This window comes from Natator depressus, chromosome 6 (genome assembly GCF_965152275.1).
Source record: "Natator depressus isolate rNatDep1 chromosome 6, rNatDep2.hap1, whole genome shotgun sequence".
NCBI classification, from domain to species: Eukaryota; Metazoa; Chordata; order Testudines; family Cheloniidae; genus Natator; species Natator depressus.
This window is the reverse complement of record NC_134239.1, coordinates 15,748,513-15,818,113: the sequence shown is the minus strand read 5'-3', so window position 1 is coordinate 15,818,113 and position 69,601 is coordinate 15,748,513. Positions and strand designations below refer to the sequence as shown.

The window sequence follows — 69,601 nt, the reverse complement described above, 5'->3', positions numbered from 1 at the left end:
GGGGACGGCAACCTGCGGCACGTGTGCCAAAGGCGGCACGCGAGCCGATTTTTACTGGCACGCTGCTGCCAGCCGGGGTCCCAGTGCAGTGTATTAAATTTTCCCCCGTAGGAATGTGATACTTGCGGAGCACCGGGACTGGCAGCCATAAGTAGTACAGCGTAAGTAGCACATTCCTACGGGGAGAAATTTAATACACTACACCTGGGTAGGGAAGGCTGTGCCTCCCCAAACAGCCCGCCCCCTATCCGCCCCCTCCCACTTCCTGCCCCCTGACCCATCCAAACCCCCCCCCCCCCGCTCCTTGTCCCCTGACCATCCCCTCCCGGGATGCCCCACCCCCTGACTGCCCTCCTCAGAACCTCCCACCCATCCAACCCCCCTGCTCCTTGTCTCCTGACCGCCCCCTCCTGGAACCCCCCACCCCTATCTGCCCCCCCGGGACCCCACCCACCCATCCAAGCCCCCCTGCTCCCTGTCCCCTGACTGCCCCGACCCCTATCCACACCCCCAACCCCTGACAGGCTCCCTGGGACTCCCACGCCTATCCAAGCACCCCTGTTCCCCATCCCCTTGCCATGCCGCTCAGAGCACGAGGACGGGCAGCTGTAAGTAGTACACCGTAAGTAGCACATTCCTATGGGGAGCAATTGAATACACGACACTCAGCCCGCTCACGGTCTGGAGTTCTCAAAATATGTTCTCGCACCACTTATCAAAAATTACACTACAATTAGCTTAAAAACTTGAAAACTTAAAAACTTTGTTTGTATATTACAGTAATTGTTAAAAAATTTATAATGTTAAGACATAGGTTTGATGAAACAAAGTAGTTGTACTTATATGCCTGTGCTTAATTTGTGTTTTCCATGATTTACCTTCTAAAAAAATCTCGCATGTCTCGCACCCCCAGAAAGGGCATCTCGCACCCCAGGTTAAGAACCACTGCACTAAACTGATAAGATCTGCATTTTAATTTAATTTTAAATGAAGCTTCTTAAACATTTAAAAAATCTTGTTTACTTTACATACAACAATAGTTTAGTTATATAATATAGACTTATAGAGAGACCTTCTAAAAAAGTTAAAAGGTATTACTGGCACGCAAAACCTTAAATTACAGTGAATAAATGAAGACTTGGCTACACCAGCTTGGGATCTGAGGGGCCCAGAAGTTTCCTCGAGGTCCTTAGAGGCCATGGGCCATGTTCAGAGCAGAATCCAACTGACCTCAATGGGATCAGGTGGGCTGTGGGAGCCGCGTGAACTGGGATCAGCTCGTTCCCTGACTCTGCTATCTTGCCCATAGCTCTGGCATTATGCGGGGAATTTCCACCTGCACTCTTGGGACAGGCATTACTGGTTGTGCTTGTACAGAATCCATGGTGTTGCCTCCACTCTCTCCCACATATATTATATAAGAATGGCCATACTGGTCAGACCAGTGGTCCATCTAGCCCAGTACCCTTTCTTCTGACAGTGGCCGGTGCCAGGTGCTAAGGAGGGAATGAACAGAACAGTCAATTTATCGAGTGATCCAACCCCTCAGGCCCACCAACAGCAATGCCGGGCCCCAGGGCAGAACAGTCAATGGGCCCCCACTGGTGCCCAGTAAGCTGCTGCCGGCTGGGTGTGCTCTTCTGGCACGGCCAGGGCTTCCACATGCCTGCCCAGCGGCCTTCACCGCCACCAGTACTACCCCGCGCACGCCTAGGAGCATATGCACCAACTTCCAGATTTCCCAGGGGGTGCTTGACACCCTGCTCCATCCTAGAGCCCTTTCCCCAATGCCCCACCCCCACCCCACCTCTGTTCCGTCCCCTCCTCCGAGGGCACCCCATATATAACTGGTGCCTCCCCATAGCGTGTGGGAGGCACGATCTAAAGGGCAGGTCACGTTCCCCCCCAACTGCCGTGCTCTCCCCACCCCATGTTATCTGTGCGGGGGGGGGCGCTTTGTCCCCCTGCTGCGCCTCCCCCCCCCCAGGACTCTCTGCGGCTCTCCCTGGCGGGGAGCAGGAGGGATCCCCTTTTAACCCAGGCCCCTCCCGGTCACTGCTCTGCAGCCTGAGTTACCTGGCTGGGGAGGAGGCAGCTTCCGCTCCCCGCCCGGCTCAGCTGCTGGGGACCCCGGCACCCCAGCCCTGGCAGGAAGTGGAAGTGAATCCCCCAGCCAGACTCTCTCAGGCAGCTGCTGCGCAGGGCTGCAGAAGGCTGGTCCCGTCCCTTCCAATCCCAGCATCTGGGCCATGAGTCACCCAGGCCCGCCCCCCACCTCACCTCTTCCCACCCCCGCTCCTCCCCCTCCGCCCAGTGCCCTCAGCATGCGGCCAAACAGCTGATAGCCGTGGGCGGGAGGTACTGGAGGGGATGGGGACAAGCTGATTGCTGCCGCTGGTGGGAGGCACTGCGGGGGTCGAGGTGGGTGGAAAGGGCCCGCTTGTGGGTGCTCAGCACCCACTTGGTGCCTATGCCTAGGAGCCCTGCAGCCCTAGGCACTTTAATCACCCGGGCCCCTGGGCAATTGCCCCCATTGCCCCCCGTCAGTCGGCCTGCCTGGCATGCACTCACAGTCTGGCAGTCAGAGGCTAGGAACACCCAGAGCACGGGGTTACATCCCTGCCCATCCTGGCTAACAGCCATTGATGGACATATCCCCTGTGAACTTTTCGAATTCTTTTTTGACCTGTTAGTTTTGGCCTTCACAACATCCCCTGCATTCCAAACATTGACTATGTGTTGTGTGAATTATTTCCTTTTGTTTGTTTTAAACCTGCTGCCTACTGATTACATTGGGTGACCCCCTGGCTCATGTGTTATGTGAAGGTGTAAATGGTTATTGCCTTGAACTCATGCTACCCTTCTCCCCAGCATGGAGTGGGTGCATTCATAGTACATAAGAATGGCCATACTGGGTCAGATCAAAGGTCCATCTAGCCCAGTATCCTGTCTTCCGACAGTGGCCAACGCCAGGTGCCCCATAGGGAACGAAGAGAACAGGTAATCATCAAGTGATCCACCCCTGTCGCCCATTCCCAGCTTCTGGCAAACAGAGGCTAGGGACACTATCCCTGCCCTTCCTGGCTAGTAGCCATTGATGGAACATAGTGCACTGTTTTTCAACAATACATGACTGGCATAGCAGGCCCTTGGGGATCGTACCAAGCCAGCAGAATTTAAGAGCTGTCCTGAGATTGCTCCAAATTATGCCAGAGGCCAAATCTGCCCTTGGCAGCTCCGAGGGTCGGCAGAGTGCAAAGGTGGCTTAAAGCCAGCTTGCCCCCCCGCACCAGCTGTGTCATGCACAGCTCTGTGCCCCGGGAACTGGGTTAAATCCTGGGACCGTACAATCATCAGCCCAGATCCAGGGTCGCATTTAAATGTTAATGGTGCTGTAAGCTGGTCCTCTGACTTTTGCAATTATAACAGAGTCAAGCTTTGTGCTAGCACAAGAGAGGGAGATGAAATTGACCAGACAGACAACCCACAGCCTTGAAGCTGATGAGCCTATTGTCATTTTGCAAAAGGAGAGAAAAAGTCAGTCAACTTCATGTTGATGAATCAGTTAAACGCTTAAAAAAATTTCTGTCAGAAGAATTAACGTTAACTTCGCGAAGGATATTTGTTTGTGTGGCTTTTCAGGTACAAGTTTTTTCAACAGAATGATACCCCTTTAACAAATGCTCCTTTCTAATCAGCCCCAAGGCTCATTAATTTGCTCCCCCCACAGCAGAATAGCTCATCACTGTTTGAGCCTAATCCACCCTAGGGGCACGACTGGATGTGAGGAGTAATGTTAGGCGCTACTTAGCAAAGGGTGCAGTGACAACATGTATAGTCTGGTTTCAGAGTAGCAGCCCTGTTAGTCTGTATTCGCAAAAAAAAAAGGAGTGCTTGTGGCACCTTAGAGACTAACAAATTTATTTGAGCATAAGCTTTCGTGAGCTACAGCTCACTTCATCGGATGCATTCAGTGGAAAATACAGTGGGGAGATTTATATACACAGAGAACACGAAACAATGGGTGTTACCATACACACTGTAAGGAGAGTGATCACTTAAGATGAGCTAATACCAGCAGGAGAGTGGGAGGGGCGGGGGGGGGGGGGAGAAAACCTTTTGTAGTGATAATCAAGGTGGGCCATTTCCCTCAGACGTTCTTGTCAGCTGCTGGAAATGGCCCACCTTGATTATGACTACAAAAGGTTTTCTCCCCCCTGCTCTCCTGCTGGTATTAGCTCATCTTAAGTGATCACTCTCCTTACAGTGTGTATAACACCCATTGTTTCGTGTTCTCTGTGTATATAAATCTCCCCGCTGTATTTTCCACTGAATGCATCTGATGAAGTGAGCTGTAGCTCACGAAAGCTTATGCTCAAACAAATTTGTTAGTCTCTAAGGTGCCACAAGTACTCCCTTTCTTTTCATGTATAGTCTGTCACCCTTCCATGGTGAAAGCCTGGGCTGGGGCCTTTAAAACACAAGGATTATTCCCCTAATCCTCCTTGATCAGCATCACGCCCAACCTGGAGCACAGTCTGTGTCTTGTGGATTTATGTTGCAGCGAAAGCTCATGGGTTACAGATATGAAGGACAATGAGAAAGGCTTCCCCTTTGTACAAGGGAATATGGCCCCCTGCAGCCTAGACATTATTCACTGAGTATGACACCCTCCCACCACCTCGGTGCTTGATTGTCTGAGGCTCCATCTCAGCTACAGAGTCCAGATAAGGAACTCAAGCCATGCAGACTCCTGCTCTTAGCTCTGCAGGGCCCATGTTTAGCTGCAGGAAATGACCAAGACAATGGCCGTTCCCCAGGCTAGCGTGGCACTTAATTCCCACCCGTGAGGATGAGATTGTTTTCTGTAAATTATCATGGCACAACGGGGCGTCTCATTTTAACGTCATTTTCAGTGAATCACCTTGGAAACTAAGCAGCCATGGATGTGCAGTAACTAAGCTTTTCTCTGGGAGCTAAGAGGGGAGGGTGAGAACATCAGAAGATCTAACGTAATATCTGGTGCAATGGCTGCAGTTTAATCCACTTTGAACTTGTTATAACTAAGGCTATGAAGCCCAAGGCAGTGGGGGTACCCAGCTGCTCCTGGCCACCGTGGGTAGCTGGGTCCCCGCAGCTACTGGCTGTTGTGGGTGGACCCTCACAGCTCCCTGCAACACCTGCCTGCCACAGGGCGCCGGGTACCCCGCAGCTCCTCACCACCATGGGCGCAGGGGAGCTCTGAATGAGTGAAGGGGGACCCCACAGTTCCTGGCCCATCCCCACAGCTCCCAGCCTCTGGTGGCAGGGGACCCCACAGCTCAGAGCTGCGGAGGAGAGGGACCCTGGAGCTCTGAGCCCCCATGGGGGGTGGGGGCCCCCGGAACTCCCAGCCAGGCCCCTGCAGCTGCCTAGCGGCTCCCCATTTCGTGATGGATATTTTTAGTAAAAGTCAAGGACAGGTCACGGGCTTCCATTACTTTTCTTTATTGCCTGTGACCTGTTTGTGATTTTTACTAAAAATATGTGTGAAAAAATCTTAGCCTTAGTTATAACCTAATGGGGGATACCTGTTCCCTTGTATCTAAGCTAATTATCTCCTGCGGATTCCCCTGCCTATAAATGCAGGGCGTCCCCTTCTCCCTTTAAAGCAGCGCCCTCTCCTACATAGCCCTTTTACCAGCTAGATTCCAGTAGCACCTTCAGACTCTGAGTCAGGCCCGTGAGCTGGGCATTGCACACACACTAAGAGCCACTCATTCCATTGACAAGCTTGCTGTATACGTAGACAAGGCAGAAGCATTATCCCCATTTTACAGACAGGGAACAGAGGCTTAGAAAGATTCAGTGACCCACCCATGGTGTCAGCAGCAAGGCTGAGACTTCAGCCCAGGTCTCCCAAATCCAGGGCAGTGCCTTAAGCAGCAGGCCAGCCTGCTTCCTTCCTTGGGCACTCCCCCTTGCGCCCCCACACCCACCCCTGGTGCTCCCCTGGAAGCTTCCCACATATTCTTTCTATGTTCTCAGTATTTATTATGTTGATCAGGCTGGGGTGATGGGAGGAGCTTCCCCAGCCGGGCAGGAGGGGGTCCCCCTGGCCCCCCGCTCCCTTGGCTGTTACAGGTTGCTGGTGGGTCCGAGACAGCGGTCGAGGAATTTCAGGATCTCCTGCCAGGAATGCTCCTGAGCTTTGGCATGGGGCTCCGGCTCACCCCCCCAGTGCACAGGTTTGGGGCTCCCCCGGATCAGCGAGATGCTGCACAGCGGGGACCCTGGCGGCTCGATCAGGTGCCCAGCCCCGGGGTAGGAGAGCAGGGTATAGTTCTTCTTCCCATGGCTCTTCATCCTCTCTATGGCCATCTCAGCAAACAGCTTGCTGTTAAAATTGCGGTCGGCTTCTCCCACCACGAAGAGCACCTCCCCTTGAGCCTTCTCCACAGGGATGGCGGCAGCCGCGTGGGCTGGGTCCCGGGGATCCCTGAAGACATGGTAGTTGTCCAGGGCCCCCATCTCTGTGATGAGCAGCTGCTCAGGGCAGTAGGGAATGTGGGGGATGTGGATCCCTTTGTAACGGAGTGGCGTGCCGTTCAGGAATCCTGTGCCATTGATCCAGACCGCGGCCACCACCTGCTCTAAGAAGGCAGCCATGGCCAGCGAGACCTCAGCCCCTTTGGACACCCCGATCGCTCCGAGGCCTGGGCCTCTCACCTGAAAAACCCATGAGAAGCCACACTGGAACAATCATGCCAACAGCCTGGGAATCTGCAATTTGGAGCCAGCACAGGATGGTACCAGGAGGAGCCTGCAGAGGGCGCTGTGACACAGACGAAGATGGAGCCTGCACTAGCCAATCCCGCCCTAGCCAGCAAGGGGCACTATGATCCTGGGGCAGGAACCTGCACTGCACAGCCCCATCCTCCCCAGTGGTGGCACCGTGACATCAGGGTGGGGCAGGAACCTGTACTGCCCAGCCCCATCCTCCCCAGCAGGGGCGCTGTGATACCATGGAGGGGGAGGCGCCTGCACTGCCCAGCCCTGTCCTCCTTAGCAGGGGGCAATGTGACCCCAGGGCAGGAGCCTGCATTGCCCATCCCCATCCCCTCCAGCGGGGGTGCTGTGACACCAAGGCAGAGGAGGAGCCTGCACTGCCCAGCCCTGTCCTCCCCAGCAGGGGGCACTGTGACACCAGGGAGGGGTGGATCCCATGGGTGAGAGCCATTGCCAGGACCTGCTACATGTCAGATATCTAGCTGGAGCCTGAAGCCCCTCGTCCAGTGGCTGTGAAGGGACCCTAGTGAAGGAGTGGGACATACCTTGGGGTGTTTCAAGAGCAGGTTGGCTGCTTCCTCGAAATACTCCAGGTCCACCTCCGCCAGCACCTGCGGCAGGTCGTCATAGCCAAAGAACGCCAGTGCCAGCACGGCGAAGCCCCGGCTGGCGAGCAGGCTGGATCGGAATTCAATGAGCCCGCCGGCCCCGCCAAACATGTCGATCACCCCCGGAAAGGGGCCCGGCCCTGCAGAGAACGGGGGAGAGAGGCATTGTGGGGAAAGGGAAAAACACAGCAGTTAGTTATGGCAACCCCAGGGCTAAGGGCTTAGCTTAGCCTTAGCAAACTAGGGCTCAGCAGAGAGGGAGGATCACAGGAACAGGAGTCTATTTCACTTGTGCAAAAGTCTTCCATTGAACTGGATATCAATGGAAGTTAGAGGCCTAAATACCTTTGTTGATCTGGGCCACTCCCTCTTAAGAAACTCCATATTCCTGTCCTTCATGTGTTGAGACCATGGCCACGGGACTATCGCCAACTCTCACCATTTTATCCTGAGGTCTCGTGAGATTTGGGGATTTTCTTTAATGCTCGTGCGGATTTCAGCTTTCTTTCTTTTTTTAAAAAAGTTCCTAGCTCCCATTGTTGGAGAAATATTAAATGTGACCCAAACACACTCAGGAAGCAGATGGCCCAATAGAAAGAACCCTATATTTATTATTTTTCAAATCTCAAGATTTTTAAACCAATCTGGTGATTTTTGAACACCTGGGGTTGGCAGTCCTGTACCTCTGTTTTCTCTGAGGTGCTGAGCAATTAGTTTGGAAGTTTTTGTTCTATTTGAACCCCTGAGAATTGTCTCTAAAGAGAATTAACTTCTTGATGAGCATTGAAGTGGTTATAAGTGGGGAGGAGGGGAGGGCAGGGGAAGAATTTTTTTTTATAATTTCAATAGATAGTATTGATGTTTATTTTAAGCATTTTTTCTATTTTTATTGATTTACATTTTCACAGTTGTGTAAAAGTTATGGATTTTAAGCATGTTTAAAAAATTTTATCGATCAAAATTTTCACTGTTGTGGAAAATGATGGGGCGGGGTCAGACAATTATTTAATGGCAGCAGATATTGAGATTCAAAAAGTTAAAGCTTTACAACCGTTAAAATACAAACTATCAACATGACATCAGAATATAAAAAGGCACTATCCTTCCATCAAACTAACGATCTCAGCCAGCATTTTTCTTACTTTATCGGCAAATTTGGATTATCATCGATGGAAATAATTTTCCGTCAGTTTGTGTGTCTCTGGTGAAATCAATCTTTACTGATGTTTACCAATAAAAAGCTAAGTGCGTTTATAAGCTCCACCTAAACCCAATCTTTGGTCCAGGGAAACCAACAGCCTGTGGTTGCTGCAGGGTTGTGCAGCCGAACTAGCTCGGCTAAAAGCTACAATATACTCCCCCAGCCAGGCCTGCGGAAGGGATGGCCTCCAGCTGATGAGCCCACTGCTTGGGGTCAAGGAGGCTGTTGCAGTGGGACTCCAGACATCTGCCTCAGCAACCGGGAAGGGCTTGTTATTCACTATGACAGGGAATCAGGGTGATTTAGGAAGAGAACAGGGATGAGTCCGGCTTTGTGCTGAATACAAATGTTCATGTGTCAGTGGGTGGCATTTCTGTGACACCATGGAGGGGAAGGAGCCTGCAGCTGTCCAACCCTGCCCTCTCCAGCAGGGGGTGCTGTGACAGTGAGAAGGGGGACAAGCTGTTGGTCCTGCTGGGACACCAGGGAGGGGAACAGAGTCCACAGTGAGCTTACCTGATGGTCATGCCCTGTTGCAGGGAGACTGACCTTTTGGGGTGAGGGGTACAAGAGGATCTTGTATATGCAAACAGGGCAAGACAAGCACCAGAGAGAGGTAGGAAGGGGACGCCAGGCTGGACTGGGAAGGGAGGAGAACAGGGATAAAGGATGCAAAAGGCAGGGATGCCATGAGCCAGTTTCCTCACCAGGAGGCAGGAACAGGGCCCCTCGGACCCGGCCCTCCTTGATTGGGACACGCTCCACTCCGGGGCCCACATACCACCTCTCCACGGTGCAAGTGGCCAGGGGCACCAGCTGGGGTGAGGGAAGGAGCTGGCAGGAGTCAAAGAGGTCGAGCTGGAAGCAAAAGGGGCCGCTCATCACATCCCGTTTCACCAGCCTGTGGAAGAGCTTCTCCGGCTTGAGGAACCAGAAGAGGCCCATGGGCCAGACGCCCACATAGTCACCCCCCGTGGCAGCTGCCCGCTCCAGGTCCACCTCCCCAGCCTCGTCTGCCCGGTAAAAGGCTCGGGCCCGGAACTGGACCCCCCTCTCGTCCGTCAGCGATGACTGCAGGGTCACCAACTGGGTGGGTGCTAGGCCGGAGACATGGATCCTCACCGGCATGTCGACCAGCGACGTCTCAGGCGTGACCCGGAGCTGGATCATGACTGATGGGTGTTGGGCTTGGAACCTGGGAAAGGGGGAGTCTGGGGAGCAGAGTGGGGTGAGGGAAACAGAGGAAAGGGAAATGGGGGGACGGACTGTTATCAATGGGAGAAGCTAGGAAAGGTTTGAGGGGGCAGGGAAAATACCAGCAGCACTAAGCTGTCCCTCCTCTGTCCCCTGGTATCCCTGCCTCCCAGGGGGCAGAAAATGGGGTGGCTGGGTTTGGGGCGGGGAACCGATTGCAAGACCGGAACCTCCCCCGGTGACGCTGGCAGGGAATAGTTAGAGCCGGCACCCACACACCCCTGCCCCTAGCTCCCTGACCCGCTCCCCCAATGGCAGACCCCCAAACCCCACAGGGTCTGACTTTCCAAGGCTGGCGCCTTAACAGGAGCTTTGAGTCCCACACTCGGGGATCTAAAAACTGGGCTCCCTGCCCCCCCCCAAGTCCCTTCAGTGCCCCCACCTCTTCCTCCAGCCCTGGGGCCCCTTGATACCCCCTCCACTCCCCCCGGCCCCTCGGCACCCATCCCCCCCGCGCTGCCAGGGGCCGTGCAGGCCCCCAGAGCTAGCCGCGGCGCAGCCAGCCGGGCCCTCTGTCATGTGACCCTGCAGAGTTCCCGGCCCGATGGAGCGTGGCGCTGGGTCGCTCCCCTGCCGCTGTGGATACGGGGATCGCGAGTGAGGCGGGGCGAGGCCGGGCTGTTTCCTGCCCATCCCGCGCTGAGCGGCCGGGGGGGCACAGTCCCCAGCGCCCCCTGCCTCCGCTCCGGCGGCGACCCTCCTGCGTGGGGCGCTTTGAGATGCGCCGCACACGGGCGGGGAATTGCTGCTGCTAGGGGCGGGGCGGGGCAGATGCTCTCACGCCTGCTACGGCAGCGTTACCGTCCCCTGAAGCGTCGGGGGCCGGCCGACCCCCCTCGGGCTCCGGGGCTCGGAGGACCCCCTCGCCTCTGATCCAGCCTCGCAGCAGTTCCGGGTGCCCCCCCGCCCACCCCGGGGCCTGGAGAGCTGAGGGTCACCGGCAGCCCTGAGGCCCCCTTGCTTCTGTCCGAGGGCCCCGTGCTGACCCCGAGCACAGCGCGCAGCCCTGGCGCAGCCCGATCTACCTAAGGTACCGACCCGGCTTCCGCTGCTGTCAGGGCCGGTGGTGCAAGGATGTTTGCACCCTAGGCGAAACTTCCACCTGGCACCCCCCCTCCACCCTGAGGTGCCCCCCCCGCGACACCTCCCCGCCGCCCCCCATCCGCCCTGAGGCGCCCCCCCCGCGGCAGCTCCCTGCCGCCCCCTCTCCCCTCGGGGAGCTGTGCAGCAACTCCCCGCCCCAGCTCACCTCCTCCTCCTCCTCCTCCTCCCGGAGGAGGCCGCCACTTCTCCCGCCTCCCAGGCTTGGGGCGCCAATCAGCTGTTTGGCGCTGAAGCCTGGGCAGGAGAGAAGCAGAGCCAGGCGGTGCTCAGGGGAGGAAGCGGAGCAGAGGTGAGCAGGGGCAGGGAGCGGTTCCCCTGGGCGCCACCCCACCCCCCGTTACTTGCTGCAGGCGGCCCTCCCCGCGGCCCCCTGCCCCCAGCTCACCTCCGCTCCACCGCCTCCCCAGAGCGCGCTTTTGGCCGCCCCCAACCACCTGGCGCCCTAGGCGACCACCTAGTTCGCCTAGTGGTTGCACCGGCCCTGATTGCTGTAGTATCTGAGTGCCTCACAGTCTTTATCGTACCATTATCCTCATAATACAGATGGGGAAACTGAGCCACAGCGAGGCTACATGCTGGATTCACAAAGAGACTTAGGCGTCTAACTCCCAGATGCTAAGGGTGACCATATTTCCCAATGGGAAAACAGGACAGTGCATGGGGCTGGCCCGAGCCCTCCCCTCCATGGGGCTGGCTCAAGCCACTCACCTGAGCCCCCGCCTCCACTGCTTGCCCAAGCCCCCTCCCCATGTGGGGGGTCAGGCAGGGCTTGGGCGAGCAGCAACGCACAAGTTAGATAGGGTGACAGTATTTCCCAAAGGCTGGGGTTGGTGTTGCTGCTTGCTTGAGCCCTGTCTGCCCCCCTCCCAAGCCCTGCCTCCCCCCCCCCCCATGGGGCTGGCATCGGCAGTCACTTGTTCCCCCCCCCCCCCAGCACGTTCCTCTGTACCTCATTTTTTTGACAAAAGTGGGCATTTGTCTTGTTTGCTCTTGCCAACTGATCAAGCTTAAAAAAGGGTTTGTCACCTGCCCAGCTAACCCCGTAGGAGCCTAAACTCACTCCGCACCTACATTTTTGCAGTACAGGTTTGTTGGGTGCCTCTGTTTCTGCCTTTGAACATTCACACTGCACCCTCCTGCTAGGCTGGAGCTGGTGCCTGGTAGGTGAGTTCTGAGCAACACGTGACTCTAGCCCTAAGTGATTTGCCCCAGGTCCACAGGGAGTCTATGGCAGAGCAGGGATAAAGGGTCTGTCTCTGCTTCACACTGGCGCTGGTCAGGCCAGTACCTTTTGACTGAACTGGGTCTAGATCAGGGCCCACGCGGTCACTGACGCAGCAACTCCATGTGTACCCAACCCACGCTGATGCGAATGTAGCCAACATCAGGGATCAAACCTGTCATCATCCCTACCATAAACCTCATACACACCCCACCTGAGCCAAAGGATCAACTCTGCAGATTGTCACTAAGTAGTCAGCTATCACAGCTGCTAAAGGAGACCCGATTCCCTGTGCTAAGCCAACATGTCACCCCTCCACTCCCGCTCCGACTCCCACCTTCCTCAGCTCTCTCTCTCTCACCCCCACCACTTCCCCAGAGTCTGAACTTGGAAGACAGGGCAGTACATAGGTACTGGAATTAGGGGTATAACCACAGTCTGTGGCTGGAAGTATACAGGTTTTACAGTTTGGTTCAATGGCTCTCAGCACCCCCACTATACAAATTGTTCTGGCACCTCTGGAGCAGTAGGGAGGGAAATCTGCTGTGGGAGGCCCATGATCCCATCCAAATTCAGCCTGCTCCCTTCCCAGCCCAACTCAAGGGAATGGATGCTCCCCACGGCTTGAAAACTCCAGCCACCAGACACCTCAGATACCGCTGTGATAGGCTCCAGAAGCTAGGCCAGGGTAAGAGTGTTCCCTGAGCCCAGGAGGAAAATCAAGGTCTTTTTACCAGACAGGAAGGAATGAAGGTGAGCTCCTTGAGTCTGCGGGAAATCTCCAGGGCTCCACGGAGATGGAGCAGTTTTCAGGGTTCCCCCCTGGTGTGTCTGCAATGGGCCAGAGTTGCAGGAGAGAGAAGGGTGTGAGAGATCCAGGACTTTGCTCTTCATCTAACCCCACAAACCTCTTGTTCTCGCTTTATATCTCCCGCCCTCCTGGGATGCCCTTTGTGCTCAATAGTGGAGATAATCATTAACCCGGAGGCACAATCAAGCTGGAAATATTTCCCTGTCTCAGAGGGCACTGCACCATGACTGAGGGGCCAATGAACCTCAGACTTGCCCACTTAACCCCCTCCTATCCAAGCCCTGTGTTCCCACCAGCTCTGCCAACACCCCTCAATCCCAACCTTTAGCTCCCACTGCTGTTCCAGCCCTGGACTGCCCACTCTCAGCACTGCCAGTGCCCCTCAATCCTAACCCAGAGCTACCTGCTATCTTAGTGTGGGGTTACCTCCCACCCCCCAATCCCCTGCTGCCCCTGGGCTTGGCTGCCAATGCCTCTCAATCCCAACTCATAGCCCCTCAGTGCCCCCTGCCATTCCGATCTCATCCTTTCTCTGGCTGTTCAGGGCAGGCTCTGTCTCCCACTAGGAGTGTATTCAGCACCCAGTGTGTTGTGGCATTTAACGGCTACCCTCATCTAAAAATAAAGATGAACTAGGCACCACATTTTCCAAGGTCTGAGGTGCTTACAATTGCAGCCAGGCACCTAGTGGGATTGGCAAAAGCTGCTTGCCCCACGTAACCCCTTGATCCCACCACCAAGGGGTTAGCCTGAGAGCAATCACACCTGTGCTCCACAGCCAGCCAGCTCCAGGGTGAAGTTCAAGGCCCTAATGGTGGAAGGACCTGGCTACTTCAGAGCCTGCTGCTCTCCCCTGCGCCAGCCTGGCCTGAATCATTTATGACGCAGCGCTCCTCTATCTAATCTCTCTATCCATCCAGGTACTTTATACTGTGCTTATCTCCATGGGATCTGGGACACCATAGGAAGGTAATAAAGGCTGGTTCACTGTCATAGGACCCTGTCTGTCCCGGTTCCTAAGGCTCATTAGTAGGCAAGAGTTTCCTTACTGAGAGAAAGCAAGGGCAGAGGAGAAGTCTCTGTGTTGCAAGGTAGTGTGGCCTAGCAGACCGAGCACAGGACTGGGCATCAGACCAAGATTCGTGCTTCTATTCCCACTGCTACAACTGACCTGCGGTGTGATTTTGGCCAAGGCCCTTGCTTGTTCCCCAGTTCCCACCTTTTGTCTGCGTAATAATACCTAGTTCTTTATATCGCACACAAAGGTGGTCAGTATCATCATGCCCATTTTACAGCTGGGGAAAGTGAGGCACAAGGCAGTGAAATGATTTACCCAAGGTCACCCAACAGGCCAGTGGCAGAGCCAAGAATGGACTCCAGATCTTGAGTCCTAGCCCTGGTCTACACTGGGACTTTAGGTCGAATTTAGCAGCATTAAATCGATGTAAACCTGCACCCGTCCACACGATGAAGCCCTTTATTTCAACTTAAAGGGCTCTTAAAATCGATTTCCTTACTCCACCCCTGACAAGTGGATTAGCGCTTAAATCGGCCTTGCCGGGTCGAATTTGGGGTACTGTGGACACAATTCGACGGTATTGGTTTCCGGGAGCTATCCCAGAGTGCTCCATTTTGACCGCTCTGGACAGCACTCTCAACTCAGATGCACTGGCCAGGTAGACAGGAAAAGAACCGCAAACTTTTGAATCTCATTTCCTGTTTGGCCAGCGTGGCAAGCTGCAGGTGACCATGCAGAGCTCATCAGCAGAGGTGACCATGATGGAGTCTCAGAATCGCAAAAGAGCTCCAGCATGGACCGAACGGGAGGTACGGGATCTGATCGCTGTATGGAGAGAGGAATCCGTGCTATCAGAACTCCGTTCCAGTTTTCGAAATGCCAAAACCTTTGTCAAAGTCTCCCAGGGCATGAAGGACAGAGGCCATAACAGGGACCCGAAGCAGTGCCGCGTGAAACTGAAGGAGCTGAGGCAAGCCTACCAGAAAACCAGAGAGGCGAATGGCCGCTCCGGGTCAGAGCCCCAAACATGCCGCTTCTATGATGAGCTGCATGCCATTTTAGGGGGTTCAGCCACCACTACCCCAGCTGTGTTGTTTGACTCCTTCAATGGAGATGGAGGCAATACGGAAGCAGGTTTTGGGGACGAAGAAGATGATGATGATGACGAGGTTGTAGATAGCTCACAGCAAGCAAGCGGAGAAACCGGTTTTCCCGACAGCCAGGAACTGTTTCTCACCCTGGACCTGGAGCCAGTACCCCCTGAACCCACTCAAGGCTGCCTCCTGGACCCAGCAGGCGGAGAAGGGACCTCCGGTGAGTGTACCTTTTAAAATACTATACATGGTTTAAAAGCAAGCATGTGAAAGGATTACTTTGCCCTGGCATTTGCGGCTCTCCTGGATATACTCCCAAAGCCTTTGCAAAAGGTTTCTGGGGAGGGCAGACTTATTGCGTCCTTCATGGTAGGACACTTTACCACTCCAGGCCAGTAACACGTACTCGGGAATCATTGTACAACAAAGCATTGCAGTGTATGTTTGCTGGCGTTCAAGCAACATCCGTTCTTTATCTCTCTGTGTTATCCTCAGGAGAGTGAGATATAATCCATGGTCACCTGGTTGAAATAGGGTGCTTTTCTTCAGGGGACACTCAAAGGAGCCCATTCCTGCTGGGCTGTTTGCCTGTGGCTGAACAGAAATGTTCCCCGCTGTTAGCCACAGGGAGGGGGGAGGGTTGAGGGGGTAGCCACGCGGTGGGGGGAGGCAAAATGCGACCTTGTAACGAAAGCACATGTGCTATGTATGTAATGTTAACAGCAAGGTTTACCCTGAAAGAGTGTAGCCAGTGTTTTATAAAATGTGTCTTTTTAAATACCGCTGTCCCTTTTCTTTTCTCCACCAGCTGCATGTGTTTCAATGATCACAGGATCTTCTCCTTCCCAGAGGCTAGTGAAGATTAGAAAGAAAAAAAAACGCACTCGAGATGAAATGTTCTCCGAGCTCATGCTGTCCTCCCACACTGACAGAGCACAGACGAATGCGTGGAGGCAAATAATGTCAGACTGCAGGAAAGCACAAAATGACCAGGAGGAGAGGTGGCGGGCTGAAGAGAGTAAGTGGCGGGCTGAAGAGAGGGCTGAAGCTCGAATGTGGCGGCAGCGTGATGAGAGGAGGCAGGATTCAATGCTGAGGCTGCTGGAGGACCAAACCAGTATGCTCCAGTGTATGGTTGAGCTGCAGCAAAGGCAGCTGGAGCACAGACTGTCACTACAGCCCCTGTGTAACCAACCGCCCTCCTCCCCAAGTTCCATAGCCTCCAAACCCAGACGCCCAAGAACGCGGTGGGGGGGCCTCCGGCCAACCAGCCACTCCACCACAGAGGATTGCCCCCAAAAAAGAAGGCTGTCATTCAATAAATTTTAAAGTTGTAAACTTTTAAAGTGCTGTGTGGCATTTTCCTTCCCTCCTCCACCACCCCTCCTGGGCTACCTTGGTAGTCATCCCCCTATTTGTGTGATGAATGAATAAAGAATGCATGAATGTGAACCAACAATGACTTTATTGCCGCTGCAAGCGGTGATCAAAGGGAGGAGGGGAGGGTGGTTAGCTTACAGGGAAGTAGAGTGAACCAAGGGGCGGGGGGTTTCATCAAGGAGAAACAAACAGAACTTTCACACCGTAGCCTGGCCAGTCATGAAACTGGTTTTCAAAGCCTCTCTGATGCATACCGCGCCCTCCTGTGCTTTTCTAACCGCCCTGGTGTCTGGCTGCGCGTAACCAGCAGCCAGGCGATTTGCCTCAACCTCCCACCCCGCCATAAACGTCTCCCCCTTACTCTCACAGATATTGTGGAGCACACAGCAAGCAGTAATAACAGTGGGAATATTGGTTTCGCTGAGGTCTAAGCGAGTCAGTAAACTGCGGCAGCGCGCCTTTAAACGTCCAAATGCACATTCTACCACCATTCTGCACTTGCTCAGCCTGTAGTTGAACAGCTCCTGACTGCTGTCCAGGCTGCCTGTGTACGGCTTCATGAGCCATGGCATTAAGGGGTAGGCTGGGTCCCCAAGGATACATATAGGCATTTCAACATCACCAACAGTTATTTTCTGGTCTGGGAATAAAGTCCCTTCTTGAAGCTTTTGAAACAGACCAGAGTTCCTGAAGATGCGAGCGTCATGTACCTTTCCCGGCCATCCCACGTTGATGTTGGTGAAACGTCCCTTGTGATCCACCAGAGCTTGCAGCACTATTGAAAAGTACCCCTTGCGGTTTATGTACTCGCCGGCTTGGTGCTCCGGTGCCAAGATAGGGATATGGGTTCCGTCTATGGCCCCACCACAGTTAGGGAATCCCATTGCAGCAAAGCCATCCACTATGACCTGCACATTTCCCAGGGTCACTACCCTTGATATCAGCAGATCTTTGATTGCGTGGGCTACTTGCATCACAGCAGCCCCCACAGTAGATTTGCCCACTCCAAATTGATTCCCAACTGACCAGTAGCTGTCTGGCGTTGCAAGCTTCCACAGGGCTATCGCCACTCGCTTCTCAACTGTGAGGGCTGCTCTCATCTTGGTATTCATGCGCTTCAGGGCAGGGGAAAGCAAGTCACAAAGTTCCATGAAAGTGCCCTTACGCATGCGAAAGTTTCGCAGCCACTGGGAATCGTCCCAGACCTGCAACACTATGTGGTCCCACTAGTCTGTGCTTGTTTCCCGAGCCCGGAATCGGCGTTCCACAGCATGAACCTGCCCCATTAGCACCATGATGCATGCATTGGCAGGGCCCGTGCTTTGAGAGAAATCTGTGTCCATGTCCTGATCACTCACGTGACAGCGCTGATGTCGCCTCCTCGCCCGGTAGCGCTTTGCCAGGTTCTGGTGCTGCATATACTGCTGGATAATGCGTGTGGTGTTTAATGTGCTCCTAATTGCCAAAGTGAGCTGAGCGGACTCCATGCTTGCCTTGGTATGGTGTCCGCACAGAAAAAAGGCACGGAATGATTGTCTGCCGTTGCTCTGACGGAGGGAGGGGCGACTGACGACACGGCTTACAGGGTTGGCTTCACGGAGGGTTCCAATAAGAAATGGTGCACCTAAGTTATTGTTCTTATTGGAACAAGGAGGTTAGCCTGGCCTCTGATTGATACATGGCTAGATTTACCTCACTGCACCTTCTCTGTGAGTGACTGCAGTGTGACCTAGAGGAATGAGTCCCCTAGACAGGGGAGGAGGCAAATGAGTATAAAACAAATCTGGTCTATTTCTTGTTTTGATCCACTCCATCTATCTTTTACATCTTTGGCTGGCAGCAGACGGTGCAGAAGGACATATTGCCTACCTGCTCACCATAAGACGGTTCAATAGGACTGACTGCCGGACTTAAGAGAATGACCTGGTCAAGTCACTAAAAATTTAGTCCCTGCGCCCATGTCTGCCCAGGCGCTCTTGATCGACCTCACACAGGCGACCAGGAGTACCTCGGACATGACGAGGACGGCTACCAGTCGTATTGTACTGTCTGCTGCCACAAGGCAATGGGTTGCTGCTACTGTGTAGCAATGCCGTGCCACGTCTGCCAGCACCCAGGAGACATACGGTGACGGTTACCTGAGCGGGCTCCATGCTTGCGGTGGTATGGCGTCCGCACAGGTAACTCAGGAAAAAAGGCGCGAAACGATTGTCTGCCCTTGCTTTCACGGAGGGAGGGAGGGAGGGAAGGGGGGACTGACGATATGTACCCAGAACCACCCGCGACAATGTTTCAGCCCCATCAGGCATTGGGATCTCAACCCAGAATTCCAATGGGCAGCGGAGACTGCGGGAACTGTGGGATAGCTACCCACAGTGCAATGCTCCGGAAGTCGACTCTAGCCTCGGTACTGTGGAAGCACTCCGCCGAGTTAATGCACTTAATGCACTTCTGTGGGGACACACACACTCGAATATATAAAACCGATTTCTAAAAAACCAACTTCTATAAATTTGACCTTATTCCGTAGTGTAGACATACCCCTAGTCTAGTGAGCTATCCACTAGGCAATACTAGCTTTGCACAGTAGGGACTGTCTCTTGTGTGTACCCTGATCTCAGGCAGGATCTCTATTCTGTGCCGGGTTTACAATGGCTCCAGTGGCTCCAAGGAGCCGGGCCTATGCTCAGAAGAGGCCCCAGCCTGCTCCGCTTGCACTGCGCCCCGAGACCCTGCTGGCTCCCCTCGCCCACCACTTGCTCCTCTCGGCCTGCCCAGCGGCTAGCCGAGGACTCCGCTCCACCCCCTAGCCCCACCCCCTGCTCCTCTCAGCCCCCTGGCTGGACCCCAGTGCACCTCCGGCTCTGGGCAGTCTCTGCTTCCCACCACCTGTGGGGCCCCACCTGTCTCCCCAGAGCTGAGCTGCCTGGGACTGGTGCAGAAGCCTGTCCAGTCTCAGCCAGGTGTGTGTGGGGTTGGGGGGAAACAGTGTGGTGGGCTTGGCTGGGCCCCTCCAGGCAAGCGCATCTTGAGGGACCCTGGCCGGGGCAGGTCCTGGTCTGGCTGATCGCACCACTCCTGAGGGGCCAGAGCTATTCCCGGCCCTGGGACCAGCCCTGGCTGCGCTGCCAGCTCAGCCCAGCAGACACAGTCACCTCCCAGCAAGGCCAGTGAGTACAGCCGAGAGGCAGGATGTGGCGGAGTAGGTCTGTGGGGCGTGTGTGGGGGTGCTGGGTTGTGAGGGGGCAGGGAAGATCTGTGTGTGTTGGGGCAGTAGGGAGTGGGGGTTCTGTGGAGGGTGCTGGGCAGTTGTGGTGGGGCTGTGGGCAGGGGTGGTGTTGTGCAGGGCACTGTGTGTTTGTGGGTGGGTCCAGGGGGCTCTGGCCACAGGGAGTCAGGGGGTGCTGGGTGGGGTAGGCCGTGTGGTGTGGCATGGGCCTGCCCCTGAGGGAAAGGGATACGCTGGCAGCACAGGGCCGGGCAGGCCACTGTGCGTCTGGCAACTGCTGGTTTGTAAATAGTGCCCTCGCACTGGGCGGAGCGGAGCCACCCCTGCCATGCCCCTTTGCCTGTAGCTGACCTCCCCGTGCCATGCTCCATTGCCTCCTTGGGAGCCCACAGATATGTTTGGAGCCGGGCCCACAAAAGGTTAATCCGGCCCTGGCGGCTACTGTGCTGACAATGCATCTAGAGCCGCATGACCTGAGAGGGCCACAGCCTGGCTCCTGAGAAAGCCCTGCCTCTAACCCACCAGCCTCTTGTTACAGGCAGCTCCATCGTTCCTGCTGAGCACAGCCGTGGGCCTGGCTTGCCTTGAGCCCTGAAGGTCAGGGAGAAATCCTGACTCTAGCCAGATCAATGGCAAAACCCTCACTGACTTTAATAGAGTTGAAGTTTTTACCCCAGCTCTATTACCACAGACTTGATTCACTGCCCACTGCAGAGCCAATGCAGTGCCTGGAGCCAGAGGTGATGCTGGGCTTGGAGCAGCTGCAGGTTGTTCGGCGCTGAGGCCCTTGCAAGACTTTCTCCGAAACATTCGTTAGTTGCAGAATCCAGCATTAATAGCAAACAAGCCCAGACTCTGAACAGCTTCTCTAAACCCCTTCCCAGTTGTTCAGCCTCCACTTCCTTCCCACTCCAGCTGTCCTCCTTTGGCTTAAAGTTCCAATTGTTACCGCTGGCTGGGAGGTGCTGCTTTGATCTCCATGTGTGGCTGAACTTTTAAACTATTCCCAGGTGTCTATAACCTATGAGGGAGACTTTCCTTCCACAATCCATACATCTGTATCTACATAAACCCATAATAAACCACTGGTGGCTCCACAACCTGTTCCTGCTAAGCCACAGGGGCTGCCTTAGAGTCTGCAGCAATGGATGCCCCACCTTCTCTGGCCTATGCCTTTTTAGCAGTCTGGACAGTGGCAGTACGGGAAGGGTTAAAGATCCCTGAGTTGGCCCCCAGGGGAACAGGGTATGATAGCTGCATTGCTCAGCCTGATGAGGAAGCAGGGGTGGGGAGACAAGGAACCAGTCTGAATTCCCAGAAGTGTGAAAATGACTTTTCTTGCAGAGAAACTGGGACTGGATTTCTGCCTCTCAGGCTCAGTGGGAAGACAAACAGAATTTTTAAAATAAAAAGCCAATTTATGTCTTTCTACACCTAGAAGGTAGGTAATTATCCTGTGGCCCACAGAACCCCTTATTTATCAGCCAGCTGCTCCTATTACCCCTAAAACAGGACTCCAGGCACTCCTACAAGAGCCTGCCTATATTCACAACTTAATCCTCAATTTGTTTGGTTTTGGTAAGTGAAATGGGGTGGCATACCCTAGAGGAACTGCCAGGGTTTTACCAGGGGGCTTCCCTCTAACCTGTGGAGGATATGGATACCCTTCTGCTCAAAGGATTGACCCTCAGGCAGTAATCCTTCAACAACAAAAATAATCTTTATTTAACACAATATTTCCTAATAAAGTAAATCTAAAACATATTAAGAAAACAGCAAATTTAAAATATATTAAAAGAAATACATTCATATTTTCTTAACAAAAGCATAGAATTCTATTAGCACAGATGCACATTAAAGTACTCAAAATTGCAATATCCTACAACTGGAAAATAGCTTTAAGTGGTTACATTCTATATGCAGTGGCTAATCACATATAGGATACTGACAGCAAGTTCTTAAACATTAAGCATATATACACAAATATCCAGCTTTATTATCCCATACACACCTATTCACTCAGTTTATTTCTCATTATGGGCTTACTTTCCTGTTGGTTTTCCTTCCCTCTACTCTAGGTCCTTCTGATCTGTCAGACCTAATGTTGTCACTGCTACTTTGTTTCTGCTCTCTGTCTTCTTATGGTTTCAACTCTTTTAGTTGAGTTTCTTTTTCTTCTCCCACTCATTCCAACTCCTTCCACTCACGCTGAGGCAGACAAACTAACTAAAGCCTGTCAGCTCTCTGCCTTATATACAGATTTTAGCTTATCCTGATTGGCTGATAATGATTGGGATTTAAAAGAGAACCAATCAGCTTCAAGGCCTTCACCTGTCAATCAAAGCTGGACCTGACTGAAAACCTGTGCTATTAAGGCTGGACCAGTTTGAAGACCTGTGTTCTACCTAACTGACCCCTCTCTTTAGGTTTTTGGAGTGACCTTTATTTCACCCCCAACCCGCCTGCTTGCCCTTGGCCAGATCATTCTAAGTCCTCCAGTTTGGTTTTCCCAGCTTTGATTTCTTGCAGCCGCCATAACCGCTTAAAACCATCTTTATTAACTATTTAAATCCTCATGATTATTAAACAAATTATACATGTATATGTACCTTAACATTACGTTTCACTGTCACCACTCCAATTTCACTAATTCAAACAAGCCCAAATCTCAATTTCTCCCTGCTTCAACTAATGGTAACAGGTCAGCACCTTTAGTTCTGGACAGTGCTTCTAGTGCTGTATTTCCACACAGAATAGGGCAGCCAGAAAAATCTCTTGTATCAGTCCCCTCCTTATTGCGTGATATACTTGTTTATCAATCCAACACCTAATTAGTGAGTTCAGTGGATGTTCAGTTTTGTCCAGCATTAGCTCAAGGCTCTCCATGAGACCAAACAGATATTTCTTCTTGCTGGCACAATATCTTGTCATCCTTGATTCTGCCTCACTAAGGCTGCACACCTCGTGCACCATTATAGCTCTTTTAAGACTTGTGGACAGTATATGCTGCAGCTGCTTAAATTTCTCTTTGGGCAAGCACACCAAAATGATAAGTGTAATTGCCACCAAAACCTGAAACACCAAAATTATTACTAAAGGATGTAGAATAGCATTAAAGAATCCTGTTGCTGTGGGAGACCATTCCAAAAGTATCTTCCACCACCTATGTTTAGTATCTTTTTGTATTCGTTCCATAACTTGTTCATCACTAGAGTGGTGTGCAATGATCATGACTTTTTGTGTACTTTCCTGAGCTATCTGTAATTGTTTTTGTAAGTCAGAATGCCTTAATAGCTACCTAACTAGACTTATGTTCATTCCCAATGGTATTGGGTTAATCTTGATATATATCTGAAACTGATCTTTAATGTCTTCACTTTTTCTTTCAGGCAATGAAAAATTAAAATCACATCCTATTATAGTAGTTATATTGCATAGACATTGGTTTTCCTGAGGATCATGTGTTATGATAAACAAACGATTAACTTCAAACCAATTACACCAACTTCCAGTACATACACATTTCCTAAATACACAACTACAGATCCATTAAGTGGAAAAGGATCTAGTTGGTAATGACATCTTAAACATATATCATATGGTTGTATAGTATCATAACTGCAAACATATCCAATACCCACACTCTTCCATGCAGGCTTCAAATTCCACAGTTTTCCATACAAAGGTTTGTTTCATGCCCCACAATTTATGTTCCACTGGCTGCATTAAACCGTCATTAACATTTAATCCTAATGCCAAAATCCATTCTATCTGAGCATCAGACATCATCACTATATAGGTGGTAATTTGATTTAATTGTACATCATGTGTAAAATTTATCGTTTTCTACCAAGAATACAAATTTTTGTTCAGAGATAGTAGCATATTTCTACATAATGCTTCTTATTTCTAAAGGCAAAATCTCACTCATTCCATCCCTTATGATGTCCTTTACCACATCATTAGTCCGTGTTTGTGCTTGTATACAAGCTAATGCCATAGATACATTGCTCTGTAATAGCAGTATTACGAACAGTGGAGGTAAATGATCCACTTCTTGTAGCTTCTCCCATCCAGGGAGCAAACTAGCTATCAGCCGATGGCTAGTGCTTATCTCATTTAAAGTTATTTTAAGGGGTTTAGACAAAGCTCCTAGTACTGTCCTACTGCATTTAATTAACACTCCAAGACCTGTTCCTGCCCCTCCCAGAGCTCTGTGTAGCAGATCTCTTTTTACTTTGTTTTGTTTACAATTATTTTTCAATTTATGGTCCACACAACTCCATTGACAAAATCAACTGTGCATTGCATTTGTGTAAGAATATCCCTTCCTATTATTCCAAAACTGATTAGTCCTATTTCCATGAGTACCACTCTAATTCCTGCCATTCTTCTGTTTCCTATTTCCATCATTACAGGGATGCTTAATGGGATTGAGCCCTCTATTCTGTGAATACCTTGAATCGCTTTTTCATCAGATGAAATATATGGTATAAATTCTATGGGATTTCCAATGGTAAGCAAGATGGAACATGTGGATCCAGTATCCACATAACAAACCCGTCAAATTCTCCCCCTGTCTATACTGACATCAGTTAGGGGGTCTCTCCTGCCTATTTTATAAAAAGATCCCATATTACCAGGCAATACTGTTTTCCTCTTGCAGTTTTTGAAGCAGACCAATATAATCAATCTGTAACCTGACCCATGGGCCTTCTATTCTTTGATGTCCCAATGCCCTTTTACTATCTTGGTATCTGCATTATTGGCAGCGCAGGGTAGGCAGTTGTTTACATATTCTTCCACATCTGTTCTGATAGTAGGCTACAGGATGTGGCCAAGTAAGAGTTTTATCCATCACTAAATGTCCATTATTATGAACTAAAGCTATAATTTCAGATCTAACTTCTGTTGGCACAACCCATACAAACATGTTATTTTCTGTTTTGGTAGCTAACACTAATCCTGTTTCATTCTGCCAAATCTTTCATCCCTGCTATTTTTATGTTGTTCCCAATTTCTTTATCTCAGGATCCCTGTTCTGAAGCACTACTAAATCAATTTGTTCTTTCTATTTTTGCTATTGGGGTTGATCGGAATTGTGGCTGCCACACTATCCCCCCCTTGGTTCCTTTCTCAGCCTGTTCATCTGCCTTGCTATTCTACTGAGCTCTTTGAAGGTTTCTCCTATGAGCGTTCACGTCATCCATTAATACTAGTTGCATAGACGCTGACTCCATGGGTGCTCCGGGGCTGGAGCACGCACAGGGAAAAATTAGTGGGTGCTCTGTGCCCACTGGCAGGCAAGCTCTCCTCCCCCTCCCCCAACCTCGCCGCATCCTCACTCCTCTGCTACCTTCCCACCTAGCTGTTTGGCAACATTAGCACGCTCCGGAAGGGAGGGGGAGGAGGCGGGGTGGGGATTTGGGGAAGGAGTTGGAATAGGGGCAGGGAGGGGGAGGAGTTGGGGCGGGGACTTTGGGGAAGGTGTTGGAATGGGGGCAGGGTGGGGCAGAGGTGGGAAGAGGAGGGGCAGGGGCGGGACTTCATGGAAGGGGTGGAGTGGGGGTGGAGCTGAGGGCAGAGGAGGGGGGGTTGAGCACCCATGGGGAAAAAGGGGAAGTCAGCGCCTATGACTAGTTGGCTACCATTATTCAACATATCTATTCCTATTATTCCATTGCCATCCAAATTTATCAGGCCAAATTGTCCTATTCCTTGATTTGTTCCTAACCAAAAACATATTGGCTAGCTAAATGGCACTTTACTTTCTGTTTCATTAAATCCTTGCAATCTTTTTTTGCTACTGGTGGTCGAAATAAATTCTTTCTACCCGTACCAAAAGTGGCACTTGTGTCTACTAACATATTTTGTTTGAATGCTCTGCTATTAATCACCACATAAACTGTGGGTCTTCCCCATTCAACCCATTTTAAATGTGCCACTAGGTCAGCATGATCGTTTGCTGACAATGGGGAGCTAGGGAGGCGGACCGCCGCCTGTACTTGGTCTTTGGAGCATGGGGGAGCCATAGGTTTGCTCATGACTTGCCAATCTCAGAAACAATTCTTCAGTGGGTAGCCTATCAATCTGATCCAGAGGCTCATACTGTAGCAATTTTCTCCAAAGCCAATTTCTGCCCGGATCAGAAATTCTCTTCTTTTCACAAGGGGCAAGACTTTTTCTTTGCCCTCTTCTTTCCTTGGTTCCCCTTTATTTTGCTGGTTCCTCTTTTCCTTGTGGCCCATTGTTGGGGAAAGCTATCAGCAGTGCACCTTGAGGTTTTTTCTTTGGGGGTGGCCATCCTTTCTTAAGTTATTTTACCAACAACTTTTCCTAGACTGTTTAAAGCAGTATATGAATTATTAAACATTACTGCTGTTTTCATTGTTAAATCAAATTGTGACACTAATGTTCCTTCTGATTGTGTTACATCACACGGTACCTTCCCATCCAGAGTCAACTCGGGATTTCCATGCACTAATTTCCAAGTCATTCATGACTCTGGTTTTTCTTTTACCCATTGTTTCTCTACAGAATCAGAATCCCCTACTGGGAAGAAAAACTTCACTTCTTTTCAGGTTATTGATATTACTTCCATAAAGAAGTCCAGAAAAAGTTTTCTGAACTCGTACGAGAGCTAACCCTGTTCTTTTCCTCCAATTTTCTGAACACAACTTTCTTAATGCTCACTACAGCACTGCTTCCCTGAGCTGCGCTGTTTACTACCTTCATAGCCTGCAGCTCTTCCTATAAGCAAGCTGCTTCCTGTTGGCAATATGCATGGTTAGCCAAAGTCTGCTGGTGTTGAGAGTTCAGAACCACATTTACTGCTTGCCGCCTTTGTGGCCATTTTCCTTAAACAGCAATCTTGCTCCCTTAATATTTCAAGCCATTGCTGATCACAAGTGCATTACAGCTATTTAATCTTCAGCTCAACCTTTAAACCTTTCTCTTGTAACGTGGAGTTCTCAAGCTGAGCCTTCTCCCTACATCAAAATTCCAGTTGCTACTGGAGCAACTGCTGAACCTGGCTTCAGGAATCGTCTAACCTTTTAGATTCCTCTAACTCAAACATTCAAGGGTTATTTAGTTCTTTTGCAACCATGGTTGAGACATCTGTTCCTGTTGTCCCAGGTATATCAGACATTTTAGCCAACCAACTGGATATTGTACTCTTGGTTAGAGGACCTGTGAACTTGCCCAATACCTTAATTTGTTCCATGGCGCAAGGTCCATGAGGGAGCTTCTCAGGGTTGTCTCATGTATCACTCCCACTCAGCCCTTCTAGACTGTTGTCAGAGAATCACCGCATTAACCCCTCTCCTGGGCCTTGCAGGTGGCCTGTTTTACAGACCTTCCAGGCACAGGGAGATAATGAGAGGCCCAGTGGCAAGACTGGGAATAAAACCCAGCTGTGGTGCTTCCTGCCCCATATTTGTTCGCAGAGAGCACCCAGCACTCCTGGCCGCCCATTCCTACCCAGGAGCAGGGGAGTCAGATCCTTGGCAGCGTAGCATCTACCAGGGACAGAGGCACTCACACAATTGCCAAACACTCCCTGCTATCACGTGAATGCCCAGTGAGAGAGGGACTGGCTACCAGCATAGCCAGGCAGAATTCCATGGCTGCTGCCACATCCACCCTTCACCCACTGGGGAAGCAGCAGCTAAGCCTCAGTGGGCATCCTGCCCCTCTGCTATGGGCTCCACCACCTACTTTTACCATAGTGAACCTGGCCAGGCAGGCTCTTCCACATGGGCCTGTTACTGCGGCAGCTGCAGGACTCACCTTGGGGGATGGATGCAGCAGCTCAGCGGGTTGCTAGGCCTGCTGGTGCAGCAAGGTGACAGGATGCACCGCTTGGGCCTGGCAGGGCTGGAGGCAGAAGTCCAGCAGCTGAGGGCTGCCAACTGCAAGTGATGGGCTGATCTATTGCTACAGGAAACGGCCTGGCAGGAGGTATCAGTCAAAGGCCCTGTTATCATATACAGGTCTGGCCACACCTCTAAGTGTCCCTCATGCCCAGCCTTAATCCTCACTACCATCCCCTTTCACCTCAGGCCCACCTCACCACTCTATCCTTCTTTTTACAGATCTACCCCTCACCGAACTCCATCCTGCCCCCTCCCAGCAATTCACTTTACACACAGGCGCCCCCCTGCTTCCTTATGTGTGGGAGGGGTCTCCGGGACGAGCCTGGGGCAGGGGCTTGGAGGCCAGGAGGCAGCTCTGAACTGGGGCTTGGGGTGCAGGAGGGGGTGCAAGGTGTAGGCTCTGGCCAGAAGGCGCTTACCACAGGTGGCTCCCAGTGGCAATGCAGCGAGGCTAAAGCAGGCTCCCTGCTTGCTCTGGCCCCACGCTGCTCCCGGAAGCAGCTGGCATGTCTCTGCAGCCCCTGGGGTGGGGGAACTGCAGTCAATGGGAGCTGCCAGGCAGCTCTTGTGGGCGCAGGCAGTGCACAGCTACCCACTGCCCCTTTCAGGGCCGCAAGCCTTCACCCCATGCTGAATGGCTCCTGCACAGCATATCTGACTCCCTCCCGCCATCCCCACCAGTGTTTTTGTGGACACTCCCTGCGCCTTACACTCCTCTGGACGGAAAGGAGCGAGCAGGACACAGGCTTGGCTGGTATTTTTCCTTCTGTTTCATTTCTTTGGCCAGAGCAAACATGGATGGATCAACAAATCCCTTCTCACATACAGCCCTGACGTGGTTGGGAGCAACCCACCGTCATCCTCTCCTAGCTGTTGCCAGGAACCTCTTCAACGAGTTAGTGGGTCACCTGTGGCAGATTTCCAGGAAGAGTCCAGCAAAATAAAAACCCACCCTCTCATTTAATAATCAGGCCCCTGGTTGTCAGTCTCAGCAGAAAGGCCAATTGGATAAGGCAAGAAGGATGAACACCCACCTCAAACCTGGGGAAGAGGCTGATTGATGGGAGAGAAGCTTGGCCTACTCTGGGCAGCTGGGACTTCTGTCCTTTACCACAGAGCAAGGTGACAGACCATTACAAATATAAGACAGCAACAGACAGCACCCAGTCCACAACCTAGGTCCCTACAAACCCAAATCTTTTTCTATGTGGTTCCTCCTAACAGATGATCAAATTAGTGAGGCACAGGCCAAGACAGACACCAGAAGCAGCTCCCTGCTCCAGCCCTGCTCCCACCAGCTCCACAAGCCTGTGAGCGTGCGCTGCTTAAGAGGATTCAGAGCCTTTAACAGCAGGGGCTCCAGTTCACACATTGGCTCAGCTGCCACGGTCTTTGGTTTCTTTGCCCCAAGTCAGGCAGTATGAGGACACCTCATCCCTGTCTCATTAGGGCTTATGACACCTCCCAGCGCTGTGGACTGCAGCATCCTGCCTCGCTGGTGCAAGAGAAGACAATGCAGGTTTCCATTTAAGAGCAGCTGTGCGGCCCGTGAGTTTGTATAACCCCTCGTGAGTGAGCCAGCGTGTACTCAGCGCAGCTGATCAGCCTACTGCAGGGAGGAGAGGTGATGGGGAGTCCCCAGCGAAGGCATAAGGAGGCGATGGGCAGGATAGCTGGGAAAGCAGTGTCCGGACAGATGGACCCCAGAGAAACAGCTGCCCTGAGCTTTATTGCCCTTCCCCTCTGCAGCCTCACTCCTTGGCCTCTTTGCGCTGCGCCTGGCGTTTCTGCAATAGTGCCAGCGTATCCCGCTTCTCGATCCGGCGCAGTTGCTTCTTCTTGGCACGCTTCAGCTTGAGCGGATTCCGGATCTGCAGGGGTGGAGCAAGAGAGAAAAGCTGTGAACCTCAGCTATGGAGCAACACAGACCAAGGACAACACACCTATTGGAGACAGCTGGTCAGAAAAAAATGGTGCTGTGGTATCTCATGAGAGGGTAGTTCAAGTGCCTCATAATCCCAATTCTCCTCTATAGGCTGGGCTGCCTGGTCAGACTACGTCTCCCATGATGTATCGCACTGTCCCTTCGTGAAGATGTACATCGTGGGCAGGCCTGCCTGTGGTGCATCATGGGAAATGTGGTCTGGCTGGTGAGTCCAGCTGAGAGGAGAATGGGAGCATGAGGTAACTCGACTACAACTTCTAGGAGGCACCACGGCAGCTTTTCCAAATGGAAGCATTTCAGTTTTTCAAATAAAAAGACAACTCTCACAAAAAAAGTTAATCCTCCAATTTTCAGTCAAAAACAGTTTCACTGGAAAGTTTTCAGCCACTGGGGCAAGTCATGCATCTCAGGGCCAAAGCAGCGCTGTTCCCTAAAGTATGGCCAGCAGGGCTCTGCCTAGTCCAGCCCTGAACAGTTTTAGTGACGGGCTCCCCCTGCAACAAAAGACTATTCCAGAGGCTCACATATTCCAGTATGAGGCTGTTTTCCCCACTATCCATCTGGATTTCTCTCTCTCTCAGTTCATTTTCACCTTCTTGTCCCTGCCTTGGGCATTCAACAAGAACCAGTCTCTGCAGGGAGAAAAACTGGGTTGACCCCAGAAACTTACGAAAATCTGGCCTCAATACAAATATGGTTTCCCAAGCAGCAACCGGGACACAGTGAGCATGGGAGGAGGAGCCCCCCAAATGAATCCGTCTCATGTTGGAGAGGTAGGTTCTGGGTCTCCCTGCAGGAGAGGCTAAAAAGCCAAGACACTCACCACTTGTACGATCTCCGCCTTCCGCTCGTTCTCCAGGCGTCGTTTCAAGTTCTCTTCCCGGCGCTGCTTTTTCTCCTGCAGAAACAGCAGAGTGAAGCTTTGATTTTATATCCTGCTATTCAGGGAAACTGCATTCTAGGGTCATGCCCAGGATTGGGAGCAAAGGGGGAAGAGGCAGAAAAGGTGAGAGGGGTCCCCAGCAAAGATTGGAAGAGATGGAATCACTGAGGCAAGAGAGCACAGGGAAGGCAAGAGCTGCAGAGGAGAAGGCTCTTGCACCAGGCCCAGTGAGATTCTCTCTAGGTACTTTAATAATTAGTTGTGTGTCTGTGTGTAGAGATCCTTCCTGGGAGACAGGGGAGTCAACATGATGAGTGAGTGAGAGCTACATAATCTAGGGACCTCTGCTACGGAAGTTCTGACTCCTTTCATAAGCCTCTCTCACTGGGAGGTGGTTTCGCTGTTTCAGTAGAATGCTGGGATCGGACTTGCAGTTAGGAAAGGCGATCTCAGGTGGCCAGAGACAGTCCCACACAGGGCTCTGAATAGCAGGACACACCCCTCGCTTTGCACTCTGTATCCAAAGGGGTGCCAGAAAAGACAGTAAATGTCAGGAAACTGGGGTGATGAGTTTGTGGGGACCTGTGCCACTCAGTAGTAGGGCTGCTGCATTATGTACCAGAGGGAGCTTATGTACCAACTATTGGGCTTAATTCCTTGAAGCGGTTCCAGCAGGTGGCACTGTTCTATACTCTCCCAAGTTCTTTTTCTTAGTGCACAAGTCTTATAGATTTAAAAGTCAGACGAGACCATTGTGGTCATCTAATCTGAGCTTAAATTTTCACCTCATTTCTAGTCTGTGTTTATCTAGCTTACATGTCCAGTCATAGGATCTTGTTATGCCTTTGTCTGCTAGGTTCAAGAGCCCTCTATAAAATTTCTGTTCCTTACGCAGGTACCTACAGACTCAAAGAGAAGATCAAGGAGTGGCTTGAAGTGTAGCATACTGGAATTGGAGAGCATCCCTTTAAACAGCGTGACTCTTAGACAGACATGCTGGGTCATTTAGTTTTGGGTTATGCAAGGTTCTGGAAGCAGTGATCCTGGGAAGGAGGAAGCCACATCAGTGGTGGGAGTTTGCTCACTGCTCTGATCAGTCAATTCTGGAGGCAGAGTTGTTCGCTGGGAACCAGGCTCTAGTGCTGTTCAGAAATTCCTGGAAGGATAGATTTGCCCTGTATGCTATTTGACCACCTCTGTTCCAGAACTGGTGTATGGGTAAGCTTGGAAGTATTAGATATTTATCAGTAAATGCTGATTTCACCATACATGCTGAAATTGATGAAAAAATATTTCCAGCAATAGTAACTGAAAGGTACAGATGGCAAAGAAAGAAAAGTGCTGCTTGAGAACTTATTAGGGTTTGAGTTAAAGCTATTTACTTTACATATTTTGACATGATGTTGACAATTTGTGTTTGAACAGCGATAAAGCTTTAGCTCTTTGAATCCCAGCGTTTGACTAAACACCAAAGAATTATTGTCTGACCCCCCTCCCTCAATTTCATACAATTGTGAAAATTTAAATAAAAAAACAGAAACAATGTTTAAAAATAAACATTGATATTATCCATCAAAATGATAAAAATTGAATTATTCCAAACCTATGTATAGCATAAATACACCAAAGTCACACTTGGATTGTACCCAGACTGTGTCTCTGATTTCTCCTCTACTGGAAAAATAACCAGCAAGGCCCCAGACATTTGCTACCATCCAACAGAGGGGTGACGCTGGTGTCAGAAGAAGAGGCCATACAATAAGTTGTATGGTATGAAGGAAGAGAGAAGGTGGCTAGAGCAAGGAAGAGACAGCCTGATAGGTGATAGCCTGGAGCTAGGATGTGGCAGGTTTTTAAACAAAACTGGATCAAGAACCTAACAGAAAACCAGTAGAATTGCTTCAGGACGGAAGGGTTGGGATCAGCACATGGCAGTAGGTGTCTGCACATGCAAACTGCCACCCCAGATAAAAGGTGAGATCCATCCAGCCCAATATCCTGTCTCTGAGAGCAGCCCACACCAGATGCTGCGGAGAAGGTGCAAACAACCCACCTATGGAACAACCTCAGCAAACAGAAGTTTCCCCTGGAGCCCAGGCTGCGCTTAGTGGTCATCTTATATCCTGACACAGCAGACTTGATACCTCATATTTGTATCCCCTCATATTTATCATTATCCCACAAAGAGGAATGTGGAGAACAGGAACACAGGGAAATCATAGGAAGGAGAGCCAAAGATCGGGGTGGAGCTAAAGCAGCAGCATGCATAGGCAATGCTGCAACGGAGGAAACAAGGTCCCAGACACTGGAGGAGGGAGGTGGAGAGGAGAGAGGTCAGGCTCAAGAACAACACTTACATTAGAGGCAAACAAGAGGCAAGCCGAGGTGGGAACTAGAGCTGAGGTGGATGAGGGAGGCTTCTCTAGCCTGAGAGAAGCATTTCTGCACTGGAGACTTAGAGCTGAAGAAACTGAGACAGAACAGCAAGGTTACTTGATCACAACAGACAGAGGAGTGGCAATTCCAACATCAGGATACCATAAGATCTTGGGGTTCATAAACCCATGCAGGCCTCCTCTTGGAGCCTAGTTTACCACTGTGATAACATGTGGGTGCGGGGAAGGGGAGACACACACACGGGTTTGGGATAATTGGGCAATGAGCTGTGCTGCACCATCCCCTCCCATTACCTCACGCTCCCTCTGTTTTTCTTCCTGAAGATGCCGGGCAAAATCCTTGACTATTTTCTTCTCCTGGCGCTCTTTCATCTTTCGCTCCCAGGAGGTGCGGAGGGGCTTGTCCTGAATCATATGGGAAAACCTGAAGAAGAAGAGAGGGGGAAGAGAGAATTCCCATCAGCCACCAACACACAGAGGCGAGTATTTGCATTAAGACAGCTTCACACAACAACAGGCCAGGAACGGGCTCCAGAGCACTTTTACAAGGGGGAGAGGCGTTATCCCGGGTGCCCATTTAGCGTTAGCGCCCATCTCCAATTGCGTCTGTTTGTAACGCATCACGGGGAAGTCACAAGCCATCCTCGCTGCCAGCGCCTCAAGCCTCCTTACGCCACCCCCACCCTACCCACGTCTCCCCCCTCCGCCAGCCCCCACGCTCCATGGACCTGCTCCTGGCTCCCCCCCGCACCCCACCTTCTCGCCCGGCCTCCGCGCTCACCGCTTCTTGCCGGGATCCTTCCACACCCGCCCGGATTTGGGTTTCCCCTTGGGAACCGCCGGCGCCTCCTTGCCCGGATTCCGCCGCTGCAGGGCCAGGGCCGGGGCCGCCCCCAGGGTCTCGCCGCGGCCGGGCTCCCCGGGGGCACCCGCTTGCCCGTCCTCGGGGCCGAGCGGGGGAGCCGGGGGCTCCTCCCGGGGACGGTCGGGCGCCGGCTCTAGCCCCCGCGCCTGCAGCCTCCGGCTCCTCCGCAGCCGCCTGGCGCCCTGGTCCGGCTCCATCCCCACGTGTCCGCGGCAGCCTCCCGCCGCGTCCCTCCCAGCGAGGGCAGCGGCCAGCCAGACGTCATTGGCGCGCGCGACACGCACCGTTCGCAAATCTACGCGTGCTCAGAATCAAAGCGGACCGACGTCAGGTGCCATGTTTGTGAGGGGAACCAGTGACGAGCGCTCCCCCCGTCCGCCATGTTTGTGAGGGGAACCAGTGACGAGCCCGCCCCCCGTCCGCCATGTTTGTGAGGGAGCATCAGAAGGAAACTTTCTAACGGCAGAAAGCTGAACACCCTTGCCCCTGCCCTTGCTCCGCCCACTGCCCCGAAGTCCCGCCCCTACCCACCACTTTTTCGGGGCCTCGCCCTTTCCCCCCTTTCTCTCTCCCCACCTTGCTCACTTTCCCATTTTCACCACGCAGAGGGTGAGGGTGGGGCCGGGATGAGGAGTTTGGGGGGCAGGAGGGGGCTCTGGGCTGAGGCAGAGGGTGGGAGCGGGGGTTGAGGGCTCCGGCTGGGTTGTGGGCTCTGGGGTGGGGCCGGGATGAGGAGTTTGGGGGGCAGGAGGGGGCTCTGGGCTGAGGCAGAGGGTGGAAGTGTTGGGGGGTGAAGGTGGCGCTTACATCAGGCGGCTCCCGGGAAGCAGCACCGTGTCCCTTCGACTCCTAGGCAGAATAGCGGCCACTGGTAGTTCCATGCACTGCCTGTGCCTGCAGGCGCTGCCCCCACAGCTCCCATTGGCTGCCGTTCCCGGCCAATGGGAGCTATGGAGCCGGTGCACAGGGCAGGGGCAATGTACGGAGCCCCCACGGGCACCCCTATGCCTAGGAGCTGGCGAGACATGCTGGCCACTTCCCAGGATATGCAGAGAGCCTGGCAGGTAGCCTGCCTGCCCTGCTGATGCTAAGTGCACTTTTAACAGCCCAATCAGCAGTGCTGATCGGAGCTGCCAGGGTCCCTTTTCGACCAGGCGTTCTGGTAGAAACTGGACATCTGGCAACCCTACAGGAAAGGGAAGGAGGGAACCCTCCCCAAACCTCTACCCCAGCCGCCATACTTGTGATGGGCTCTCAGGCCCCCCCTTCCCCATGTCTGCCATGTTTGTGAGGGGCACACAGTGTATTGTTTTGCTAGGCCAGTGTGTGACATCGACACTTCCTTGAAACGGGGAGCAACCCCCCAAAACTGACCCTGGCCCCCATTATTATGGTGACACCCAAAGAGGAACAGAGGGGGCTGGATGATGAGCCATACTGGGCAAAGCCCCATGCCCCTCCTCCTCCATCTGTCCCATTCCCTGACTCCTCCATGCTCCACCCCTGCCTCCTTCATCCTCGCTTCCTCCACCCCTGCCCTGTCCATGTTCCCTCCTCCCCTGCCTCTTCCACCCCTGCCCCGTCCATCCTCCCTCCATCTCTGCATCCTCTGTACCATCCAGCCTACCTCCATCCCTGTGCCTCTGTTCTCCCCTTTATCACAGCTACTTTCATTCTCCATCAGCCCTCTGTGACGTTGTGTACATTGTGGGAACATCCTACACTCCCATGTTCATCCTTATAAAATGATTGTGCGGTATCCAGTGCAAAGTCTGTTATGTCAGGTGTCTTCGGCAGGCTCATGATGCACCGAGCATTGTTGTTATAGAGATGTTACAGTAATTGTTGTCATAGTAATATTATAGGTTGTAATTTCATGTATATAGTGTTAAGGAAAAGTTAGCATATGTGACTCCATTTTGGTTTGGGGCCCACCATTGTCTAAAAGCAAGCACATCATGCACCAGGAAGAGTGTTCCTTAGATACTGCATTCCTGTGAAAATCCTCCCCCTTGTTTCCAGCCTGTTTCGACTCCCAGTTTCTGTTCTTTGTCTGTTCCTAACTCCCTGCCTCCTGGCCTAGATGTGGGCCTCCCATCCTAATAAGAAAAGTTACTGATGCACTGCTTTAGAACCATGTAATGTAGTTAAAGTAATGGTTTAGCACGGGGAATGTACGTAGCAGGAATAAATGGTAAATAAGGGAAGAGTTTGTCTATTGGCTAAGGTTTCTGATGCACAAGGGCAACATGCTTTGCTAAAAGGTATATAATCTTTGAATAACCTGAATGCGGGGTCCCCTCCTAATTAGCAGGGGGGCACCACGCTCGAGCATAATAAACTTAGTATCTTTGGGAACTCTGCAGTTGTGGACTTTGTTCGTATGCCTCAGCCTAGACTCGAACTGTGCGTGACCTGTCAGGTATAATTCGCAGCAGTTTGTGTGCGTGACCTGTCAGGTATAATTCGCAGCAGTTTGTGTGTGTGACCTGTCAGGTATGATTCATAACAATAGTTATGAGGCTGAAAATGTGTCCTCATGGCTTAAAACAGGCCCAGGCAAAACTCTCCAAGAGCAGAGGGGCAGTTCAAACCTCATCAGGGTATGTATGGGACAAACCCAGACCAGCCTCACAGGAACAAAGGACACTGATCTAGGCAGCAACGAAAGGATCTGTTGGACTCTCGAGTGAGTCACCCCCCTTCCTTTGGTCAGTTAGGGACTACAATGAGGTAATGTTCACCTGACCCTGAAGGGGGGGGGCGCAAAGCCAAGAGGGAAGAAAGAACATGATAAAAGGGAGAGACATTTGCCATGCTCTTCGTCTCTCATCCACTTCCATCTACAGACATCACCACCAAGCGACTGAAGTGCTGATCAAAGGGGATAGCCTGGCTTGAAGGGCAACCAACCAGCCTGTGGTGAGAAGCATCTAAGTTTGTAAGGGCACTGAAAGCATTAAGATCAGCTTAGAATGTGTTTTGCTTTTATTTCATTTGACCAAATCTGACTTGTCATGCTTTGACTTATAATCACTTAAAATCTATCTTTGTAGTTAATCATTTTTTAAATTTATTCTATCTGAAGCAGTGCGTTTGGTTTGAAGCATGTCAGAGACTCCCCTTGGGATAACAAGCCTGGTGCATATCAATTTCTTTGTTAAATTGACGAACTCATATAAGCTTGCAGTGTCCAGCGGGCATAACTGAACTCTGCAAGATGGAGGTTCCTAGGGTTGTGTCTGGGACTGGAGATGTTGGCTAGTGTGATTTGGTTGCACAATCCAAGGAGCAGCTGACATGCCAGAGGCTGTGCGTGAACAGCTCAGGTGTGGGGGTTCTCACAGCAGAGCAGAGTAAGGCTGGCTCTCAGAGTCAAGGATTGGGGTGACCTAGCAGATCACCGGTCTGGATGACACCAGAGGGGAACGTCACACCCTCTCCATCCCTACATCCTCCCTCCCCTCCATCCCTGTCACCTTCATCCTTCACCCTCCATCACTGCCACCTTCATCCATGCCTCTTTCTCTCTCCCTCCATTGCCACCTCCCTCCATCGTTGGGAAGGAGGAACAAAGCATTTCACAGAATGATATCACTTTTAATCTGAAAAGGGAATTGCACGGGGAGAGGCTGGTATATACTGAAATGAGAACACAGGTGTTCAGAACAGCAGCATTATACAGTTATTCTCTTCAGCGCTAACGCTGATATTGCCATGTGCTGGTTATATGCAGAAAAGACATTCATTGTGTGATTGATACAAGAAAAGGCGTGAGCTCTAAGCAGAATCCTGAAGCTGCCCGTTTACCATTTTAAACAAGGCAGAGTGTCCCATGGACCTCATTTTCCAGAGATTGAGATTCATAGCTTTTAAGGCCAGAAGGTGCCATTAGACCATTCTAGTCTGACCTTCTATAGAACATAGGCCAGAGAAGTTCACCCAGTTTCCTCTGTACTGGTGTATGTAAAACTGTTTAGCGGTTTGCATTGTAACCACTTTCTTGATTCTCTTATGTTACAGTTTGTCAGCACCATATTGACCAGAATAGTTGGACGCTCTATTCCAGAATAAAAGTGATTTCATTCCAGAATAAGTTACTCCACTTTGGAAGCACATTCTGGAGTAAAGTGACTTTTATTCTGGAATAGAATGTCCAGATGGGGAGCTATTCTGAAATAATTATTCTGGTCAGTTTCCTTATGTAAACAAGCCTTTTCCTAAGGAATAAATGTCCAGGGTATTTTGAAGTGACATTTTGCAATAAGCCTTTTTGTTGACATTCCACAAGTAAAGGAACATTTATTCTTTAATTTTTGACTGAAAATGTTGTTTTGTTTTGGATACTGAAAAAGTTCAGTTTTCCTTTGGGTTTGAGGATGTTTTGGAAGTTCCTCATTCGGTGACTTTCTCCTCTTTGTTGTTTTAAATGGAGGAAGCAAAAAAGTTGTTGAAATCCCCCCCCCCGCCCCCGCCCCCTTTTTTAAACTTCTTCCAACTTGGAAGAGTTAAAAAAGTGAAAAGCTCTTTCACACTTTTTAGCTTTTTTGAACTGAAAAGATGTGAAAAAAGTTTTTTAAAAAGTCATTAAAAGTGCTACTTTCTCTAATTTGTAATTTCTTTTATAACTGAAAAAAGTGTGAACAAGTGTTTCATTTTATTTTTAGTTTTCTCAACTTGTTCCCCATTTTTCTTCACTGGAAAAAGTGAAAAAAGGGAGGGGGGGTAACCACCCCAATTTCTCCAGTTTTCAAAAGCTGAAATGAAAGAGTTTAAATTGAAATACATTGAAATTTTTAATTTCAATTCTACATTTTGAAATGCAACAATAAATCTCTGTTGTTTTGTTTCAAAGTGGCATTTCAAAACTAAAGCAAAAAAAACCACACTAATTTTGTTTTGAAATGCCCCACAGAAAACCAACATTTTCCAATGGGAAAATTTCAAAACACAATTTTTCCTGTGGAAAGATCCATGGGACAATTCTGGTGTTCTGATCCAGTCTATATAATACTTTTCTGCTGTCATTGCCTAATAGCTGACCCTAAGCAGCGCTGAATATCTGCAATGCCCAGTGCAGTCAACTAGAACTGTGAGTACTGAGTAGTAAAACTGGGTAGAAAACAGTTCCCATCTGGATAAAATTTTTGAGATTTTGAAATTTTTCTTGGCCCAAATTGGGATGAAATGTCAAAATCTCAAAAAATTTTGCAAACTGAAAAATCTGAAATTTTTTTTAGTTTGGATCGATCAAAACATTTCATTTTGATTTTTATCTTTTTAAATTAACTTTCCCCCCCTATCATTAGCATAGATTTCTAAACAAAAACTAGTTTTGCATTGAAAAAAATTATTTTTTTTGTTTCAAAAATAAAATTCTAACTCTTTTGTCCCAAAATTTTTCAAAACAAGAAGTTCCTCAAAACCACCTTTTCCCACAAACCGTTTTGGTTTCAGTGAATTGGCATTTCCACAGACACACACAAAAATTTTTTTTGCTGAAAAATTCTTGACCAGCTCTAGTCAGTACAACTCAGAATCCAGACTGGTAATGTTCTAACCTCTAGTGACCACTTCTCAAATTCGAGAGGTAAGCTTGGTTTCAAATGGACAGATAGGGATGTAGATAGACATAACATTCTGTGGGAACATTTGTTATAATAATACTGTAAGCTCAGGTTAATATAGCAAAAAATAAAAAAAATTCATCTTTAGCATTTGCATGGTACCCAGTAGAATGAACCTGGCAATACACACAAGAGGTGGATTCTTGCTGGAGTTGTGAAGGGAACAAAGAAACCTGATACATTTATATAGCCCTAGAGGTGTGGCTTTCCCACTGTGGCCTACTGAACCCTTCCTGGCGGGTTACAAAATGAGACATTTTAAGATCCAAGCAATGGGAGAGGTGAGGTACTGGAAGACAACTGAGATACTGGAAGGGAAGGGGGATCAGTGAGAAGATCTTTCTTTTATGACATGATCCTCAGAATGAAAGAGCTGCCATAAAGCCAAAGAAGATTGGAAAGAAGTTAGGGGGTGAGTGAATGTGATTCTAAACAGCAGTATTCTTTATTCTATAAGTCCTGAAGGCTGCTAAGGGTTTGACTTCCCCTTAGAAATATGTAGTTTGAGAGCATCAGCAGTGGCTGAAGAAATCATTTTAAGGACCTGGAAATCAGCAAAGAACTCAAGTGCTAAGGGCTGGTCCATAAAACATGTGGTCTGGATGGATAATACAACATGAAGGGAGAACAAGTGAGGATTTTCAGGAGACAAAAGGGCCAAGTTCTTGGTGGAAGCCCAAGACATCAGGAGCTACATGAGGGCTGAATGTGGCATCACTGCTCTGTTCTGGGACAATCAGGATGTCATGTCTCTAGTGGTTTGGTTTTTTTATATCACGCGCTGCCCTGTATGTTCCATCATGTAATAGACGTGTTTATATCTGGCTACAAAATCTGTTACCTTCTATCCACAGCCCATTGCTTACTGCACTCCTTTACTGCAACACAAATAAAAAAAATTAAACAGACCCCCACTCTCTGTCTTGGTGCAATTAAGTTCCGTGAGGGAACCAGGGGGCAAAGACCAAGAAAAAGGTAGTCTTCTACTCCATAATCCTGTTGACTCCCACTGCTTTCCCCATCCATCTTGTTTGCCTGTGCAGACCGGAGGGTTTTTGGAATTGGGGGAGGGGCGTGAGCAGAACGGAAGGAGTGGCTTTGGAGTTTGCTGTCTTTTGCTCTGGTTGCAGAGAATTCCAGGGATCATAGGAGGATTTGAGGGGAGGGGGGGCCCTGGGTTCAGTCTCATTCCATCTCCTCCCCCATTACTGACTGGCGAGTTTGAGGGGCCAGGGAAGGTGTGTGGGGGTCAGTTTATTTTCACCATCCCCATACAGGCTGGAGCGTTTGGGAGTCAGGGGAGGGTTTTGGGGTGTAGAAAATCAGAGTTAACTCCTGCCTCCTAGTGTCAGGAGGGAGGGGGGAAGTTCAGGGGTCAGAGTCCATGAGGGGATTCTGTGAGTAGGGTCCTGAGAGAGGTCGTGGGCTGCAGTAGGTTACAGACAGGAGAGTTTCTGGGGAAAGTCAGGGGATAGTTTGAGTGTTAAAGCTGCTCTCATCTCTCAGTTGGGGGGCTCAGGAATAGTGGTGTCTGGCTCAGCATTCGCCCCTATCCCCTAGACACAGAAGAGTTGGGGAGGGGAGGTAGGTGGGCTGCAGGAGATGTTGGGGCTCAGAGTTTGCTCCCTCTGCCATCCTGCCTGGGAAAGTGAAGATGTGGCCAAGGGTCCATGTCGCTGTGGCTCCAGTGTGGGAAATCTCTGTCATGTTCTCAGTGCACCTGGGGGTGGGAGGAGCAGAGCTGGCCTCTGTTCCATCACAGCACCTGGGGAATAATCAGAGAACAGAATTTACCTTCCCATCTCATCAGGATCACTCTGAAAACCGGCATTCGGCCCCTCCCCACCTCTGCCTTTTCTGACAGTGGTTCATCCGGGGCAGGATTAGAATCCGTTGGTGGATCAACATAGAGGTAAAGCGCTGGACTGATCCAACATGGGCAATGAATTCCCCTTTCCCCAAGGAAAGGGGTCAAGGGGATCTGACTTTGCTCCAATTGAAATCCCTGGACAAACCCTCACTGACGTCCATGAGGGCTCAGCTGGTAGCTCCATTGTCAGAGCAATGGGGCAGGAGGTCTCTCCAGGGCTAGGGAATGGGAGTCTTGCTGCTGATGTCAATGGGCTATGGATCAGGCCCGAGGTGAGGAGCACGGTTTGCGCGCAGTTGCTCCAGGGTTGGGCAGCAGGGAGTGTGTCTGGGCTCCAGCCTCACCATCCGTGTGTAGTCCTGCTGTTTCATGGCCTTGTGTCCGAACACCAGGGCGGCGATGGCCGTGCACAGCTCCAGCAGGCACAGCAGGATGAACACTGAGTTAATCCCGTGACTCAGAATCTGTGGGGAAGAAAGCCCAGGTGAGGTCATCCAGCAACCCCTCTGCATGGAGCCACCTCGCCCCAGGGGAGGCCTGTCCCCCAGCTGGGAAGTGTCATTACTACACAGCGAGCGGGTGAGGACTGCCTGAGCTCTCCCCTCTGCACATGCCCTGATAGGGGGCAGGGCATGGCAAGGAGGCCCAGCCATCCAGTGGACAGACATACTATGTGTTGGGTCCTACGTGGCACTAGCTAGGACTCAAATTGGTTGCATTAGGCAGTGACTCTCCCAGTACAGCCAAAGGGAATCCCTTCTCCTCCCAGGGCTGAGCTGGGCAGAGCCTATCTTGTTTCAGAGTCTAGCTCCCTGTCCCTCCTTCATCTCTGGCTCTTCTCCTGCCCCTTGTTCTCACTTCCTCTGTGAAGCTCACCAGAGACACTCATAGCTTTGGCAGGGCCCTGGGCCAGGTCACACCCATGGTGTCCCAGGTAGATTTCAGTGACCCACCTAGCGTTTTTGAGGGAAGGGGGTTTGGCAACAGGATGGAGGGCAGGAAGGGGGAAGCGGGGAGCATTGTGTTGGATCGGGGCAGGCCAAGGGGGCTGCAGTTTATCATGGCACAATATGGGCCCCGTAAAGGCCACACATTAAAAGCATAGTCTCTGTACTGTTCCTCTCACTACGGCCATTGTGATGGCTGCCATCTTGGCTGGCGCACCAGGAACTGAGCTTGGAGCCTCTGGAGTGTGGTGTATTGGAAACGGTGTTAAAATTACAAGCACTCACTTTATATTGTAGGGGATCAGCCACCATCTTGGCTAGCCCCTTGGGGAACTGAACCAGGGACCCCTAGACCTAAATTATTGAGTCTTTACAGGTTGAGCTAAAGAGCCAGTAGCTGCTGTGCACCAGGTGCTATGGGGACCCATAATACCCACACACTGACCCTACACCCACTCCTGAGCTTCCTCCCATAAGGCTGTACAGCTCCTGCGTGATCCAGTCCCCATTCTGGGCTACATACTGATGGTATCGTTATACTGGCCGGCCAAGGAAAGCCTAGTCTCTTTAAATCTCAGCGTGCTGAGTTGTACCAGTTCTCAGTGTGGGCCCCACCTAGCTCTGGGGCAATGCTGCTGTTGTGGAGGCACCCCATTAAAGAACCTCACCCTACTTATTGCCAGTCTCAAGCAAGCAAAAATCATGAGTCAGGCCTCAAAGGGTTGCAAGTTTGGTGTAAAAATCATGAGATTAAAACAGAAACAAAAACAAACATGGGGTTCATTTTATTTGCCTTTTGGTTCCCCATGGCCAGGAGGCTGGAGGAATCTTACTTTTTTTTTGGTTTTAAACAGCAGCTGAGAGTCTTACCTAATCAGCCTAATCTAGGAGCTGGGGCTTTAAGAAAAACACCAAATATTGTGCAACTCAAATAGATCTGCAAGAGTTGGCAGCACCGCTTGCATTTGAGCCTCTCAAAGGGCTTCACAAACATTCTGATGGCCAACCCACCTGAGGAAGGCACTATTAGCCCCATTTCCTAGATGGGGAAACTGAGGCACAGAGTGGGGTTGCAGAGCAAGTCAGTGACAGATCTGAGGTCTCCTGACCCACCCTGGTCTAGTGAATAACTACTACAGCTTCCAGCCACTCTTGTTTGATTGAAACCCCCCCCCCCCCCAACCCCCAATCAGGTGGACAGATGGATTTGTTGCCCCTTGCTGAGTTTCTATTCCCATGTTGCGGAGCCAGTGGGTCCTGAGGGAGATGATCCCAGGTCCCCTGGAGTGCTAGACCCAGTCAGACCCCTTCAAAGAGGCTGTGGATTGCTGCAGGAGCAGGCGGTGTGGAAGAGGTACCCACGTAGACAGATTGGGAGCAGTTCAGCAGGGTCATTTTGCTGCCCTCAAGTATGCTGCACCACGGGATGTCTTGGCCGATCTCCACGCTGTGAATGATCATGGCCGCCAGGGTAGCCAGGATGACCAGGCCGCTGATAATGTAGCAGACTTTCACCTGGATCAATCACAGCCAATTAGAGGAGAGCAGGGCACAACATCTGCAGTCATTACAGCACTCACCGAGATCAGTGCCCCAGTGCGATGGCGGCCCCATGGGCACAGCAAGAGGCAGTCTCTGCCCCAAAGGTCTTACCGTCCAAACAGACTAGGCAGAAAGGACTGTTATAACCCCCGTCCCCCACCTCCCGCTCTACAGGTGTAGAACTGGGACACAGAGACATTCGGTACCTTGCCTGAGGTCAAATCTGCGTCAGGACTGGGAAAAGAAGCCGGCTCTCCAGACCCCCCAGGCCAAAGCCTTAACTAAAAAGCCATCCTCATGGCACATTTATAATATGGGTGTAATCTCTAAGGGCCCATCAGCTGAGGCACCTGAGCCAACAGTCCATGGGATGAAACAGCTGTGGCTGAGTGGCCTATGTGGGGCAACTCTGGGGTCTGGAATGGATTTCCTGTGCTGGCCCTATGGAGTCTGAGCACGTTGCCTTGGAGAACACAGCGTATCTGGTCCAGCAGGGGGTGATGGGGCTGAATCATTATGCGGTTGTGGTATTAGAGTCCTAGGGCCCCATTTTGTGATGCTCGGAGCCCCATCAACTCCCAGCAAAGTCCATGGGCCCAAATCTTCATTCAGGCGGATGCAGGAATGGAGAGGGTTGGGCAAATGTGGTTAAAGCCACCCTCACACATCCCAGCCCCTAGTGTAAGGGTCCATCTACATAGCAGCTGGGAGGTGTGACTCCCAGCTCAGGTAGACATGCACATGCAAGCTCTGCTCAAGCTAACACCTAAAACTAGCAGTGCTGGCCTCAGCAGCAGGAGCCAGGTAACCTGAGTACGTACTTAGGATCTTGGACAGGGTTGTACTCGGGGCCACCACCCATGCTGCCATGGCCACACTGCAGAGCTAGCACATGTTCACATGCCTGAGCTGGGAATCCCACCTCCCAGCTGCAGGGTAGAAATGGTTAAAGCAGGCTCAGGGCTTCTGAAATTTGCGTCCAGGCTACGTAGGGCCTCCTAGGTGCCATCAGCCACTGTGGCTAGCTGGAGTGCAGCCATGCACCAGTCCCACTCCCATGAACGAAAATGCTTGGAGGTTATTTACCAGCCAGATGCTTTCTCTTCTCTCAGTCTCCACCAGCACGGATCCCGAGGACACGAGCTGCCCAGGGAACAGCAAATGGGGAAGAGTTATCAGCAGGTTCCCATCCCACTCAAAATCACGCACACGCTGGAACTGGGTGGAATGAACCCCACAGGATTATGGGCCACGGAAGCCCTGCCCCAGAAGATGACACGAGATTGTCACTAGGATCGAGGTGTAAAGAGACCCAAATTCAGGTTTCAGGAGATTAATGGTGGGATTGACGTCTCACAGGCTCTCAAGTCCCATCTCATGGGACTCCCTCTCCTTTTATCCCACTGCAGAGCAGCCCAGAGGAGCTGGGATTTTCCCAAATTCTCAGAAGCCGAAGGCTCATTGTCCAGAGCCACAGTGCAATCTGTTGGGCGTTTCCGTATGGCAGGGTAGCTGTAAAATTCTCCAGGTAGGATTTGCTTTCCCTCCATGTCACCACCTGGATCCATTGCCTCCCTGACAGATGGACAGAAGCCTAAAGCCTGTATGCACAGGTAACTGACCCTGAGCTTGGGACTCAGAGAGAGAATTGCATGAGCCTCTTGATCTAAGAATAAGGGCCAATTTAGTCCCCTGCTGATGGCTGCATCAGTTTCAGTAGTGTCTTATGGGGCGCAGCCACTGGCGGGAGGCAAAGATCCACCATCTCCCAGACTGGGGTGTATACACAGTGGAGCCTGATTGAATGTAGGGGTGAATTTCCATCATATCTGAGAGTTCTTCCCTGCCAGAGCTGGGGCCTCTCCGTCGGAGCGGTGATTGTGGGGTGAAAACTAGCAGACTGAACCCCACCCTCACACCAGCCTGAGGAGTGTGGGGGTGGGGGGATGGATCTGATCTGGGGCAGGATGGGGGTGGAGCAATGTCATAGGGGTAGGGTTGCCAGTCTGCCCCAGCGTTCAGGGGTCTCGCCCACGTTTCCATGAGCCTCATTTGCAGGCCTGCATCCCAAAATGTGTGTGAGCGCTGATGATGGCATGCTGGCCCAGGGTCATGCACATCTGCATGCCGTGACCCTGCACCATGGGGGGCCCGATGGAGCTGCCACAGGTTGAGTAAACGGACCCATCCTAGGGGGAGTGAGTCCACCCTGAAAGCATTTGCAGGGTCACCACCACCTTCTCCGCCCCTCCCAAGGGCTCAGTGCATAGCACACTCCCTGTTATTCTGAAAGCCTGCCTGGCTATGCTCACTGCCTTCTGTGCCGGAGTTCAGGGCATATCCCAGAGCAGATTTGTTGAGACACCCCCCTGCCGCCCCCAAAACTGGATCAAAGGGCTGAGCTCCTCACTCCCGGAGCTGGCTGTGCCTACCAGGAAGCCAATCCAAAAGTAGACTCCGCTGGCCACGGTGAGGGCTGGGGCTGGGGATTCAGTTATCATCAAGGCAATCCCAAAGGAGATCTGCGTGAAACCAGATATGATCTGTATGGCCTAGAGGGGAAGAGGAGATGGAGCTTGGTGTCACTTATACACAATATGTGTAGCAGCATTACCATGATCTATGGCATCACTGTTATCACCATAGCCATCACCACTGACATCATTACCTCCATCACCCCGCCATCACCCCATTACCCTGCTAACATCATCACCCCACCATCATCATCACTGCCAACCTCATCACCCCGCCAACCCCATCACCGCCATCACCCTTACCAACCTCATCACCCCCACCGTCATCACCACCATCAGCCCATCACCCTGCCAATGTCATCACAGCCACCAACCCTATCACCCCATCATCCTGCCAACATCATCACCGCCATCAGCCCAACCAACCGCATCATCCTGCCAACATCACCCCCATCACCCTGCCAACATCATCACCCCCACCATCATCATCCCGCCAACCCCATCACTGCCATCACCTTCACCAACCTCATCACCCCCACCATCATCACCGCCATCAGCCCCACTAACCCCATCACCCTGCGAACCCCATCATCCTGTCAACATCATCACTGCCATCAGCCCCACCAACCCCATCACCCTGCAAACCCCATCACCCCATCAACCCCATCACCGCCATCACCCCCACTAACCTCCTCACCCCATCAACCCCATCACCCTGCCAACATCATCACTGCCATCAGCCCCACCAACCTCATCACCCTCACCATTAGCCCCACTAATCCCATCAATATCATCACCCCATCACACTGCCAACATCATCAACCCCATCATCCGGCTAACATCATCACCACCATCACCTCTGACAACCCCATCACCCTGCAATTATCATCACTCCCACCACCCCCACCAGCATTATCACCATCACCCCATCACCCTGCCAACATCATCACTGCCATCACTCCCACCATCAATGCTAACCATCGTCTTTACCATCCCCAGTACCGTTATGAACAGCAGCTGCATCCCCACTGCTGCCATTGTCATTATTTTCTGTTTTCTCTCCCCCCACCCCACCCGGGGAACAAATTGCAACTCCCCTCACATTGCCACTTCAGATCTCCGTTCCTGGAGGAGCTCGTCTCCTGATGACCCACAGTGTCTGAGACACACATGCTCAGTGGCAGCCCTTAGGTTAGCCCCTGACCCTAAACTTATCAGCAGAATGAGAGCAGATGGGGGAAATCAACTGGCTTGAGGCACCAAAATCCTCCCATGGCGATAATCCTCTCTGCCTTACATTGTCTGGCTGGCCAGCATTTTTCTGGGCATACGGGGAGATGTTTATGCCTTTGAATGCCAGGAAGCTGTTAAGCTAGGAAACCCTGCAGCTGTAGCACTCCGTGGTGTGCTCTTGCCAGCTCACACCAGCTAAACAGGGCGCAGGCTGTGTTAATAGCACTGTGGGAGGCTGGTGATGCAATAGGGGGGTTCTTCACTTGGGGTTAGGTCCAGACCGGCTCCCTAGGGTAAGTGGGGCACTTGCCTTTTGGAGCAGAGATAAAACTGAGGTCACACATGGTCTTTTAAGATGCCAAAGGGGGAGGTTAGCTGTGGCATCCTGGCTCATGGAATTACTCACTGCCTTCCCCAAATTTCCCTCCCGCTGTTTCACTTGCATATGGCTGCTGCACAGTTGCTGTGCGTCACCCCAGAGGTGGCTGCATTTCAGCGGCTGGAGCTGCAGCGTGGAATCTTTAGGGATGCAAGGGGCTACGTGACCATCCAGTGGGGGGTGACGCTTACAGTTCAGCTGGCGCTAGCTGGGCCCCTTGTTGGGCCATCTCAGCAGCCAGGCAAGGGCTGAATGTGCAGGGCGCGGGTTCCAATTCTAAGCCACCCCCCCCACACCCAGTGAAGAGTTAATTCTTGCTCCTCTAGGCCTCACCCACAGCATCCTTGCAAGTGAAGGGAAGGAGAGTCCATTAGTTTCCTAGTGACCTGAGGGGAAGAGCCCCGCTGCCCCTCACTAAGTGCACTGTGCGGGGGTGGGTCACTCTCAGTTCCCCTTCGTTCATCCAGCAGAGATGTCAGACCTCACCCCCAATGCCTTGGGCTGTGCCTTCCTGAAGCCTTTGACCTGGGCGGAGCTGGGCTGTGGAGCCGTTGAGTCCAGCTGTGCAGCCCGGGGGTCAGTCTGCGGGACCACCTCTGTGATGACCTTCATCCCCCCGGATTCTGTCACTGTTGCTGCCATTTCGGTGCCAGCTGTGGAGAGAATGGGGAAGTTGGGGTCAGTAGCAGGACAAGGCCGGGGCAGAGGAATGGCAGCTCCCCACTGCGGGAGTCAGGCAGAGGAGAATCCTCCACTTCCTGCCAATGGAATGGGACAGCCGACTCCTTCCTAGCTGGGGAATCCCTTCAGACAAATAGCCTATAGAGGAAGGGTGAGCTTGCTATGGGCATCCCAGGGGTCTGCTCGCTAAGGGGATCCCATGGAAGAGATCCCAGGGACCTGCTGGCTAAGGGGCTCCTAGAGGAGAGATCCCAGGGCCTGCTCACTAAGGGGGTCCCAGAGGAGAGACCCCCCAGGGACCTGCTCACTAAGGGGATCCCAGAGGAGAGGTCCCAAGGGCCTGCTCACTCAGGGGATCCCAGAGGAGAGACCCCAGGGGCCTGCTCACTCAGGGGATCCTGTAGGAGATGTTTCAGGGGCCTGCTCATGAGGGGGATCTCAGGGGAGAGATCCCTGGGGCCTGTTCTCCAAGGGGATCCCAGGGGAGAGATCCCAGGGGCCTGCTTGCTAAGCAGACCCCACGGGAGAGATCCCAGGGGCCTGTTGGCCAAGGGGATCCCAGGGGAGAGATCCCAGGAGTGAGCTAACTAGGGGGATCCTAGGGGAGATCCTAGGGGTCTGCTTGCTATGGGATCTCCAGGGAGAAGTCCCATGGATATTCGATGTACAATGATCCCAGTGGTTTACCCCTTAGGGTTTCCAGAAGGAGCTGGGGGAGGGGCAAATCCCAGGCTCCACTGAAAGGCAGTGCAGGGGCCATTGAGGCCAGTCCTGTGGCTGCATTCTGTGGGGACAGATCCTAGCCCCTGTCACGTCCCAGGCACCTGGAAGTGATGAGGCTGTAGGCTTCAGGGAGTGGGAAAGGAGTCATGGGGCAAGTAACCCCGCACTGGGTAGACTGCTGTGAAGACTGGTGGACTAGCAATACGAGTAGGTCCCTAGGATCCAGGGCGGGCTTGGACAGCTCACATCTTTACTGCAATTTTGTTCCACGCTAGCTCGATGAAAGCTAGTGCGGGTATGCCACAGCGCTGCAGTCAGACCTCTGACAGCAGCATGGACACACTCAAAGATTGCTCCATGCCAAGCATGTGGGTTACTTCCTGACATTCCCCCTGCCCTGGCAAAGGGAGAAGAAATTCCAGGGGATAAGGATAAGGGAGTGGGTGGGGGTTAGAGAGAGGAGGCCAAAGCAGGGAAGGAGGACACCCCCCATTTGCTGGGAGAAAGCAGGGCCTGGGGAACAACAGAACCAAACAGAGATAGGGGGAGGGGGGAGAGTGTGAGAAATGAAACAGGAAGAGAGGTTTCAGAGTAGCAGCCGTGTTAGTCTGTATTCGCAAAAAGAAAAGGAGGACTTGTGGCACCTTAGAGACTAACCAATTTATCTGAGCGTAAGCTTTCGTGAGCTACAGCTCACTTCATCGGATGTAGCTCACGAAAGCTTATGCTCAAATAAATTTGTTAGTCTCTAAGGTGCCACAAGTCCTCCTTTTCTTTTTACAGGAAGAGAGAGAGTGAGAGAGGGAAAAACAGAATTGGTGTGGAGGGGAAGATACAGTAGAAAAGCTATAGGGAGGGAGAAGGAAACAAAGGGAAGGACAAAAAGTGAGGAGGGGGGGACAAAGTATTTAGGAGACCAGATCCTAGGGCGAGCTCCCTATGGGAGGGAGGGATAGAGTAAGAGGTGCAGAGGAGGAGGAGGAAAGATAAGAGGGAGGGGGAAGAGAGAAGATCACAGGGGAATAAGGAGGATGGAGGAAGAAATGAAATGATGGACTCAGAAAGAAACAGAGAGAAGGAAATTGGCAGAGATACATTTTGACTCCAGCTGTTCAGAACTCTTGACGGATTCAAAACTACCACAATGCAAGTGCCAATCTAACGATTGCCCCCCAGTTCCTTGGGGATCTCCCACTCCCCTCCCCCTGCCCCCCAACCTAACAGTCACCCCCAGTTCCTCAGGGATCTCCCACTCCCCACAGCCCCCTGCCAACTTAATAATTGCCCCCCAGTTCCTTGGGGATCTCCCACTCCCCCCCCATCAATCTAACAATCTCCCCCCAGCCCCTTGGGGATGTCCCACTCCCCACAGCCCCCCACCAATCTAACAATCTCCCCCCAGCCCCTTGGGGATCTCCCACTCCACACAGCCCCCCATCCCCAGGGTCTCCCTGCCTCAGTGAGTGTCTGTCAGGGGGAATGCAGGGGGCTGGCCCGCTGCCTTCACTTACTCTGCCTAGCTGGTGGGACGCCGTGTGTTGTGTTGTGCAAGCCTCGGGTTCTCTCTGCCTTGGCAGCTTTCCCCAGCTTGTTGGCCAGAGTCCAAGGGTGGGCGGGAATGCAGGGAGCCTGTCAGAGGAACTCATTGCCATTCTGGCAGCTCTGCACTGACAGGAAGTTTGTTTGTGGACGTTTGGGAGGGTTCCTGTTTCCCAAGTCTCCCATTCTGGCCTGTTTCCCAGAGCCGGGGAGGAAAGGGGGCGGCGAGAGGGAGGATCAGTCCACCTCTGTGGATCTGGGTGCCTGTAAGAGAGACAACATGGACTGGAGACAGAGACCATGCGCAGGGAGAAAATAATGTGAATTACTCTGTATCTTCATAAAGTATGCACAGCCCTGGGCACTTGAAGGCCCCTCTGTATCCCCAGTATATCTTCTGTATACAGCATGTGCCCTGTGACCCAGGGAGCCCTTGATGTCAGCTGGCAGAGGGCACAGGGCAGCATAGGGATTCCCTGGGTTGGCTACCTGCATAATAGCTCACAGAAGGGTGGCATGTGAGGTCTCTATCGAGAGCCAGTAGCCTACTGATTGTCACAGTCATTGTGAAATGTACATACAGGTAATATTTAAAGAGTCAGGTATCTATAATAAAAATTATGTTCTTAAGGTCTTGGAGTTAAGGCCGGTCACCAGGCAGTGACATACCTCGGAGATGTTCCTTTCAGACAGGAGGTAATAGACACCTATTTCCCTGTCTGGCCATTTGTGTGTTGTGCGCCTCTCAGTGGATGTCTATTTGCAAACTGAGCCAGGTCTAAATTGAGAGGCTGTACAAGAGAGGCAATCTATAGGGAAAAAGAAGCAGCAGGGGTGGAGGTGGCCTGTTGATGAATAAAGATAAAGAATTGGCTGGTATATCTTGGTGTGCAAGAGACACGCTGAATTCTTCACCAAGGAGGCCAACTGATTGTATTCTTCTCATGAAAGGAGGGTCCCAGCCAGCCTGGCTGTAAAACTCTGCAAGGATTTTGGGTGAGCAATATTCTACAAGACATGAGAGTATCTTGTGAATTAAGTCTAGGCTCTAGAATGCATGTTATGATTTTGTTTTATATGTAGTCATTTGTTTCCAGTACTTCCACTTGCTATTATTTGGATCTCTCTGCTTTGGTAAATAAACTTGTATTTGATTTCGCTATAAACAAATCGAAGTCGTATGAATTGAGCAGAGTGGTGGTTTGAGGTGGAACTGATCAGCTGGGCCATATGGCTTCTTTGGAAGTAGTAGATTGGTGAAGTCTGTGAGTGTCTAGAGAGCCAGGGGGTGGACACTCCAGTGGGATGCTTGGAGGGTGCCTGTTGCTAGCCTATAGAGACTTGCAGGGCTTGGGAGGTCTAGAGGGGCGTGATTGTGTTGCTTGTGGCTAATGGAGTTGGAGAGCTGACCTCCACCAGGCACAGACAAAGCTCCCTCATGCTAAGGGCAGGTGGTAGCAAGGTGCTTTCACCCTTGTGTGACAGGCACACTTCCTTCACACAGCCCTGGCAACATGTCTCAGCCCTGCCTTGGAAGAAATGGCTGCCTCTGGGAGTGAGCGGGACTCCTGTATGCCCTTGTCATCAGCCTCATCTCCTCATAGCACCATGGCACCAGTGGCCTGTGGCTGACAATGGCCAGAATCTCCTGCAGAAGCTGTGGGGTTTGGGGGAAGATGCTCGGGAACTTTCTGTGGGAAAATGCCCTTTTTGCACAGTCCAGAGTTTTCAGCAGGAGGTCTCCCTGGCTGGCCAGCCTGGAAGACTCATGTCAGTTTCACTGCCTGAATTTCAGAGTGTGAAATTGACAAAAGCCATCCCAGAGGGGGTGCCCAGTTGTAGTGCCTTGACTCTGTGCTGCCCCAGCTCTCAGCCTCCCTACCTCCTCCCCAGCTCTGGGGCTGAGGAGGCTGAATGCCCTGACTGGCTCTCTGCTTCTCTGGCTCTCAGAGATGGGGGAACCAGGAAGGTTGAGTGGCTGGGCTGCCAGAGCCAGGTGCCAGGGTGAGTGGTGCGGCTCTTTATCTGTTGCAGCTAGGTGGGAAGGCTCTTGTCAGTTTCACTTTCAGAAACTAACAAGTGTTTTCCAGATGGGCAGTTGAAAAGCTCCAAAGGAATTTTACTTGAGATCCCTTCCTGCAAACAATGTCACATGTTTGTCTTTTCCTCCTGGTATGGAAATTTTTCAAAAATGCGACATTGTCCACGGAAAGGGATTTCTATTTTCCAGCCAGCTCTAGGGAATACGTCTGTGTCCAGTTACCTTTTGCTGTGGTGTTATGACCACGATTTGTGACTGTAATGGTCCTTGTGAATTAGATCATCCATCTTGTGTGTGAGGAGGAAGCTATGTTTTGGGAAATGGGGTAATCAAGGCTGCTCTGGCCCTCTGGCCCCATCAGCAGTGAGTGGATTTCCCTGTTTGAACAATAGGGTTTTGAATGGACTTACCTGTTCCCAAAGACTTTTTAGGGGGAGAAGAGGGGAAGCTGGAATTTCTTCCTTCTCCCCGCTCTCCAATCTCGGCCCACGACTTAAAGAGCTGCAATTTTCTCCAGCTGACCACCTGTCATGGTGTCAGGAAAAGTCTGCTTTTAAAGGAGACCTGCTCTCTAAGGAAGGAGAGCCAGTTCACTGCCAGAAAGACAAGCATAGCTGGAGGCATCGGGGCAAGAAGCAACTTGCTGTTCCTCTAGGACACTGGCCAAAGCCCCAAGGACTCTCAGGAGGGATGAGAATTCCAAGGAGGTGAAGGTGGTGAACTGCATTCAGATGTTCATTGTTTTGTCTACGTCTGAATTTCTCCTGTGCTGTCTACAGGGTCTGTGTTTAAGAAGTTCCTTTGCAAAGCTTGTATTCCTTGCTTTATCTGCCATGTGTCCTCTAAGAGTTAAACTTCTGAGTGCACAGCTCTGGGGACAGCATGCATAAACTACGGGTGGGAGGCCTGGGGGGCTCAGCACTGCTCTCGGGGTGGAGGGCAGTAGGACTGTGGGATCTCACATGCCAAAATGGGCACCAGAGAGGACATCTGCACCCCGGGAGTGTGCGCGTGAGAACTCAAAGCTAGAGACAGTATCAGGAGGCTGCTCAGAGCCAGCAGGCTTGAAAGCACAGGGAATCCTGACATTGGGTCCAATAGAGCTGACTGGTGATCAGCCACTAGAAGGGAACTCAGCCAGGGCTGTAACAGAGGCCAGAGAGGATTTAATTACCTCCGGCAAGCCATGGTGCAAATCCCAGAGGGAGGGCCTGACATGGGGACTGGGCTAACTCAGTTATCTCCATTGGGTTAATCCAGTTGTGTCCTGCCGAGAGGATTTTCCATGTAACATGGTGGATAGGGTGGCTCAGATCTGGACTGAGAAATCTCCCGGCATGAAGGCAGAGCAAGGTCTGGAGGGACGAAATGCCAGATCTTCTCTGCTTGAGTTTCAGCCTCTGCTGGGGGAGCATAGGGCTATGATCTGAGGGTTGGACTCAAGTTTCCTGGCTGGTGAAGGACAGCAGGCAAAATCCAGTGCTCAGGGAGAAAGTCCTTGGGCTGCTGCCCTTTGGAAGGACTGTTAGGCCTCTGCTCTAGACACCGACCATGTGATGTGGACAATCTGGTTGTCTGTCAGCCCCTTTCAGATCTCCCTGAGAATGCTGTGGTGAGGCAGCTCTGGCAATGCCCGGAGTCCTCAGCTTTCTTAGGGCTGGATGTGAAGACTCTGGAGGTCAGTGGGAGCTCTTCGATTGACTTCAACAGGCTCTGGGCCAGGCCCTTCGACTGTCAGTTCTGTGGAGCCTCAGGGGAATGTAAAATAATACAGACATGAGTTCAATTCATTGAGGTTCAGATTCACAGCAGAGATGGTGAGCTTTGCAAAGAGTTCCTTTAGAATTCAGTTCATAGGTCACAGTCCAATGTCCAAATCTCATAATCAGGGTATACCAGCATAACTGGGACTTCAGTCTTGTGACTCAAACTTCCCCTGGTGAAGCCTAAGCAGATCTGAGATGACAGAATCAGGACCCAAGGATCTTTTATACAATTTCATGTCTTTTGACAAGTTGGGATTTCTTCAGGGAACAAAAGGTAATTAGGATGACTTTGAAGGAGGTCCATCACCAGTACTTAGCTATATGAATTAACATAAGGCCATTCACAGTACATTTCAAAGAGAGATGAATACCAAGATATCCCATGTTTACAATTAATTTAAATGCAAGGATCTTCTTTTGACCTCTGAATTATCAGAATACAGCATAGACAGGGACTGTTGATTACATTGTCAGACCCTACTCATACATATGTAAAAACACAAACATTATCTCCCCACATGTCTTTTGAGGGTTATTTATTTTGCAGGATGTTTAACCCTTTCTAGCCATGTGTCACAGAAGGGTAACACTAAGATCAGTTTTAGCTTATGCAATGGGGACTGAAAATCATTTGCCTTTGCAAGGAAGGAAATAAGAATATGTGTCACATCCTTCTTCAAAAGCCGGACAAGCATTTCATTCTCTAAAAGGAACTCTGTACGCAAACAGATGAGGTTTCACAAGAGGGTGCAGAGAAAACATGGAAGCCTTTGCCCAAGTTCTACATGAACAAGCAGAGCATTGTGGCTTTGGCATCCACGATCAAGGACACTGCAGCAGAGATTGTCTAGTAGCTGGGGTTTTCAGCAAGGAGCTTTCAGAACAAACAGCCAATATCTTAGCTAGTGCTGGACCAGGCAAATCTAACCAGCACCGCAACGTGTGCTAGTGAAAATTAACTGCCAAAAAACTTTGCTATTGCAGTGTTAAGGTTGCCCAGTAGTGCCTCGTGCCCTTCAAGATCATGGAGAGAGATTAAATTTAAACCTCTGAAAACTAAGAAATTAAGAGTTATGGTACATGACACCCTCCCCACACAACCTTAACTCTGCCCTCCTGGAACTGGCAATAGCCACTAGAAATGGCTCAGTCAGGGTGGTGCCACAATAAGTGGATGCAAATCACCCAGCAAGAAAATAGTGGCAGCAGATGTGAGAAGGAGGAAAGAAAACATTCCCATGGGGAAAAGGGAAGCATCATTTTAAGAGCGCAGAGTTTCCATGGGAAAAAGGGGGTAGGTGAGGCAAAGGCAGACTCACGGCAAGTGAGGTGTGCTCAGCTAGTAGAAATGTGCAAGAAAACCAAGAAACAATGACAGTGAAAACATGTTTGTACAACAAAGGAATTAAGGAGATGACCTCACTCACCTTCCCTTGGTTTTTTTTCCAGAGATCTGTGTCCAGAGAAAGCATCATGAGCAGGCTGGGCTGTTAATCTCAAAATCTGCAGTACTATTGTTAGATTTAAAATTGATTCGGGGCAGAAGGGTCTGTGATTTGTGAAGCGTCTTTTAAGAAGAGCCCTAGCTCTGACCCAGAGTAACCAAGGGCAGAGCTCAGTAGCCTAGAGGCACAGATAAATGAGCCAACCTTATCAGAGCTTGCGAGAGTAATTCTAGAAGGATGGACTATGTAAAAAATCCCAGGTCCTTCCAAACACAAAATCCCTTTGGGAATACAGTGATGGAATTCCTGCATCTCATGGGATTCTGTCCAAAGGACACCATTGTCATGATGCCACACAGCGTGAGATCACAAATACTAAGCATTATCCACAGTGCTCTTCTGGGTATGGAGAAGTGTAAGAACAAAGCCCGAGATGCCATGTTGCAGCCAGGCAGGAATGCTCCTTTGAAGATAAGGTATCCTAGTGTGGAATCTGCAGCCAGGTGAGGAAACGAGAACCTCTGTTTGCCTTTGGTTTAAAATTGGTACAGATCTGTTTGAATTAAGTGGGAATGATCCTCCATTATTAGTGGACAACTACTCAATTAAAAAAAAATTGAGATGTTGCACAACACATCAAGTAGCAATGTAATAACAAACACTGTGAATTGCAGGTAGCTTATCATGTGATTCCAGAAGAATCACAGATAAAGGTGCCCACAAGTCACAAATTATTTTTATTATAGTAACATGTAGGGGCCCCAGTTGTGGACCAGGCACAGTACAAAACACCACAGATAGTTCCTGCCCCAGAAAGCTGACAATGTGAGTATATGGCAAGACAAGAGACAACAGATGGATGCAGACAGGTAGGGGAGCATAAGGAAACAATGAGAAAATACTGGTCAGCATAATAGGTAGTTGATCTCAGTACGACATTGTCAAGTTTTTTGAAGGCCAATAGCTCAATTTAACCATTCCCTTTGATATCTCAGTTCAGCCACGTTATGTCACATCCTTTCGATGCACAATCAAATAGGTTAGCAGAAGAGTAGTACAAATAGCAAAAAACTTGAGCAGATGAAAACAAAAAGTGGCAGATTCAGTGGATCCCAAACTTAGTACTGTCAGAATATTGCAACCCATTTATCACTGCTTTATTTGGATCCCCAGCTGAATACTTGTGGGCAGAAGGACAAAAACCTAGCACCAACATATGAAAAAGTTCTTGAGCCATAATCAAGGAATGCTGAAGTAGTTTACCAAAGAGTTACATACCAGGAGACAAGAGCAGAGGAAGTTCTATGACAGGAATGCCAAATTGCTACCTCCACTGTGAGTGGGAGAATGTCAGATTCCAAACCCACTGCTGGACCATCCACATTAAGGTCCATCATAACCACCGCTCAGTCCTCCAGAGGAGAAGAGGTATTGGCTCTGTTTCTTGAGGAAAATCCAGAATGTTGCTGGAAGTGCTTGGATGCTGCCAAGAATTGGTTCTGAATGGAAAAATGCTGATTCATCACAACAGTTCATGAAACAAGGTTGGCTTTGATGATTTTCCCAACTTGAGAAAATGTGGAGGAAAAAAATTTCAAAATTGTCAAAACATTTCCACATTTTCAAAATGAAAAGTTCTGGTTTCCAGTCCAAAATAACTTGTTTTTTTAAATGTAAGCTAACTGGACTGAAAAAGAAAAGAAGTTGAAATTGCAATGAACTGTTTCAAAATTATTGAAACATTTCAATTGACCACCTCCCACAAAATTAGTTTTTCTGTTTGCAAAATTTTTTTGAGATTACAACTTTTTGTCCTGATTCAAGATGGGGAAAAATTTCTAACTCTTGAAAAATCCTTGCAGGGTGGAAAAACCATTTCCCGCCCAGGTCTCACAAGTAACAACGGCCCACTCAGGCTGACATCTTATTCGTCATGGACTTCAACCTGGTGGCCACCATCTCCACCATCCTGACCTCCGATGGCTCCATTGCTGTTGCCCGTATTGGACCCCAGTTCTGAATTTTCACTGTTTTGGACATAGCTAATGGGTTTTGGTCTCTGCCACTAGCTACCTCGTGTCAGTATAAAACTGCATTCACATGGGAGAGCAGACAATTCTGCTGGACAGTCCTACCCCAGGGATATAGGAACTCCCCTGCAATTTTTCACAGATACATGAGACAGGCTCTGGAGAGGGTGGATTCAGTAAGGTGCACACAATATGTAGACGACCTGTTGCTAATGTCAGGGACAGAGGAAGAAGACAGGGAACTAACCGAGCAGGTCCTTCAAGCTTTGGCAAGAGCAGGATTGAAGGTCAATGGGAAAAAGGCTCAGATGTGACAGACAAGAGTGACCTACTTAGGAGTGGAAGTGTCTCAGATGGGAAGGGAAATCGATAAGGGACGGGTGCAACTGATCCAGTCCCTGCCACTGCCTACGGATGTTAAAAGCTTGCAAAGTTTTCTGGGTCTAACTGGATTTTGCAGGGATTTTGTGGCCAATTATGCAGAAATAGCCCAGCCTCTATTTGACCTAACCCAAGCCTCAACTTGGGAATGGTCAGAAGATTGTACTGAGGCAGTGAGAGTGCTAAAGGAAAACCTGGCCAGTGCTCCAGTGCTGGCCTCCCCGGATGGGGAGAAATTCTTTTATCTGTATCCTTTGGTATCGGACACTACCATTGGTTGTGCATTAACACAGGAGTATGGAGCAAAGGACCGACCTGTGGCCTTTGCCTCTCGACTTTTGAGTGCTGTGGAACTGAAGTATGGATGGTGTGAAAAGGTGCTGTTGTGCTCCTACTGGGGGGTTGGGAAATTCAAATGCCTCCCGGGAATGCAGATAGTAATAGTCCGATCTCATCATGACCCCTGCGGCTGTTACATATGCACACTGTCTTACAGGGACCAGTGAGTGGGCAGCGTATTGCCCAATGGTTGCTGGCTCTGCAGGCAGAAAACATTAAAGCAGAGTGTTAAAGGAACCCACAGTCTGGGTAGCTGGATTACATCTGGCTGGCACCCCACACCAATGTGAAGCCAGCCCAGGTAAAACCCAACATCAGGTGTTTCGGGCGGCTAACCCCAATCCGGTAAAGGAGGGGACACTGGTATGGCTTTTGGATGGAAGTTGGAGGTATCAAGGGGGATGGAAAACTGCAGGCTTAGCTGTTGTGGGAATCAGCGGCAATGAGACAGTCAGCACCATTGGTTTCTCACTAGAAGCAAGGTCAGCTCAGGAGGCAGAACTGGCAGCCTTGCTAACAGCTTTAAATGAAGTGGATCCCAAATCTGAGCCAGAATGTTGGGTGGTGGTAGATTCAGATTATGTATTTCGTGGTGCCACATTAATGCTGAGATGGTGAGTGGATAATCATGTCAGGGCAACAGACGGCTCCACAATCAAGCATGCTACCTGGTGGAAGCGAGTGGAGGAGCTCAGTCACAGGATCAATGTGGTAAAGGTAAAGGCACACAAGAAAACAGGACCCCTAAGCAAAGGAAATAATCTGGCCGATGTAGAGGCCAAGCGGGCTGCAACAGAGGCACCCCCGTGGCCCTGGGAGCCAGAAGAGAGAGTGCCTGTAGCAGTGTTAACAAGAAGCGGGGTGGATACAGATCGGGGAGGGTGACTTTGAGAGTTGCGAGAATCTGACCCAGGACTGGAAGGCATCATGAAACTTGGGGACAGGCATGTGCCAAAGGTGGAACTAATGGAAGGGATTTGGTGTGTCTTAACAACTGAGGGACCAGTAATGTTGTGCCCTCAGGGAAGTCGGACGGCTTTCTTAAGCTGTGTCAAGGTTCCTTCCCCACTCTGAACTCTAGGGTACAGATGTGGGGACCTGCATGAAAACCTCCTAAGCTTACTTTTACCAGCTTAGGTTAAAACTTCCCCAAGGTACAAACTAATTTTACCCTTTGCCCTTGGACTTCCACTGCCACCACCAAACTTTATCTGGGTTCCTGAAAAAACGTAGTTTGGAAATGTCTTTCCCCCCAAAATCCTCCCAATCCTTGCACCCCACTTCCTGGGGAAGGTTTGGTAAAAATCCTCACCAATTTGCATAGGTGACTACAGACCCAAACCCTTGGATCTTAGAACAATGAAAAAGCATTCAGTTTTCTTACAAGAAGACTTTTAATAGAAGTAAAAAGGAATCACCTCTGTAAAATCAGGACGGTAGATACCTTACAGGATAATTAGATTCAAACATAGAGAATCCCTCTAGGCAAAACCTTAAGTTACAAAAAAGACACACAGACAGGAATATTCATTCTATTCAGCACAGCTATTTTCTCAGCCATTTAAAGAAATCATAATCTAACGCATATCTAGCTAGATTACTTACTATGTTCTAAGACTCCATTCCTGTTCTGTCTCCGGCAAAAGCATCACACAGACAGACACAGACCCTTTGTTTTTCTCCCTCCTCCCAGCTTTTGAAAGTATCTTGTCTCCTCATTGGTCATTTTGATCAGGTGCCAGCGAGGTTACCTTTAGCTTCTTAACCCTTTACAGGTGAGAGGATTTTTCCTCTGGCCAGGAGGGATTTTAAAGGGGTTTACCCTTCCCTTTATATTTATGACAAGCTGGGTGCATGGAAGCTTGGCAGGGGGACACCCCGGGTTTGAGAAGGCACTGGGAACTTTAAAAAGGTTTTGCTGGTGGCCAGGAATGGCAGCTGATTTAAAATCACATCTGGAACGTTGTTTGGACTGTGCCAGACACAGCCCACCTCACAAGGTGCTAAGGGGAGAATTAATGAGACAAGCCCCAAGGGGACCATGGGAAAGAATACAAATTGACTACACAGGACCCCTACCACCAGATCACAGGAAAAACTGATTCATGTTGGTGGTAGTGGATGCTTTCAGCAGCTGGGTGGAAGCTTTCCCCACAAAGTATCAAACTGCCCGGGTAACTGGTAAATGAGGTATTCACTTGCTGGGGGGTCCCAAAGGTGATTGACTTAGACCAAGGAGCAGCTTTCCGGTCAGATCTGCTAGGGGAGCTATCGGCCCTCACTGGAATCACACAGTTGTTCCATATTGCTTATCACCCCCAGGCGGCGGGGCAGGTGGAACGCATGAACCGCACCATTAAAAGTGAGCTAAGAAAGGGAGTGGAAATGGGAGGAAAAAACTGGTCACAGTTACTGCCCTTTGTCTTAATGAGAATAAGGGCACAGGATTTTCTCCATATGAAGCTCTCATGGGAAGGCCCATGGAACGGTGGGAAAATCTACTTACCCCAGTATCTGGGGAAGTCACTACACACGGCTTAACACAAGAATGGATTTTAACTCTAATCGAACGTGTAAAACAAGTACAGCAGGCGGTGGCCTGGCAAGACGAGCAAGAAGCAGCAAGGGTCAAAGCATGGTATGACCTGCCTGGGGAGCGTAATCTACCCATGGTGGGAGATCTAGTGATGTACAAGATTCCAGGTCAACACCATCCGTTCCCAGCTCCTAAATGGAAGGGCCCCTACCTTGTCCTTGACCAATTAGGGCCCAGTCTGCTATTACTGGGTACAGAGAATGGAGGATGGAAGTGGGTTCACTGCATGCAAATAAAAAGGTACAAACAGGGGATTGGGAAAGGGGACGTGTAAATTTTGTTATGTGTGTATTACAGGTTAATTCAAAAAGGAGAAAAGGATGAAAATTCCCTGGCCCTGGATGGAACAATTACTAGTGCTAATCACAATTGTCACATTTACAAATTCTATTCAGATCCCAAGATGTGAAGTGTCAAAAGGAGGAAACACATGGACGGCTACACATGCAACCTGTGACAATAAAGCTAATGAAGATTATGAGAATCTCCCCATAGAAAGATGTACCACTAATACTCCAACAGGAATTTGGCAGTGTCGGTATATGGTTTATGGATTAGATGGGGGAATCCCAACCAGGTGGAGAATATCAAATTTATCAGGAAATATCGCATGGTACTCCCTGGGTGCTGCCATGATTAATGATAGTGGAAAACACAGTTACCCAGCTATGTGGTTTGTTACAGAGGGTCCAAAGAATATAACCCTCTGGTCTCCTGGAGCAAATGAACCCTCTTGGGAAAATAGGGCTCCACATTTAGGGTGTGATGTTACCATATGTAACCACAATGCTGGGTATGTGGGGAGCCCAAGGCTGGGATAGCAGGGGGCTGTGGGTCAGGACTGAGTTAAAATGGGGAGCCCAAGGCTAGGATAGCAGGGGGCTGTGGGTCAGGATAGGGTTATTGGCAGAGCTGGGATGGGGCTGGGGGGGCGGGTCCCAGGGTTGGAATAGCACGGGGTGCTGAGGGGTAGAAATAAGGTGAATCAGCAGTGTCATAATATGGGAGTTAGGGGCAGGTCTGGATCAGCATGGGTACTGCAGGTCAGGAATGGAGTGTGTTGGTGAATGATATTACTGCATGAGCTGGGATAGGAGTTCAGACATCATTATTGCAATGAGTTAAGCGTTCTCCCCAGCAGAGTCCTCCCAGATGCCTAACAATGCTCCTGGAGACTCATTTCCCAAGTCTGCAAACTTACTATTAAGTAACTTCAGTCATTGCCTCTTGTCTCGATCAATGCCCATGGCAGCTCGTTAGCCTTTAATGCAGTGGATGCCCCTGGGTCCATTCCCCATGCTGAGCACAAGAGAGAAGGGAACAGCACCATAATTATAAACAAACACATTTTGAAATCTCTAAAGTATTAACCCTATTGTGACAACTGTTTGATGAAAACAATGTTCTCTTTAAATATTGGTGAGCTGAGCTGAAAGTTCTCAGCATGGGTCTATGTAAAAGTCTCATACCCCTCTTTCAAATCTTAGCTGATGTCACTTTCATAGGGTCTTTTCACTGCAGTCAGTTGAAATGATAGCAATTTTATAAACTTTACCCACCTTTCCTCACTCACTCCAGCAAAGTCCCAGGGACCTGGGTAATCATACTTGCTGCCTTTTGGGCATTGGACTAAGCTCCCCAGAAACAGAGCAATGACCAAGAGACTCTCCCAAGCTGTAGCAAGGACGTGGGAAGTCCCAGTGCTGCTGTATTTTCTAACATTTTTTTCCCTCTTCATTGGCTTGGATCATGGGATTTCTCAGGTCACTCTTCACAGCCCCCATGGGGCTGGGGTGCTTAACTGCCACAGGTTTGACTGCCTCACCGTACACCGAGGGTTGGTAGGAAATTTTCCATTGAAACTGTTTTGAATGGAAAATTGGGGGTTTTGACTAAATGAAATTTGTCCACAAAAAGTGGCTGCTTTCTATGGAAAAACTAATTTTTTTTTTTTGGGTTGGAAAAACAAATGTCCTCAAACACCACAATATTTTGGCCAAAAATGGAAATATTGCCATTTAGAAATGCTGCCAAGGTGCCTCATGGGAGCAGATGTTCTGTGGCCTCATGTCCTCTATGGGCTGGGCTCCCTGGTTGGACTATATCCCCCATGATGCATCAGGGCCAGAGACTCCCATGATGCACTGCTTCCCCTCATCATGAGGGGAGATCATGGTGCAACATGGGAGATGTAGACCAATTGGGAGACCTGGCCTATGGAGGAGAATGGGAGCATTAGGTGTCTGAACCACAACTCCCCTGATGCACAGGGGCAACATTTCCAAATTGAACATTTTCATTTTTCAGCTGTTTTGTTCTTCTGTTTTCAAACAAAATGTGTTGGTATTCAAATTGCGGCTCAAAATTAAAATTATCTTTGGAAAAAAAAACCACCTTATTTTCCAAGCTGTACTTGCTCCTGGGCCTGACAACGACTTGCAGCCTTGTAGAAGCTAGATGTGTCCAGACAGGATATCTGAGAAAGGGGCCTGCGGGCACCTGGCCTGGTTGTTAACCAGAGAGCTCTATACCGAGGTATATATAAAAAGCTAATAGAGAAGGTGCTCGTAATATGTTAGTGGTTGGCTTCATCATTGGTCTTTCGTTTTTAACCACCTGAGAAGTAGAATCGTGCCCATCTACCCCTTGAAGTAGCTTGTGGGTACTAGAATCATAGAATCATAGAATATCAGGGTTGGAAGGGACCTCAGGAGGTCATCTAGTCCAACCCCCTGCTCAAAGCAGGACCAATCCCCAATCAAATCATCCCAGCCAGGGCTTTGTCAAGCCTGACCTTAAAAACTTCCAAGGAAGGAGATTCTACCACCTCCCTAGGTAACGCATTCCAGTGTTTCACCACCCTCCTAGTGAAAAAGTTTTTCCTAATATCCAACCTAAACCTCCCCAACTGCAACTTGAGACCATTACTCCTTGTCCTGTCCTCTTCTACCACTGAGAATAGTCTAGAACCATCCTCTCTGGAACCACCTCTCAGGTAGTTGAAAGCAACTATCAAATCCCCCCTCATTCTTCTCTTCCGCAGACTAAACAATCCCAGTTCCCTCAGCCTCTCCTCATAAGTCATGTGTTCCAGACCCCTAATCATTTTTGTTGCCCTTCGCTGGACTCTCTCCAATTTATCCACGTCCTTCTTGTAGTGTGGGGCCCAAAACTGGACACAGTACTCCAGATGAGGCCTCACCAGTGTCGAATAGAGGGGAACGATCACGTCCCTCGATCTGCTCGCTATGCCCCTACTTATACATCCCAAAATGCCATTGGCCTTCTTGGCAACAAGGGCACACTGTTGACTCATATCCAGCTTCTCGTCCACTGTAACCCCTAGGTCCTTTTCTGCAGAACTGCTGCCTAGCCATTCGGTCCCTAGTCTGTAGCTGTGCATTGGGTTCTTCCGTCCTAAGTGCAGGACCCTGCACTTATCCTTATTGAACCTCATCAGGTTTCTTTTGGCCCAATCCTCTAATTTGTCTAGGTCCCTCTGTATCCTATCCCTGCCCTCCAGCGTATCTACCACTCCTCCCAGTTTAGTATCATCCGCAAATTTGCTGAGAGTGCAATCCACACCATCCTCCAGATCATTTATGAAGATACTGAACAAAACCGGCTCCAGGACCGACCCCTAGGGCACTCCACTTGACACCGGCTGCCAACTAGACATGGAGCCATTGATCACTACCCGTTGAGCCCGACAATCTAGCCAACTTTCTACCCACCTTATAGTGCATTCATCCAGCCCATACTTCTTTAACTTGCTGACAAGAATACTGTGGGAGACCGTGTCAAAAGCTTTGCTAAAGTCAAGAAACAATACATCCACTGCTTTCCCTTCATCCACAGAATCAGTAATCTCATCATAGAAGGCTATTAGATTAGTCAGGCATGACCTACCCTTGGTGAATCCATGCTGACTGTTCCTGATCACTTTTCTCTCGTGTAAGTGCTTCAGGATTGATTCCTTGAGGACCTGCTCCATGATTTTTCCGGGGACTGAGGTGAGGCTGACTGGCCTGTAGTTCCCAGGATCCTCCTTCTTCCCTTTTTTAAAGATTGGCACTACATTAGCCTTTTTCCAGTCATCTGGGACTTCCCCCGTTCGCCACGAGTTTTCAAAGATAATGGCCAATGGCTCTGCAATCACATCCGCCAATTCCTTTAGCACTCTCGGATGCAACTCGTCCGGCCCCATGGACTTGTGCACATCCAGCTTTTCTAAATAGTCCCTAACCACCTCTTTCTCCACAGAGGGCTGGCCATCTACTCCCCAAGTTGTGACGCCCAGCGCAGCAGTCTGGGAGCTGTCCTTGTTAGTGAAGACAGAGGCAAAAAAAGCATTGAGTATATTAGCTTTTTCCACATCCTCTGTCACTAGGTTGCCTCCCTCATTCAGTAAGGGGCCCACACTTTCCTTGGCTTTCTTCTTGTTGCCAACATACCTGAAGAAACCCTTCTTGTTACTCCTGACATCTCTTGCTAGCTGCAGCTCCAGGTGCGATTTGGCCCTCCTGATTTCATTCCTACATGCCCGAGTAATATTTTTATACTCTTCCCTGGTCATATGTCCAACCTTCCACTTCTTGTAAGCTTAGAATCATAGAATATCAGGGTTGGAAGGGACCCCAGAAGGTCATCTAGTCCAACCCCCTGCTCGAAGCAGGACCAATTCCCAGTTAAATCATCCCAGCCAGGGCTTTGTCAAGCCTGACCTTAAAAACCTCTAAGGAAGGAGATTCTACCACCTCCCTAGGTAACGCATTCCAGTGTTTCACCACCCTCTTAGTGAAAAAGTTTTTCCTAATATCCAATCTAAACCTCCCCCATTGCAACTTGAGACCATTACTCCTCGTTCTGTCATCTGCTACCATTGAGAACAGTCTAGAGCCATCCTCTTTGGAACCCCCTTTCAGGTAGTTGAAAGCAGCTATCAAATCCCCCCTCATTCTTCTCTTCCGCTTCTTTTTTTATGTTTAAGATCCGCTAGGATTTCACCGTTAAGCCAAGCTGGTCGCCTGCCATATTTACTATTCTTTCGACTCATCGGGATGGTTTGTCCCTGTAACCTCAACAGGGATTCCTTGAAATACAGCCAGCTCTCCTGGACTCCTTTCCCCTTCATGTTAGTCCCCCGGGGGATCCCACCCATCCGCTCCCTGAGGGAGTCGAAGTCTGCTTTCCTGAAGTCCAGGGTCCGTATCCTGCTGCTTACCTTTCTTCCCTGAGTCAGGATCCTGAACTCAACCAACTCATGGTCACTGCCTCCCAGATTCCCGTCCACTTTTGCTTCCCCCACTAATTCTTCCCTGTTTGTGAGCAGCAGGTCAAGAAAAGCTCCCCCCCAGTTGGCTCGTCTAGGACTTGCACCAGGAAATTGTCCCCTATGCTTTCCAAAAACTTCCTGGATTGTCTATGCACCGCTGTATTGCTCTCCCAGCAAATATCAGGAAAATTAAAGTCACCCATGAGAACCAGGGCGTGCGATCTAGTAGCTTCTGCGAGTTGCCGGAAGAAAGCCTCATCCACCTCATCCCCTTGGTCCGGTGGTCTATAGCAGACTCCCACCACAACATCAACCTTGTTGCTCACACTTCTAAACTTAATCCATAGACACTCAGGTTTTTCTGCAGTTTCGTACCGGAGCTCTGAGCAGTCATACTGCTCCCTTACATACAGTGCTACTCCCCCACCTTTTCTGCCCTGCCTGTCCTTCCTGAACAGTTTATAACCATCCATGACAGTACTCCAGTCATGTGAGTTATCCCACCAAGTCTCTGTTATTCCAATCACGTCATAATTCCTTGACATCACCAGGACCTCCAGTTCTCCCTGCTTGTTTCCAAGGCTTTGTGCATTCGTATATAAGCACTTGAGATAACCTGCTGATCGCCCCTCATTCTCAGTATGAGGCAGGAGCCCGCTCCTCACAGACGTTCCTGCCTGTGTTTCCTCCCGGTATCCCGCTTTCCCACTTACCTCAGGGCTTTGGTCTCCTTCCCCCGGTGAACCTAGTTTAAAGCCCTCCTCACTAGGTTAGCCAGCCTGCTCGCAAAGATGCTCTTCCCTCTCTTCGTAAGATGGAGCCCGTCTCTGCCCAGCACTCCTCCTTCATGGAACACCATCCCATGGTCAAAGAATCCAAAGCCTTCTCTCCGACACCACCTGCGTAGCCATTCGTTGACTTCCAGGATTCGACGGTCCCTGCCCGTCCTTTTCCTTCCATGGGGAGGATGGACGAGAACACCACTTGCGCCTCAAACTCCTTTATCCTTCTTCCCAGAATATGGCTCATTAATCAAAAATGATACTTTAATTAAGAAAACAATTGTGGGGATGTTTATTTAATGTGTCTTTCCTCCAGGAAAAATAGTCCCTAACAGGAGAAGGGCGGAGTGGAAGGAGAGGAAAAAATTTTCAATAGGAAACAAGAGCTGAAAGTGGCACCTGGGCCATCAAAGCTCAGGAGATACAAGGCAAGAGAACAGTTTAATGTCCCTCCTTCCCCCACTCCAGACGTCTCCTAGCCTCTTCCACCTGCCTCTCCTCCCCTGTCTCCTCATTTGCCCTTTCCCCCTTTTCCAGACGCTTCAGGCAGCAGCTCCCAATTCAGGATCCTAAAGTAAAATTCAGCTTGAGAAGTGCTGGGTGGTTTTGTCATCAAAGCTGGGCTGGGTGGGAAAAACTGCTCCAGCTGTGGGACTTCAAAGGGAAACCACACAGGGTCAGATTAACTTTTTGTGGGCCCGGTGCCAAACATATTTGTGGGCCCCCATATAGTCATTATGGGCCCCTTCCAAGTGTGGGCCTGGCGCAATGCCGCTGTAGTATACCCGGCACTGCGGGGATGGGGATGAAAACCTTTATTCATACAAAATCAGATATTTGAAGCCACACTTGATTGAGACCTCCACTCAGCCCATAGAGAACAAACTGGGCTAGCATCAGTATATGCAGAGTACTCTTGAATTTGTTTTATTTGTGTGGGAGGGGGGTTGTTTGTTAGTTTTGTCTTTTTTGTTTAAACACTCAGGGCCTGCTTGGGGCCCTGAACACAAGTGCTCAGCTAGCACATTTATGAGGCATATTAAGCCCGGATGGAGCAGTCAGCGGAGTTGCACCTGCAACTCCCCACCATCACCACCACCTCCTCCACCCAAAGTTATGTTTCATAAATACATTTTTTGAAAGCTGGATTTTCTACTTTGGCAAATAATGTTTACAAAACTTTTTAAAAAGTTAGTTTCTTTAGCCTGTTTCTCCCTTTGCCTCACCACCCCTCATGACTTCAAGCGAAACAGTAAAGTTACTGGGGAGGAGTGTGGGGAGGAAAATTGCTGGTGCAATTTCTCCCCTTTTTGCAGGGAGAAAGGGCCAGTGAGACATACACCAAGGCTACCACAATCTAGCCTCAAGCCCCCACCCCAACCTTCACATCTGGGCTCTCCTCCTATCCCTCCTACTGTCTGCATCCCACACAACTAACCTCCACTTTCACACAAAAGCTCTCCTCAATCTCCCTGCTACCGCTCACCCCCCCAGTTTCACCCCAGGGCTGTCACCTTCCTCCCTTCTACTGCCCCACACAGAGCTAACCCCCAACCTTCAAGTCAGACTCTCCCCTCCCTCCCTCCCTCTTCCACTCCACCCTGCTTCTCCTACCTCCTCCCAGGGCCACTGCCAGCTCCCACAGTGCACACGGACTTGCCCCACAATGCCTCTTCCCCCGAAACTGTGCTGTGCCCTCTCCCCGGAGTGTGGGGGAAGTTTCTGGGCATTCCCACTGGCAGCCAGCCCCGCTGTCATCACGCCCCCAACCCTGGGGGCCACAGACAACCAGCCTCCCCTGTATCAGCCCACTGGCAGGTGACACACACTGCACAGGCACTGACTTTATAATGTGCCCCCCGGCTCTGCCCCAGACCCCTCCCCCACTATACCCCTTCCCCCAAGGCCCCACCTCCACCCTGCCTCTTCCCACCCCTTCTGCCCCCTCCCCAGAGCGTGCCATGTCCTCACTCCTCCCCCATCCCCCCCAGAGCCTCCTGTGTGCCGAGAAACAGCTGATTACGGCAGGCAGGAGGTGCAGGGAGGGAGGGAGAGGCGTTGATTAGTGGGGCCCGCCAGCAGGCAGGAGACACTGGGGGGAGGGGGAAGTTCTGATGGGGGGCATCTAGAGAGAGGATTCTCTGCACCACCTCAAACCACCAGCCCACCCAAACCAAGATCCCATCTTTAGCAGTGGTCAGATCTCTGATGCTTCAGAGGAAGATGGAAAAATTCCCTAGATTACAGCTGAGCATCAGTGGGGGACAAATCTTTCC

At 50.6% G+C, this 69,601-nt stretch overlaps 4 protein-coding genes across 4 annotated transcripts; 1 reads left to right on the top strand and 3 right to left on the bottom strand.

Annotated features, from left to right (window-relative positions):
- Positions 1-4,429: 4,429 nt before the first annotated feature.
- LOC141988710 (acyl-coenzyme A amino acid N-acyltransferase 1-like) lies at positions 4,430-13,066 on the bottom strand. The gene is made up of 4 exons (XM_074954618.1): positions 12,892-13,066; positions 9,285-9,788; positions 7,314-7,516; positions 4,430-6,708 (listed from the first exon to the last, which is right to left on the bottom strand). The coding sequence occupies exons 1-4, from the start codon at positions 13,049-13,051 to the stop codon at positions 6,118-6,120; spliced, it is 1,458 nt and encodes a 485-aa protein (XP_074810719.1). The 5' UTR covers positions 13,052-13,066; the 3' UTR covers positions 4,430-6,117.
- Positions 13,067-13,712: 646 nt separating this feature from the next.
- LOC141989718 (uncharacterized) lies at positions 13,713-16,409 on the top strand. The gene is made up of 2 exons (XM_074956644.1): positions 13,713-15,300; positions 15,889-16,409. Exons 1-2 carry the CDS (start codon positions 14,718-14,720, stop codon positions 16,407-16,409), a joined length of 1,104 nt encoding a protein of 367 aa, XP_074812745.1. The 5' UTR covers positions 13,713-14,717.
- Positions 16,410-25,209: 8,800 nt separating this feature from the next.
- On the bottom strand, positions 25,210-33,730 carry CCDC86 (coiled-coil domain containing 86). The gene is made up of 4 exons (XM_074954617.1): positions 33,572-33,730; positions 33,085-33,214; positions 30,335-30,409; positions 25,210-29,437 (listed from the first exon to the last, which is right to left on the bottom strand). The coding sequence occupies exons 2-4, from the start codon at positions 33,202-33,204 to the stop codon at positions 29,318-29,320; spliced, it is 315 nt and encodes a 104-aa protein (XP_074810718.1). The 5' UTR covers positions 33,205-33,214; positions 33,572-33,730; the 3' UTR covers positions 25,210-29,317.
- Positions 33,731-38,261: 4,531 nt separating this feature from the next.
- On the bottom strand, positions 38,262-50,794 carry LOC141989932 (membrane-spanning 4-domains subfamily A member 15-like). The gene is made up of 7 exons (XM_074956861.1): positions 50,643-50,794; positions 48,214-48,380; positions 46,074-46,193; positions 44,728-44,784; positions 43,462-43,614; positions 41,497-41,616; positions 38,262-41,047 (listed from the first exon to the last, which is right to left on the bottom strand). The coding sequence occupies exons 2-7, from the start codon at positions 48,367-48,369 to the stop codon at positions 41,039-41,041; spliced, it is 615 nt and encodes a 204-aa protein (XP_074812962.1). The 5' UTR covers positions 48,370-48,380; positions 50,643-50,794; the 3' UTR covers positions 38,262-41,038.
- Positions 50,795-69,601: the final 18,807 nt, after the last annotated feature.

Excerpts from the sequence above, each read along its gene's own strand:
- LOC141988710 (XM_074954618.1), bottom strand. The coding sequence starts at position 13,051 with ATGAAGAGCAAAGTCCTGGATCTCTCACACCCTTCTCTCTCCTGCAAC. Across the intron at positions 7,517-9,284 it reads GGCCCTGTTCCTGCCTCCTG|GGCCGGGCCCCTTTCCGGGG; the intron begins GTGAGGAAACTG and ends CGTTCTCTGCAG. Across the intron at positions 6,709-7,313 it reads TGCTCTTGAAACACCCCAAG|GTGAGAGGCCCAGGCCTCGG; the intron begins GTATGTCCCACT and ends TGGGTTTTTCAG.
- LOC141989718 (XM_074956644.1), top strand. The coding sequence starts at position 14,718 with ATGCAGAGCTCATCAGCAGAGGTGACCATGATGGAGTCTCAGAATCGC. Across the intron at positions 15,301-15,888 it reads AGGCGGAGAAGGGACCTCCG|CTGCATGTGTTTCAATGATC; the intron begins GTGAGTGTACCT and ends TTTCTCCACCAG.
- CCDC86 (XM_074954617.1), bottom strand. The coding sequence starts at position 33,204 with ATGATTCAGGACAAGCCCCTCCGCACCTCCTGGGAGCGAAAGATGAAA. Across the intron at positions 30,410-33,084 it reads AAAAACAGAGGGAGCGTGAG|GAGAAAAAGCAGCGCCGGGA; the intron begins GTAATGGGAGGG and ends CTGTTTCTGCAG. Across the intron at positions 29,438-30,334 it reads AGGCGGAGATCGTACAAGTG|ATCCGGAATCCGCTCAAGCT; the intron begins GTGAGTGTCTTG and ends CCACCCCTGCAG.
- LOC141989932 (XM_074956861.1), bottom strand. The coding sequence starts at position 48,369 with ATGGCAGCAACAGTGACAGAATCCGGGGGGATGAAGGTCATCACAGAG. Across the intron at positions 46,194-48,213 it reads CACAGCCCAAGGCATTGGGG|GCCATACAGATCATATCTGG; the intron begins GTGAGGTCTGAC and ends CTTCCCCTCTAG. Across the intron at positions 43,615-44,727 it reads GAAGAGAAAGCATCTGGCTG|GTGAAAGTCTGCTACATTAT; the intron begins GTAAATAACCTC and ends TGATTGATCCAG.